At 50.1% G+C, this 70,767-nt stretch overlaps 2 protein-coding genes across 13 annotated transcripts; one reads left to right on the top strand and one right to left on the bottom strand.

The window, feature by feature from the left end:
- The first annotated feature begins 8,793 nt into the window (after positions 1 to 8,793).
- On the top strand, positions 8,794 to 9,114 carry LOC129402244 (cytochrome c oxidase subunit NDUFA4). The gene has a single exon (XM_055127971.1). It carries the CDS (start codon positions 8,854 to 8,856, stop codon positions 9,100 to 9,102), a length of 249 nt encoding a protein of 82 aa, XP_054983946.1. The 5' UTR covers positions 8,794 to 8,853; the 3' UTR covers positions 9,103 to 9,114.
- Positions 9,115 to 22,210: 13,096 nt separating this feature from the next.
- TNK2 (tyrosine kinase non receptor 2) lies at positions 22,211 to 60,611 on the bottom strand. 12 transcript variants are annotated; one of them, XM_055125183.1, is made up of 16 exons: positions 60,454 to 60,611; positions 35,813 to 35,993; positions 34,902 to 34,972; positions 33,493 to 33,717; positions 32,508 to 32,663; positions 31,724 to 32,001; positions 31,048 to 31,174; positions 30,702 to 30,848; positions 30,533 to 30,627; positions 27,755 to 27,949; positions 26,667 to 26,758; positions 25,769 to 25,813; positions 24,352 to 25,265; positions 24,188 to 24,283; positions 23,977 to 24,104; positions 22,211 to 22,849 (listed from the first exon to the last, which is right to left on the bottom strand). In XM_055125183.1, the coding sequence occupies exons 2-16, from the start codon at positions 35,973 to 35,975 to the stop codon at positions 22,843 to 22,845; spliced, it is 2,739 nt and encodes a 912-aa protein (XP_054981158.1). In that variant the 5' UTR covers positions 35,976 to 35,993; positions 60,454 to 60,611; the 3' UTR covers positions 22,211 to 22,842. The 12 variants fall into 12 exon arrangements, with proteins under 12 accessions (XP_054981158.1, XP_054981151.1, XP_054981155.1 ...); XM_055125176.1 differs by lacking the exon at positions 60,454 to 60,611 and adding an exon at positions 41,592 to 41,613 and having other exon boundaries at positions 24,188 to 24,277; XM_055125180.1 differs by lacking the exon at positions 60,454 to 60,611 and adding an exon at positions 39,747 to 39,864.
- Positions 60,612 to 70,767: the final 10,156 nt, after the last annotated feature.

Genomic DNA, 70,767 nt, shown 5'->3' with positions numbered 1-70,767 from the left:
TCATGGAGTAGCATTTTATAGTTTTCTTTGTAGAGGTCCTTTACTTCTTTACTTAAGCTGATTTTGAGGTGCTTGATTTTCTGGGGCACGATTGTGAACGGGATTGCTTTTTTCATGTCCCTTTCCTCTGTCTCATTGTTTGCATATAAGAAGGCCATGGATTTTTGGGTATTATTTTATAGCCTGCAACTTTACTGTACAAGTCTATTGTTTCTAAGAGTTTCTTAGTAGAGAATTTAGGTTTTTCTAGATATAGTATCATATTGTCTGCAAATAGTGAGAGTTTGATTTCTTCCTTTCCTATCTGGATGCCCTTGATAGCTTTTTCTTGCCTAACAGCTATCGCAAGTACTTCCAGTACTATATTGAAGAGAAGTGGTGAGAGTGGGCATCCTTGTCTTGTCCTTGATCTTAGAGGAAAGGCCCTTAGCTTCTCCCCATTAAGGATAATGCTTGCCATAGGCTTGTGGTAGATGGCTTCTACTATCTTGAGAAAAGTTCCTCCAAAACCCATTTTGGTAAGGGTTTTCTTTTTTTCTTTTTATTCTTTTATTGAATCACCATGTGGAAAGTTACAAAGCTTTCAGGTTTAAGTCTCAGTTATATAATGGTCAAACACCCATCTGGTGAGGGTTTTCATCATGAACGGATGTTGGATCTTGTCAAATGCTTTCTCTGCATCAATTGATATGATCATATGTTTTTTATCTTTACTTTTGTGGATATGATGGATTATGTTGATTGATTTCCGAATGTTAAACCCTCCTCCCTGCTACTTTATATTCCACATATGAGTGCAATCTTTCTATGTCTGTCTCTTTCTTTCTGACTAATTTCACTCAACATGATACTTTCCATGTTGATCCACTTATATGCAAATTTCATGACTTTATGTTTTCTGACAGCTGCATAGTATTCCATTGTGTAGATGTACCAGAGTTTCTTTAACCAGTCACTTGTTTTGGGGCACTCTGGTTTTTTCCAGATTGTGCTTTTGTAAACAGTGCTGCAATGAACATAGAAATGCAGATGTCATTTCTACTATACCTTTTTGCCTCTCCGGGATATATTCCCAGGAGTGGTATTGTTGGGTCAAATGGAAGCTCAATTTCTAATTTTTTGAGAATCGTCCATATTGTTTTCCAAAAGGGCTGAACCAGTCAGCATTCCCACCGGCAGTGAAGGAGAGTCCCTTTCTCCCCACATCTACGCCAACACTGGTTGCTTTTGTTTTTTTGGATGTGGGCCAGTCTCTGTGGTGTGAGATGATATCTCATTGTTGTTTTGATCTGCATCTCCCTGATGATTAGTGATGTTGAACATTTTCTCATGTGCCTCTCAACCATTCGGATTTCTTCTTTGGGAAAGTTTCTGTTCATTTCATCACCCCATTTTCTGATTGGATCGGCAGTTTTCTTCTTGTGGAGTTCAACCAGTGCCTTGTGTATCCTTGATATCAACCCTTTATCGGATGAGTACTGTGTAAATATCCTTTCCCATTCTGCAGATTGTCTTTGTATTTTGGTCACTGTTTCTTTTGAGGTGCAGAAGCTTCTTAATTTGAGATAGTCCCATTTATTTATCTCTGTTTTCACTTGCTTGGCCAATGGCGTGTCCTCTTTGAAGACACCGTTGGCTTCAATGTCTTGGAGGGTTTTGCCGGCTCTGTCTGCAATGTACCTTAGGGATTCTGGTCTGATGTTGAGGTCTTTAATCCATTTTGATCTGACTTTTGTATGGTGATAGGTGGAGGTCTAAGCCCATTTTTTTGCATGTCCAGTTTTGCCAGCACAATTTGTTAAACATGCTTTCCTTGTGTAGCCCTTAATTTTAAATTACCTTTTTGATTTCTAACATTTTGTTAGTTTGCTTGTTTTAGGGGCCACGTCTCTCTGTGCTCTGGGCTTACTCCTGGCTCTCTGCTTAAGGATCACTCCTGGCATTGTTCAGGGCACCATATTCAGTGCTAGGAATTGAATCAGGGTTGACTGTGTGAAAGCAAGGGCCTCACCTGCTTTATTATCTCTGGCCACCTACTGCACCTTTATAGACCCACCTTAATCTTTCTCTCTTGTTGTATCTCAGTCCCATCCCCAACCATTTCTGAATCCATGTGGCAGGCCATCCCCAGCAGTGCCTTCACACGGGAGCCCTCTCCTGCTCCCTGCCCCTGGAAGCTTGGGTTGCTCTGTGCCCAGACAGAGGCTCCCCCACTGGATGCTCTAGCCTGACAGCCCTGCCCTGCTGGGTCTCCCATGCCCTCACCAGGCTGCATGGCCTTTGCTGATATTGCCTGCAGAGGGACGGTTGGTCATTCCAGTGACTGCACCACTGCTCGGCCTCCAGCCCTGCGTGTGGGGGAGATGGATGCTGCAGAGCCTGCTGGAACAGTTGGTGGGAGTGGTGTGGGGTGCTGTATGAGGGCAGGGACACAGTTTGTGGGCAGGGAAAGGGACACACCTCTGTTCAGATCTTGCACTCCACACTAATGACACACAATGACTGGCTGCTCCTTACCCCTTTCCCTTGCAGGCTTGTGTGTGTGTGTGTGTGTGTGTGTGTGTGAGAGAGAGAGAGAGAGAGAGAGAGAGAGAGAGAAAGGAGAGAGAGAGAGAGGGAGAGAGCAAGTGCCTTCAGGGGGTGGTGGGTGCCTGTTCCTCAGGTGCTTGGGAGACAGGTGGGTCTGCAGCGATTGCTGCAGTAAATGGAAGGACAGGAGAACTGGAGAATGGTGATGCACTCTCTAGCTTCAAGAGGCCTTGTGTAAGAAGGCTCACAGTGGTTCAGAGAGATCAGGGGAGGTGAAATCCCTTTTTCCTGGGAAAGAGACTCCACTTTCCTGAGCTGGGCCCACAGTGCTGTGAGCAGGTTGAGCAAAAGGCACAAAATCACATTCCCTACCCCACCCCCTACACTCTGTGGACTGGAGGGGATGTAGAAGTTCCCTAATGTTACAAGAAAGGACACTGGGCTGAGAAGGGGACGTGCTGAGGGAGGTGGCCCCCTGCTTGGCAGGGAGCTGGGGCTGGGTCCGACAAGGAACTGTAAACACACATCAAAGTAGCACATGTGCTACTTTGGGCAAACTGATCCACGCAATTTAGTTGGGTGGAGAGGTTGAAAGAAAGGGGTGCTGGGGTCTTTGAGAGAGAAGGTGCATATACTGATGATGGGTGTGGTGCTGGAATTATGTGCATGAAAAAATCGTTATTATAGTATTACAAATCACAGAATGTCAATCAATACATAAAAAAAAAGAGATGTTCTCTGTTTTGAGCACGGACTTTTCTCTCAGCCCCAAGTGATTCATTCATTTGGCTAGTCATTAGCTCTCAGTGGGCCAGTCTATTCAATCCATTGCTAGTGACTCAGAATGACTGAGTTTCAGTAAGTATTAAGTAGTGTAGGGGAAGAGATAGAGATAGATGAGGCAAGATGCGGGGTGGGCTGCAATTTATTCTATATCCATTTATTATCTGCAAGACCCTGGGTCAAAGGACAGAGGTCTAAGAATGACAGAGTCCTAGCTTCATGCTTGTTTCCCTTCAACCAGAGCTTGAAGAGGTGCTCTGTGGGGACAATATGTTGTAGTGATGAAGAGTTGCTCTGGTCATAGGTGTGACTCTGCAATAGAGCACTTGCCTTGCATTTTTGAGGTCCTCAGTTTATCTCCAGCACTGCGCAACTGCGCGCGCACACACACACACACACACACACACACACACACATACACACACACACACACACGCACATGGTGCGAGCAGGTGTCTAGTGTTCCACACTCACAGATCAATTCCTGATCCCAGTGATGGCAGGTAAGCTGCTTAATCTCTTGATTCTTAGATTTCAGATTTACACTGCTTATAGTAACATCCAGCTACCAGTGTGGCAAGCACTAAATGCATTTATAATTTTTTTAGAACTAAGTGTGCACTCCAAGGCACCTCACTGTTAGTGTGTGTGGGGAGAGGGAGGTCATGGTGGGGGTGTCTAAGAGCTTCTCTGGGAAAGCAAACCCTGAGCCCAGCCTGCAGTCTCACTGAGGGACCACCTCCTCTTAGACTCTGGCAGAAAGAAGTGAAGCCTGGAGATTGGAGGGTGGAGCGGTGCTCCCAGGATTGTGTGCAATTCCTGGCTAGTTGGATAATGTCAATCCTTTCTCTTTCACAGCACACCAAACAGCAAGCAAAAACTATGTGGTGGCAGGGGCATTTAGAGACCTACAACAGTCTAGTAAGAGTGTGCAGCCATCAGTAGGAGCCAATCCTTTCAGGAGTCACACCCAACATCTGGAAATCATCTGCCTGGGAATGCCAGTCCCAGAGACTGCAACACTTCCCATACTGACACTCATATCACCTGTCCCCAGCCCTTTCCCTCTACTCTGTCTTTCCAGGGAACCCACACAAATGGTTGGTGCCCCTGTGTGAGGCCTACAGGAAGTTAAGAAGGCAGAATTCTTAGCCATAAGAAGTTAGGAAGGCAGAACGCAGCCTTGGATGTCTGGTTTCAAAGTTCTGCTTTCCTGCTACCCTCTTCTGTGACTCTGGGCAATTCTCTATTTTATTGCAGATAAAATGGGGGTAGTTAGGATAATATAATATAATCATTCATATTAAGTTCTTCGTATAATACATCATAGTTGCTATTGTTATATTTGAGAAGAGAAGTTAGAGAATGTCAGTGGAAGTCAGACAAGTCAAAACTCTGAGAACATGACAAGACCTGGTGTAGGATAACATTGGGTTTGTCCTTTCAGCCTTGCCACAGGGAACTTAGTTTACCTTAGAGCAATGGCCTTTTTATATGGACACAGGAAGACAGTTAATACTTTGCTTTATAACTTGGGAGCTGATTGACTCCAATAATATTTATTCCCGGGCATCTGCTTTCTCCACTCAGTTGCCCTTACTTCCTAGCACCCCAAAAGCAGGGTCCCGATGAGGGACAGAATGGACCCAGGGCAAGCTATGAGCTACACTGGCATCGAAACGGGCCAGGCCAAAGCGCCACAATACTCAACTATAAGTTGAGAGCATGGTCATAGACAAATGCTGTCATGATCCAAAAGTAACTGCAAGACTAGGACCCTGCTGGGATTAGGAAGACTAACCTGGCCTGAGGACTGTGGTCTAGAAAATAAAGTGGATGTCCTCAGAAAGAACCAAACTTTAAGTCTATATCTTACTGTGCTCATACAAAATGACCTTGGTAGAAATATTTGAAGATTTACTACAAGTATTTAAGCAGATTACTAGCTGAGGAAGGAAGAAAAGGACACACCCTGACACACCCTTGTTTGGATCCCACCCTTGAGCAGATCTACTAGTAATCTGGAGTAATCTCCTTAGATGAGATTTTGTTAATGTCCTTGAGAAATGGTCTTACCCCTCTTTGTTGATTTGTTAATGTTCAACCCACCTTTGTGTTACCACCCTATGTGATGGCTATATAAACTAAGACTGTGGGGGAAGAGGGGAAGACACCAAAGCGAAGGAGACAGCATAGACAGAAGAGGAGACAGTAGAGACAGAGGAAGAAGCAGCAAAACACAGACAGAGGCAGCAGGACACAGACAGAAGAAAACACAGCAAGGAGAAGACACAGAAGCGAGGGAGAAAGACAGAGGCAATACAGAAGCAGCAGAGAAGACACAGAAGCGGAGAGAGAAGATACAGAAGCAAGAGAGAAGACACAGAAACAGAGACAGAGAAAAGTTGAAAGAGACCAGAGGAGAGACTACAGAAACAGAGAGAAGACAGAAGAGAGCACCACGGCACACACAGAAGCAGAGTACAAGGAGGAGCCACCCCGATCCGGTCCATATGCAGTAGTTCGAGAGTACCGAACTCAAGCAGTGCGTGTGAGAGAGAGCTGTCCCCGAGAGCCTGAGAATAACAGAACACAACACACACATCATCGCACTCTTCCGCGTGTGCCTTTGTATTTTTTACAACCTGGGGACTTACACTGGGATTGGAGGCTAGAGATCAATGGGACCTTATTAATGGGACCTCTTAGGGACCTTATATCTTTCATGATGAAGCAATGAGTGCGTATTGGATTCCATGTGAGTCTGAAGCACTAAAAAGGAGGATGCAGGCCTCAATCCGAGAGATGTGTGTGTGTGTGTGTGTGTGTGCGCACCACTTCCAATTCTTTCCTGTCTTACCCGGAGGAGTCCATGAAGACTGGGTTGCCAGAATGCTGGATTACATTCCACTTCATGTCACTGCTTTGGTAGAGAAACAGTGCATAAAAGCTGCTCCCATCTGTGAGAGGATGGCCTGGCAGGTGTTGATCTGGGAACAAACAAAAGGATGCTCGTGATGAGTTCTCCTCCCTGAACTCCCACCACTACTCACTCTTTCTGTACACACACACACACACACACACACACACACACACACACACACACACACTTCATGAACTTGAAATGCCAGGAAGCACTGAAAGAACTGCTTTCACTCTTGAAGTCAAAACAGATCTGCCTTCTTTGTGTCTGTGTTCTAGGAAAGGGAGATAAAAGATTCTGGAATAGATCTAGTGGGAAGAGGATTTGTGTGGAAAAGCTCAAGGAACCCAAGGTTTGTGAAAGACACCAGAGGCCTAATCTGTTTCCTCAGGAAGATGTCTGGGCCCTATCTAGCTGGTCCTTCAGCCTGAGGAGTATGGGGAATTGCAGCTCATGTGAGGGAAGGTCTCTGAAACTGATGCCAGCCTGTGCCTCAGACACAGGAGGGAATCCATGAACTTGTGAATTAATGAAGGAATGAATAAATGGATCAGACACTTTGTGAACATCAGAGCTGTGCATCTGCAGAGAGAGGGAGAGGGGATTGTGAAGCCCTTTTATCCTGGGTGCCATTCTGAATTAAGAGACCTCAGATTGGGACTGGCTTAGTCAGCTGTGAGTCAGGAAAGCCCCTAAGAGTGGCTTTCAAAACATTATTTTTTCTCCTGTCTAAAATGTGTTGGATCTAACATAAAAATTACCAAAATTTAATTTTAAAAACATTTCAAACATTCCAGTTCCTGAGGCTGAAGAGACGGTACAGCAGCTAAGGTGCTGGTCTCGCAGACGACAGACCCCCTTTTGGTCCGCCCAGCCCGCCAGGAGCAATCTCTGAGCAGAGCCAGAATAAACCCTGAAGACTGCTTGGTTTGCCCAATAAACAGTACAACAAAATCCAATTTTTAAGCTTTAACCTCCTAGAACCCAGGAGTAGTGTAAACCAAATGCCAAAACAGCCTGACTCCAAGTGTGTTGCTGGGGAGACCTTAGAATCAGGGAACTGTCCTCGAGTGGGAGGGGACTTTAGCCCCTGCCATGCTTTGTTAGTGGGAATGTAAGGTGGTCCAGCCTCTTTGGAAATAGCATGGGTAACTGTAAAAACACAAAAAAGAAAAGGAAAGGGGCGAGGAGGGGCGCACCTCACAGCACTGGGCACAGGGCAACGGCGCTGTCTCTCCCACCGCCCGCGTCCGGTAGTCTCCAGCCGCTTCCCCCACCCCGGGGAGATTGATGGCGATGATGAGGCAGGCGAAGGAAGGAATGGAGCCAGGCTGGTTGGTCTCAGTTGCAGTTTATTCCATTCCCATCTCCATTCTCCTCTGATTCTCCTCCTGCTTCTTCCTCTCCCATCCTACTTCATTCTCCTTCTCCTCTGGATCTGGATCTCAATCTAGCTCCTCCAGATCTTGCTCTGGGACTAGCCCTAGGACTGGCCCACACCTCCCCCCCGCCCCAGCCCACTCTCACAGCCTAAGAATGAGGGGTTGGGGCTTACACATAGGTGTGGTTACAATCAATAAAGGATAAAGTTCTATCCCTTAGGGGATGCTTCTTCTAGGACAGATACTCTTTCAGCAGGACACCCACCCAAGAGTGGAATCCCATGGGTGTGTTTCTCTTCTCCTTGTCCAACTAACATATAAGTATTCATATTATTAATCATTTTGTATGGATATAGCAAGAGATGCATTAAGCTTATAGAATTGCTCTCCTGGGGTCATCTTGATCTAAGACTACAGTGCTCAGGCCAGATTAGTCTTTCCTCTCCCTAGCAGGGTCCTAGTCTCGTCATTGCTTTTGGATCATGACATGACATGTCCATGACCAAGCTCTTAACATATAGTTAAGCATTAGCCAGGCCCATCTTGATGCCAGGCCCATCTTGATGCCAGGCCCATCTTGATGCCAGGGTAGCACACAACTCACCGCTTGCCCTGAGTCCATCCCGTCCCTCATCGGGACCCTGATTTTGGGGGTGCTAGGAAGTAAGGGCAGCTGAGGCTTAAGTCAAGAAAGCAGATGCCCAGGAGTGAATAATATTTGAAGCCAATTAAATCCCATGTTACCAAAGCATATTAACAATTGTCTTTCTTTGTCCATACAAAAAGGATATTGTTTTAAAGTAAACTATTCAAAAGACATAAGAGAGGAGAAAGACAATATTAACTTACAACACAAGTTCACTGTCCTAGCAAGTTTTGACCTTACAAATTAACAGAGTTCGATTAGGGGAAGAGCTGAATAACTAGTTGGGGAAGGGAGCATAGAAGTGATTAAGAATAAACAAAGGAATGGGAGTGACTCGGGAGCACTTTGATGGGTGTGACTGATATACCTAAGCTCCTAGTGACCAGGGGAGCAGGACATACCAATGTAGTCTAGAACTGTTTAGAGATTATTACCAGATAAGCCCAAACTCTGTGGCAAGGGAGAAAGGACAAACCAATGATATCCTACAGGTAACTTCTCACAAATTTAAAATAGAATACCAGACTTAGCCCAGGCCTTGCGCGTTTGCTCTTCTCCTCCTACCTGGTTTTTAGGCCTCTGCCGCAATCATGCTGCGCATGATTGTCAGCCAGGCTAAGAAGCATCCGAGCTTGATTCCCCTCTTCGTCTTTATTGGAGCTGGAGGTACTGGTGCATCGCTGTATATCACCCGCCTGGCCTTGTTCAATCCTGATGTCAGTTGGGACAGAAAGAATAACCCAGAGCCCTGGAACAAACTGGGTCCAAATGATCAATACAAGTTTTTCGCAGTGAATGTAGATTACAGCAAACTGAAGAAAGAAGGTCCAGACTTCTAAACAAAATGTTCCACTTGTAAAGCTGCTTAAAATGAAGGTCTTCCACAAGCCATCACACAATTTTCCACTGAACTAGGAAATACTTCCCCTCTAAATGCATGAAAACATGTTGATGTATTATGTTGGTGTTTACAATGATTAATAAAAATATGAAATATAATAAATAAATAAATAAATAAATAAAATAGAATACCATACAATCCAACCACTACAACCCTAGGTGTCTATCCAAAGAACACAGAAATACTAATCCAAAATAATACAGTCAGAACTTCATTTATTTCAGTGGTATTTATAAGGGCCAAGATCTGGAAAACCTAAATAGCCAATGACAGATGAATGGATAAAGTTGTTGGTACATATGCATAATGGAATATAATTCAGCTATAATAAAAAATGAAATATTGCCTTTTGCTACTAGTTTGTAGTACTAGAAGGGTCATGCCAAGTAAAATATGCTAGAAGAAGAAAGATCAGTGCTGGATGATCTGACTCATATGTGGGTATAAAGAAACAAAAAAGAGATCATATAAGTCCAACAAAAACAAACCCTTAGACTCTGAATCATAGAACTGAGATTACCAAGGGGCCTGGGGAGTGGGAGGGAGAATAGAGTGAAAGGGTCCACAAGCCTATGGCGTTAAGTGATATGAGCACTTTAATGGTGGGTGTGGTGTGGTAACATAGTATCCTGAAACACTAAATCCTTATAAACCAACATTACTTTGATATAAAAAAAATTAAAGAAAGAAAATAAAGTGTGGTTCCTGCCTCAAGTTTGGAGGTGTCTGACTTCTAGAGGCTTTACAAGGCCTGTTCATTAGTATGCTCAGCCTGAGGTCTGCTCTGACCCCCAGAACCCTGAGGGTCCATTTGGCAGGTATTCCTGAACTTCCCAATCCAGAACTCCGCCTGCTGTTCATCACAGAGTCTCGTATTTCTGGGAAAGGAAGGGAAATCTGTCAAAAGAGTCAGCATCTCTGCTAAACACCCACAGGCGTCACTCCTACTTTTCTCCTGATGTTTCTGCTCTTTTTAATCTACCCATGCCTCCCAATCCCTGCCCCCACATTTTCATGTTTACAGTTTTCTCCTCAGAACTTTAAGACCACTCTGGGGCATTGGGGTAAAGGTTTACCCCAATCTCGGACAAAGACCCCGAGACCTCAGTCTTCTGGTCTTGAGCACATGCATCACCTGGCGCTGATTGGCTCAAACCAGAACCACTGTGCTCACTTGTCCTTGCCTCATATAACTGGAGATTGCCTTGATCAGAGGCCCATGTTAGTTCATCTTTGGACCCTCTACAGTAGTTTTGGCCAGGGCAGGAGAACATCCACATCTTCCTACAGAATCATTCATGATCTCCTGCATGGAGCAGGAATATCAACTCAATCCAGGACAGAAGGGGACCATGCTTAACTCAGACTTCTTAGGAGCAAATCTAAGATAAGTATATTCTTGCTTAGACAGCCTCACTCAAGAGGGAACTGGAAGAAAAACCCAGGTATGCGGGACCCATGACTGAGATCTCCAGGCCCACTCAGATCGGGACTGGGCCTCTCCCCACAGCTCCTCAGTTTTCCAGTAGTTTGGCAGTCACACCCACAAACTGCCCCCGGTGCCATGTAATCTCTCAATGGCAAAGACCGAGAGACTATAAACTTAAGCTTCCAGAAGAGAGTGACAGAGTTTCCTGGAGCGTGTGGCCGCGCTATCTCTTATACTCTAGCCCACTTACTAACCAAAAGTAACACACATTTGTTTGGCATTAACATACTTGCTTATATTCTCTTACATACAGGTTTAAATGGTTCCAGAATGAAACACAACAACCTCACACACTTCCCTCTTATTGTGGTGGGAAGGTACTTGGTGGTGGGATTGGTGTTTGAATATTATCTGTAATGAGCTATTGTGAACTACTTTTATGAAAATAAAATATGTAAAAATTGAAAAAAAATAAGTGTATTCTCAAATCAAATACTGACTGACCACCTCTGCTCCCTCACCTCAGGGCTGGGCCAGCGTACCCCACGTCTGCGTACTTGTTAATCTGCTCCTTCTAAACTCTAAGTATCAATCCACCTTCATGTCAACTTAAGGATCTGACTGCAGGAACACTTTCCCCAACTCCCTCATGCCCCCCAAACCCAGCAACCCTTTGCTCTCTTTGACTGCTGAGAATCTGGAACAACACCAGACTTTGAAAGGCACACCTGGCAAAAGACGGTTCCCTGGGGGCTGAAGAACTCAGCATCATCCCAGAAGCGGCCACCATGGCCACAGGGGTCCAGGGCTGTGAAACCCCTTGGGGAAGAGTTAGGGTAAGAGAAAATTTGATACTCTGAGTCCAGGAAAATGATCTGGCCATTATCTGTGCATTGAGCATACAGGATTCTCTGGTTAGCATGGGGCAGGAGAAGGCAGGGAGGAAATGTGTACATGGGCCTTCTTCTCAGAAGTGTGAATGCCCAAGAGTTTTTGGAGTAGAACTTTAAGAGATGTCAACAACCTCTGTAAGGTTATTCTCCCTGCCTTCAGAGAGAGCCCCTTCACATAGTTCTCATACCAGGAGAGTATCTCTCAGCACAAGCTCTTCTTAAGGGCAGTGATTCTTGCCTGTGTCTGCAGCAGATCAGTTCTATAAATCTTAATTCTTATCCTCAATTTTTCCTGCACAGAGCACAGAAAATAAAATGGGGACTCTGCTTCTAGAATTTATACCCCATCAGATGGGGCTGAAAGTGGATGCCCGGACACCACAGGCTCATGGCATGCCCAAACCCAGCCCTCTGTTGTCCAGCTCTCCTCCCAGAGGCCGGCACCTGGGCCAGCCAACCAGCAAATAGCTACTTGCAAATAAAAATGGCCACACACAGACACCATGAGTAGAACTTCTTTGTAAAGGGGCCCTGTGAATAACAGAGATCTGGCTGGGCTCTGGGTCACTCTACTATAAAGATACCTAGTCTGCGTGGGAAGGAGACCCCACAGAAGTCCTTGCCTGGCATTTTGCCATAGAAGTGTGAATTAAAAGTGACCAGCAGGGACATAGCACAGCCTTGAATGTGACCAACCTAGATTTGATTCCTGACATCACATTGTCCCTCGAATATCTCTGCAGCCCTGGAGATCCCCAGCACTTCAACGCCCAAACAACACTGCATCCTCAGACCATAATGCTGAACTGCCTATCCAGTAGGACAAATATGACTGGGAACAGATCCCAGGGGCCTTGGTCTCTGTTTTGGAGAGCCTCTTCTCCCTAGAATGACCAGCAGGGACTTTGTGGGCACCCTGCAAGTGTTGTTCCCCTTTTTGCTTCCCCTCAGTCATGAGCACAGGCCCATCTCCCAGGCCCAGAAGAGAAGCTGGCGAAGATGGAGGGGACAGAAGAGCAACACAATCATAGTCAAGAACTCACATAGAGAAAACCCCAGAGAGACAAGACAAGAGGAAAGCCAATCTGGGGTCTGAAGAGTGGGGATGTGAAGTCCACCTTTCTCCTGACAAACTTCCAGTTACCAGCATGGTGCCGTATGGGAAGAGGGGGATGCCTAGGCAAGTACAGAGTAAAGCTCAAAAATCTGGGACTGACCTCCCTCAAGAACAGAAAGGTTCTCTCCCCAGGCTTCTTGGTCTTCCTGCTTTGTCCTATGTTCCCTAATTGAGAACTATCAAGTACCCTTCTCTTTGTCTTTTCATGTCCCTGTAAGCCATCTCCTCCTGTTCTTAAGCCCATTTATTACTGGAAAACGTACTCTCCAGTTTGGAGAAGACACACCACCCTTCCCACCCTCCCCAGTTTGGAGAAGATACACGTGGAGCAGGGCGACGGGCACTGGGACAGAAAAAACCCGACCTTTCAAAGCAGCCCTGAAGTGAGACCTCACAAGAGAGAATAATTGGGCAAAGTGAACAAAACAGGGCACCTGCATCACATGTCCGGCCTTGAGCCTCACTCGACCCCCTAGTCATGTACACCTGAAACGCAGAAACCATCACGTCCACCTTAAGCAAGTCATCCTAACACTTGCAGGGTGCCCACAAAGTCCCTGCTGGTCATTCTAGGGGGAAGAGGTTCTCCAAAACAAAGACCAAGGACCCTGGGATCTGTTCCTAGTCATACTTGTCCTACTGGGTAGGCAGTTCAGCATTATGGTCTGAGGATGCAGTGTTGTTTGGGCCCTGAAGTGCTGGGGGTCTCCAGGGCTGCAGAGATATTCGGGGGACAAAGGGATTAGACGGGGGTCAAAGCAGAGAGGAAAAAGTGATAGGCCAATAGTGTTAAACTCTATTGTGATTATATCCTTACCTCCTGTAAGAATATAGGATGGGTCTATAAGGATGGATGTATTTGGAACAAAGTGAGCTGTGATCAACTGCTCCCAGTGGGGTTTCTCTGCACATTTGTCCTTCGTTCCAGAGCCAGGCTCCTGCCCGGACCTAGGGTGCAATGTTTCTGGGCTCTCCAAAACAAAGACAGTTGGGGAACTGTTCCCCAACAGATATGCAGCCCTGCTATCAGAAGATCAAAAATTATTCTGTATTTGTCATCTTTGTTACCACTTGTTATTGGGTTAAATGACAAAACTCCTTTCAATGCAGTAATTAATCAATTAGTCATTGAAAAACCATTTTACAGATGACATTTCTCTAGATAAATGTGAAGGCCCGGCACTTTGTCCTAAGATGGCTTAGCTGCAGTTTGAGAATCCTTGTCCTAAACATTTCTCCATTGGGTATCCTTTCTATACTGACAACATTCATCTGGCCTTGTTTGGAAAGTTCTTCTGGAAGTTCTGCTCTTCTCGACTTCTAAAAATGAATCCTCAACTCATCACCACACCAGCACCCAGGGATACAAATTGAATTGTTTCTCCTGGTTCTGTTATCCAAAGGTCTCTCGTGTTTCAGTCATGATTCTCATCACATTCACCCTTCTGCTATCAGCTCCAGATATGTCCTGGAGATCTCTTCCCCATGCAATATTGGGCCTACTTTTATTTTTTCTTTTCAAAATTTGTTTGTTTGTTTTATTAATCACCATAGATACACAGTCTCAAGGTTGTTCATGACTGGTTTCAGTCAACAATGTTCCAATACCCATTCCTTTACCAGTGTACATTTCCCACCCAAATTGAATCTACTTTTAACTTCTACACCATAATCGCATATGGCCAGGTTCTCCTGCCTGCTTGGGGTGTTTCTACTCTTACCAGTTCATGTTTACCCTTTTTAGATTCTTTCCTCTTCACCTTGAGTCCTTTATTGTGTTTTCTCAACACCCTCCATTTATTTCTTTATTGCATCCATGGAAACAGTTTTCTATGTCCAACGACTTGACCAGTTCTGCACCCAAATTTACCTTCTGGTATAAAAATCTGATGGTGTCTTATTGTCCTCTGTAAGATCCTTCTCACTTGAGAGAGCAGAGTCCATAAGCAAGTGGGTTAATACTAGGCATGGGGCAATATCATCCCTAGAAAGAAGCTGTGGGGGGCAGCTGGACTTGGAGAGATCCACAGAACTGGTTTTCACAGCTACTTATGAAGATTCCCTATATAATATCCAACCTAGATGGCACTACAACCTCCGCTCTAATCAATCCAGACTGAGAGATCCCATTCTATAGCATATTCATTAAGATTGAGAGAGATGTAGGCAGAAGTGAATGGATGCTTTGGATATGCTGCATGCAGAGGTTGTGAGGTCTGGAAGATTCTTTTTTTTTTTTTTTTGCTTTTTGGTTCACACCCGGCAATGCACAGGGGTTACTCCTGGCTCTGCACTCAGGAATTATTCCTGGCAGTGCTCAGGGGACCATATGGGATGCTGGGAATCGAACCTAGGTTGGCCGAGTGCAAGGCAAATACCCTACTCGCTGTGCTATCCCTCCAGCCCCAAGGTCTGGAAGATTCTTGAGGGTAGCGAGATTGTTGTACTACTCTTGCTATCTGACCTCAGTGAAATTGTGATTGTTAACCGAGTCTAAGAGAGTTTCAGACTCAGGAGCTGGAACAGAGAGCTTAGACACCTTTTTGACTGTAAAACCACTCCTGCAGAGTTGTCTAGTGAGCAAGCAGGAATGGTAAGTCTGTCATTCACCACATCCCAATTTTACTTTAGTCTGATCTTAATCCTTGACTGGTAATGCTAAATCACTGTGTTCTCTCAAGTTCTCCTCCAGAATAAATTGTGACAAAAGGGCCCTATTCAAAACTAAGATACTGGAGCACCAACCTTTATCTCTCAGTCTTCATAGTGGAGCTTGAGGAATCTGTGTGGTGGGAAGGTGTACCAGATGGAAAAGTGGGGTAACTTGTAAATAGGTAGGTGTGACTCTAGGTGATGACAGAATTGGAAACTAATTGAGATAACAAAGAGTAACCAGGTATGGTCTGGGCTGTGCTCACATTAGCACAATAACTTGAGTTTGAGAAATTGTTTGAATTTGAGAAATAGTTTGAGAAAGCATAGTCTGCAGATGGTAGCACTGCACTGTCGTAGCACTGTCCTTCGTTGTTCATCGATTTGCTCGAGCAGGCACTAGTAACCTCTTCATTGTGAGACTTGTTACTGTTTTTGGAATATCGGATATGCCACAGGTAGCTTGCCAGGCTCTGCCATGCGGGCAGGATACTCTTGGTAGCTTGCCAGACTCTCCAAGAGGGACAGAGGAATCGAACTCAGATTGGCTGCATGCAAGGCAAATGCCCTACCCGCTGTGCTATCACTCCTGCTGAACTGGAGCAGATGGTAGAATAGGCAATGTACTCTTACCTACTGAAGAAAAACCAGAACAGTCCTGAACAAAGGGTGGATTATAAGTGTAAATGATAAAGTCAATGTGGATTAAACTATACTGTTACAATATGTGTTGGTTTGGTATTGGTATTAGTGAAGGCAATGTTTGAACCACTGCAGGATGCTCTGGGTTGCTTTTGCTGAACTCACCCCCTGAGGAAGTTGGGAATTGAGTGAAATGAAAGTCGTGGAATCATTGCCTAAGCCAATAGGATGGAATAATCACAACAAAAGGGAGACATTAAAGATAAACAGAGAGGAATGGAAGTGACTCGGGAGCACTGTGATGGGTAATCAAAAAAACCTAAGCTCCCTGGGGGCTGGAGCGATAGCACAGCGGGTAGGGCGTTTGCCTTGCACTCGGCCAACCCGGGTTCGATCCCCGACATCCCATATGGTCCCCCAAGCACCGCCAGGAGTAATTCCTGAGTGCAAAGCCAGGAGTAACCCCTGAGCATCGCTGGGTGTGACCCAAAAAGCAAAAAAAAAAAACAAAAAACCTAAGCTCCCTGCAGCAAGGGAGAAAGGATGAACCAATGTTATCCTACACCAGCTTCCTCATGGGCTGAAGCCACCTGCATGTCATTGCCCATACATTCTCCCCGTTCGTCCCACAGCTGCTGGGTTTATTCCTGGGTTCATGGCTGGCTCTTACCAGTTCCTTTTCCTGACATTAGACCCTAGGTGAAAGATGAAAGTTGGGCTCCAGATGAAAGACAAACTTGTTACCTTCCCTCCCAGTTTTCCTGGGATAAGTTTCCTTAAATACCCATGGACCTGGGCCAGCAACCTCTGAACTTTTTTTTTTAATTAAAGTTAACTTTTTACACATTCTCCCCTCAGAAATGTAGTCTGAGACTGCAATGTCACATGTTACCAGTAGAAGGTGTTGCATAATCCACAAGCAGCCACCCTGATCCCTTGCCTTAGTTGCTATTACTGCAATGACAGAGGGCTTGGTTGTGACACAAGATTGCATTCAGCTAGGCACAGGTTGGGGATTGCGGTGGGGGAATGATAGCCTGGGACATTAGTGGAGGGAAGTGGACATTGGTGAAGAGACTTATGTCATTGCACAGCTGAAACTTAATCATGAGTCACTTGGTAACTTTGTAATTCAGTGATTTAATAAAATTACATTTTGAATTGCACTCAGCAATGTGGAGTTGTGCAGAGATGGAACTTGTGTTATTCCAGTGAGTAACATCCCCAGAGTACTCTTGTCCAAGGGTTCAGAAGACAGATTTCAGGAGTCATGAAAATATGAAATTCCTGGTGACAGCAAGCTCCATTAGGGGTGGGTATAAACTCACTGTTCAACATGGCCATCACTACCATGAACAGCCACTTCAATACCACAACTGGTAGAAATATACAGGGCTCAAGGTTTTCATCTTGCAAGTGGCCATCCCCAGTTCCATCCCCTGCACCATAGATGGCTCCCCAAGCACCTCCAGGGGTGATCCCTGAGCAGAGAGCCAGGAGCAAGTCCTGAGAACCATTGTGTCTGACCCAAAACATCAAAAACCAAAACAAACAGAAAAACAATACCAAAGCTATAGGGGATAAAGCCTCAGAATTCGGCAGAATAAAATCATACTGAATAAATTTTTGTGTGTGGGGGGGATCACACCCAGCAATGCTCAGAGGTTACTCCTGGCTCTGCACTTAGGAATCAGTCCTGACGGTGCTTGAGGGGACCATATGGGATGCTGGGAATTGAACCCGGGTTGGCTGCATGCAAGGCAAACACCCTACCCACTGGACTACTGCTCCGGCCCCATACTGAATAATTTTAAGAAATTGTGGTTTTGTTCAAATCATTTCACCTTGGACTGATGAAAAGGTGACACTCCAGAGTGATTTCATTTATTCTCTCCTCCTTTTCCTTCTCCTCCTTTGTGTGTGTGTGTGTGTGTGTGTGTGTGTGTGTCTGTGTGTGGTGCCAGAGATGGAATCCAGCTATCATGTATGCAAGGCAGAGATTTGTGTTTTTTTTTTCTTTTTGGGTCACACCCGGTGATGTACAGGGGTTACTCGTGGCTCTGCACTCAGGAATTACTCCTGGCTGTGCTCGGGACCATATGGGATGCTGGGAATCGAACCCGGGTTGGCCGTGTACAAGGCAAATGCCCTACCCACTGTGCTATAGCTCCAGCCCCCCAAGGAAGAGATTTGGACTTGATTACAGCACTGGCCCTAGACCAGTGCTTTTCAACCTTTATCCCCCTGCGGAGAAGCACTGACCCAAGAACTGAAGGTAGGAAACTCCTGTGCTCAACCAGGATGGGGCTGAAGGAGCCCTTGGACTAGCTCACAATTCTGCAAGCATCCATTTGTTTCAAAGGAAGGACACCCCGGAGTCCCCAGTGTCCAGTGGGACGCACTTGCTTGACCCTCCACGTGGTGGCAGCAGGAAGGCAGCTTTCAAGCAGACCCTCCTGGAACAGACCCCTCCTCACTCCTCTCAGTTTGTCCTATCCGGTCTCCCTTTGCGGACAAAGACCAGCATTTCTCAAGGTGGCTGCATGACCCAGGGTCATTTATTTAAAATTTTTGGTTGAGTTGCCCACCATGACTCACAAAGTTAAAACGTCATTCATAATTAAGCTTCAGGCATACAATGGTCCCATACCAATCCCATCACCAGGGTCCCCAGTTCCTCTCCCTCTCCCACCCCCAGACTGCCTCTAGGGCAGGTCCTTTTTTCTTTCTTTTAGGCACTGGGATTTCCAATATTGTTCCGAACAGGGTCCCCTACCCAGTCCTAGGATAGAAGGAGTGACCACTTCCTTCTATCCATGTAGTGGTCCCTGCCCTGCCCTATCCCTCTTCTCCCCTCCCCATGGCAAGCTTCCAACTAAGAACCTATACTCAGGGTCATTAGCAGGCCCCAGGCCTGCCCACCAGAAGCCACTGGAGGACTCAGGCTCCAGCCTGGCCCAGCAGGACTCAGAGCCCTGTGTGCTGCCACAGCTCGGCCCGCGCCACCTACGCTGCTCCCTCCCTGCTCTACCCCATTCCCATGTCTTTTCTTCCCCAAGGCAGCTGGCCACAGTCCTGAGCTGTGGCTCCCGGGACACACACAACGTGGCCCAGTCTACATCGGGGCTTGAGCTCAGCATGGTGCCATGGGGCTCCGGTTCAGCAGCAGCCTGGGTCTCTTCAGCTTCCTCCCTTGAGAGCTTTTCCACCCACCCAAGTGTGCTGCCAATTGCTGGTAAGCAAGAAAAATAGCAGGAAATGCTAGAGTTTAGGGAACCGTGTGTCTAGCTAGTCAAGGACACTGTTTCAGGGACCCCCAGATGCCGTACAAAGAAATCATTCTGAAATATATTACCTCTGCTATTGTTTATGCAAAAAAGGGGCTTTGTAAAATGGAGTCCAAAGGCATCCTCGGTCTATAAATAGGAAGGACTTCATAGTGAAAGAACAACTTGTTCATCAAAAGAAAACAATCAAGGGGAAATGTGAAAGGAACACAGAGCTGAACATGAACTGAGCTCCCAACCCTCACCCAGGCAATGCAGGGCTTAGGAGCCTCTGGCACCCCTCATTTCACAACCCCTTGGGAAGGTAACCCTGTTTACAGGTCGAAGAGATCAATCATTTTCCAAGATCAAACAGTTTGGAGTGGTGGAGTTCAGAGCCAGGAGTCAGATGCCAAGATCAAGAATGTTTTCTCTATTTTTTCATTGCAGTGCTGTGACTTAGCTCCTGCATGTTTGGGTCAGAACCCTGCAGTCCTCCCTCCCTCATCAGGCCCATCATGCTGGAAGGGTGGCACCAGCATACACAGAAGCCGGGCCCCTCTTCTGGTTCTAACAGAAGATGCTGTCAGCTTGTTGCTTTCAAAGGAGTTTTTTGTGAGAAGTGCAGATGATGTGGGCCAGACAGAAAGTAAGTGTTGATGTGACCAAGCCTGGTTTGATTCCCAGCCCCACACAGAGCCCCCTAAAAACATCCAGTAGTGAGCCTTGAGCCCAGCTGGATGGAGTCCTAGACAAATATGAAATGAAATGTATTATTTTGGGGGCCGTGCTCATGGACCACTCCTGGTGATGCGCAGAAGACCAAATGTGATGTCAGGAGTCAAATCTGGGCTGGTCACCTTATCCACTGTATTTCCAGGCTCAATACATCAAAATATAAAAATTTAAAAGTAAATGAAAGTACAGATGATAAGGTAAAACTCAAAGGCCAATTTGCTTGATTTAGTCATTTACTAAAATCCAGTTCCTATCCACCTTTTCCAACGGTGGCTTCCTTGTGACCTTGATTCCTTCTGGACCCCACCCCTCCCACCGTACCCTGTCAGTTGGCCCCCGAACTCTCATGCCAGAGCCTCCCATTGAGGTTTCATCTGTGACCCCTTTAAAATATCCTGGGTATAAGCATATTAACAGCCATGATCCAGACACTCACAAATGAATCTCTCGAAGAGAGCAAGATGAGAGCAACATGCCTCAGAGATGCCTCCAGACCCCAAAGTCATTATCCAATTAAAAAAAATTAAATTAACCTCAGCTGTGTCACTATATTTAAAATTTTAGAATTCCTGGAGCACACAGCCACGAGACACTCATATTCTGCACCACTGATGTACCAAGAGTAGTATGCCACATTTGATGGAGTGTAAAGTAAAATGCAACCAATCTCGGGGAAAAAATTACATATAAATATATAGTACATATATATATACACACATATATATATATTTGTACACACACATTAGCAGACAAGGCTCAATGGTTTTTTTTTTTTTTTTTTTTTTGCTTTTTGGGTCACACCCAGGGGTTACTCCTGGCTCTGCACTCAGGAATTACTCCTGGCGGTGCTCAGGGGACCATATGGGATGCTGGGATTTGAACCCGGGTCAGCCACATGCAAGGCAAATGCCCTACCCGCTGTGCTATTGCTCCAGCCCAACAAGGCTCAACCTTTAACCACATGTTAGTAATCTCTTATACAAGGGCTTACTGACTCCAGGGTGATACAACAATTTTCACATACTTTCCTCTAAGGAAACTTTTTGGGATCATTTTTAGCAGATTATTCATAATAAGCAATAATATTATTATTATAAAAAATAAATTATTTAGGTCCTGCTTTGGGGGCTGGAGTGATAGCAGTTTGCACTCGGCCGACCTGGGTTCAATTCCTTCGTCCCTCTCAGAGAGCCCAGCAAGCTACCAAGAGTATCCTGCCCACATGACAGAGCCTGGCAAGCTACCCATGGCGAATTCAATATGCCAAAAACAGTAACAATAAATCTCACAATGGAGACGTTACTGGTGCCCGCTTGAGCAAATTGATGAACAACGGGACAACAGTGCTACAGTGCCTACTTTGGGGGCAGGGTTAGGTGTTGGGGTGGAAACATTCAAAATATGGTCATGGGAAGGTGTAATGATGGTGAGATTGGTGTTGAAATATTAAATGTAACAAATTATTGTGAAAAACCTTATAAAAATTAAAAAAATAAAATATCCTGGGGACTCAGAGGGAAAACAAACTGCCTCTGGTTGAGAAAAACTACTTACCATCTAACTTTCTAACAGACCAAAGATATTAATAGGTAGTTCATAGGTGATGAAATAGCAGTGGACAATTTTTAAATGTTTTTTCATTTGATAACTACAAATCAAAACTATATAGACATTCTTTTCTAGCTGTCAAAATGGGCAGTCGGGAAGCCTGCACCCCGTTCAGCACCCCCTCCAGACACCAGAGCTGCGCCTCATCTTGCCGCCTCCAGAACTGAGCTCTCCAGAACTCCCTCTGTGGACTGACTCACAAGCAAAGAACCACCCACGTCCAACTGTAGTGTGGTGGAAACTGCAATGGATTCGGGATCACCAGAATACCCTTCCATCCAAAGGTACCTGCTCAAACAGGCAAGACAACCCAAATGTGTATCCCAACCTGAGTAAGTGGGAACCCCCCCCAATACTGCCACAGAACCCTTCAAACTAAGTGGGGGGGGGGGAAGAAACATGCAAGGAACAGATGCTAGAGGCAGCTGCAGTGGGGGCTCTGTGGTTTATTCTTTGAATTGTGACTCAGGGGAGAAAAAGAACATATTGAAGGCTGATTCTTGCTGACTGTCGACTCTGTCCCAGCTGAGACATCCCACTCACACTGTGTCATCCAGAGCACTTCCCAGAGCCTGGGGTGGGGGCTCCCAAGCCTACACTCTGTCACGCTGGCCAGAGGGGGTGCTACGAGACCTGCTGCTCTATGCTTTAGGGTCTGAGGAGCCAGAGGCAAAGAACAGGCAGAGTCAGACTCGAGCATGTAACTTTAAAATAGAAATCAGCTTTATTTCTCTGGGAGAAGCACAGAGCATAGCTGGGGAGGCAACATTGGCAACACAGAACAGCACAGGGGAGAGCTGGGTCAGAGGAGGCACGGGCGACCCTCCCGAGCGGCTGCCCCCTTGGTCTCCTTCCACCCGGGGCTCACCCCACAGAGAGCTCTGGCAGCCTGGCTCTGCTTCAGCCACGTCCAACGAGTGCCAGGCTACAGTCCTCAGTCACAGTTTGTTCGACCATCCACGACTGCCCGCAGAGGCTCCCTGGGGTAGGGCCCTTGGGTGCAGGCCCACCTTCCTGGGTCACCCACACACCCTCCCTTTCTGGGGAAGCCTGGCTCCCCGCCCGCAGGGACACCCTCCAGTCACGCCCTGCCAGGGACCTGAGCCACAGGGCCTGCCCTCACAGCACTCCCTCCTGCAGCTGGGCTGGGGCCTGTAGGCTGCACCAGTTATAGGACAGGGGAGGGAGAGATGAGCAAGGCAGGCTCCCAGCTGCCGGCTGCCACGGCCAGGGAAGCCAGGTCCTCCAGTCCCGGGTGGGGCGTCTCCCCACCCTTTGGATAGACAGACTCAAAGTGATTCCTTCAGGGAAAACCCTCAGCTCTCCGGACAGCTCAGCGCCTGCAAGACAGAAAGCAATGAGAAACCCGTGTCCGTGAGTAGGCAGTCACTGGTACTCTTGGAAAACTGGTTAGAAAGTGGTTTCTGAACTTACTATCCCAGGATTTGCCCCTCCCCTTTTAATGTAAACCACAAGAACAGCAATATTGAGTACTTGAGTATGCAATGCTGAGCCGGACAGAGAAAACCTGGGCTTCTCTGGCTGTGAATCGGGAAGAGTGAGCAGGAGCGAGGCACTAGGCTGGGTGTACCAGGGGCCGCCCACCACGCCTCCAGACCTTCTCATCTCACGAACGATCCATGGGTCAATCTGTACATTCTGTACTACGGAGAGATGTGTTTGCTTGTTCTGTTTTGAGGCCACTTCTGGCAGTGCTCGGGGCTTATTCCTGACTCTGTTCCGGGATCACTCCCAGCAGGGCTCTGGTGACCATGAGTGGTGTCGGGAATCAAACGGGATCAGCCATATGTAAGGCATTAAAAAAATAAAATGTGCATTAAAAAAATAAAACCAGAAGGTGGGGCTGGAGACATAGTACAGCAGGGAGGCTGTTTGCCTTGCACAGAGGTTTGATCCCCAGCATCCCATATGGTCCCCCAAGCACCACCAGGAATAATTCCTGAGTGCAGAGCCAGGAATAACCCCTGAGTATCTCCTGGTGTGGCCCCCAAACAAACAAAAACCAAAAAATCTGGAAGGTAATGATTTGTGGGACAGTCCTTAACAAAGGCACTCAAACTTGCAGATACTGCTTAAAGGGAAGCATTACATGAGAGGAGAAAGATGTTTAAGCTACCTGGAGACTGAAATGTAACCCCCTTCAACAACTTAAATTCCCTCTTTTACTTGTCAGCCCACCTGGCTTGTTCCTGGGGCTTGCTTTTTTGGGGGCCAGATCACACACTGAACTGCTCAGGGATACTCCCAGCTCTGTGCTTGGGAGGTCGTTCCTGGCAGTGGTCAGAGGAACCCAGCAGTGCTGGGGACTGGCCTAGGGGGTGCTGATCAGCTCTTAGCCGCCTCCCTAGACCCTCTGCAGTTCATCTAACCAAGCGGCAGAGCAGACTCCCCAGACACAGCCTTGCCCTGCCCCACGTGCTCTGCTGCCGTGCCAGGTGGCACTCACTTGTGGTGGGCAGGGTTGCAGGAGCCCAGAAGATGGCAGCCGGCCTGCTCCAGGTTCCAGTCAAACATCTCCAACACCTTGTGACATTCGCCTCGTGGCTGCAGCCCCAGCCCGAACAGCTGCTCCACCTAGGGACAGAGAGCCTGGGTTGTGGGGTGGGGGAAGGGTCTCGGGAACCCACCAAGTCATGCTGGGCTGGGGACAGTGGTACCTTCAGATACTGGGCTGCCCTCTGCACGCTCCAGCTGTGGCTCTGCAGGGCCGCCTGGCACTCCTCTGTGGTCACCCCATGAACCATGGCCTGCAGCTGGGCACACCCACCCTATCAGCATAGGGGGTGGGGCGTCGCCCACCGGCCCCCAGGCCCGCACTCACCGTCTGGACCTTGTCGGCGGGCACGTCCCCCGCGTTGCTGTTGTTGGCCGAGAAGTTGGCCTTGGGGTCAGGGGCCGCGTGGGGCATGGGCCGCACGGTGGCGGTGGGCGCGGGGGCGGGCGCGCCGGGTGGCTCAGGCCCCGCGGCCTCGCGCAGGAAGCGCTGGTAGCGCTCCAGGTAGGGCGGGCGCTCGGGCAGCAGGTAGTAGTGGGTGCTGCTGACCTTCCTGCCGTCGCGCACGATGGGCAGGATGCAGGGTGCGGCGCGGGGCCCGGCGGCCTGCGTCACCTGAGGGCTGGCGTACTTGGGGTCGGGCGCGAAGCTCTGCGTGGTGGGCATGGGCGGCGGGGGCTGGCGTGGCGGCAGGCGGGGCGGCGGCCGTGGCGGGGCGGGTGGGCCTTGCGCAGGCTCCCGCGTGGGCTCCCAGCCCTCCCGCAGGCGCTCCCGCAGGCACTCCTGCTGCAGCGCCCCGAAGAGCCGCGCTGCGCACGCCGGGCTGGCCGGGCACACCGGCGGAGCGTCCTCGTCCAGGGCCACGTCGTCGTAGGCGGGCGGCGGGGGCAGGGGGCGCGCATCCCAGTCCACCACGGGCGTGGGGTGCAGGGGCCGGGGTAGGGCCCGCGTGGGGCTCTGAGGCGGGGTCTTGTCCAGCAGGGAGACGGCGTCCAGGGCCAGCTGCGCCAGCGAGGGCGCACAGGGGCGCGGGGCCGGGAGCACGGCGTCCCCCTCAAAGTCGATGAGCGCGACCTCGGCGGCCCCACCACCCCTTCCCCCGGCCAGGGGCTTGGCCAGCCCGAGCCCCTGGGGCGGCCCCGGCCTCCGCAGGCTGAGCCGCCGCAGGTCGCTGCACAGCGGGTCCGGGTCCTCGCTCACGGGGTCGTAGGTGGGCTCTGTGGGAAGAGAGGGCCCGCCGCCAGCAGAGTGGGAAGGGGAAGGGGAAGGGGCCCTGCACATCAGAACTTCCCCTCACGCCTGACCCTTACAGACCCCCCCACGCCCGACCCTTACAAGACCCCCCACGCCCGACCCTCACAGCTCCCCCCACGCCCCACCCTTACAGTTCCCCCACGCCCCACCCTTACAGCCCCCCACACCAGACCCTCACAGCTCCCCCCATGCCCGACTCTCACAGCTTCCCCCAGCTCACTAGAGCAGCCAAATCTCCCCGATGGACAGGTGTCGGACTTGTGTCCAGCCCTGTCCCTGGGCACGTGGCCCCTTTCAGGCGCCGTGGCCGGGCCAGTCAAGACCAGAGCCGGCTCCAGCCCATGGGCACTGTCCAGCCGGCCAGGGGGAAACCCACACTGGCCTGTGGGTTGGCGAGCCCGAGGGGGCGGGGGCAAGCTCAGTTTGCTGCCCCCCAAGTGGGGAGGAGGAGGAAGAGGAGGAGGGCCTAAGCCCAAGCAGCTCCACTTACTGTGCGTGAAGACGGTGGGCTGAGGTGGACGCGGAGGAGGCTCCCCTGAGAAAGGCCATGCGGAGAGCAAAGGGTGGGCGCAGAGGAGCATGTGGGCAGTGAGAGAGAGGGTGGGGCAGGGGGAGGAGAAGAGAGGGAAACAGAGAGAGAGGGAGGGGGAAGGAGGGAGGGAGGGATGGAGGGGAAGAGAGGGACGGAGGGAGGGGGGAGAGAGGAAGGGAGGGAGGGGGAGAGAGGAGGAGAGAGGGAGGGAGGGGGAGAGAGGAGGGAGGGAGGGGGAGAGAGGAGGAGAGAGGGAGGGAGGGGGAGAGAGGAGGGAGGGAGGGGGAGAGGAGGAGAGAGGGAGGGCGGGCGGGAGGAAGGAAGGGAGGGGGAGACAGGGAGAGAGGGAGGGAGGAGAAGAGAGGGACAGAGGGAGGGAGGGGGAGAGAGAGGGAGAAAGGGAATGAGCAGAGAGGGACAGGGAGGGAGAGAGGGATGGAGGGGGAGAGAGATGGAGGGAGGGGGAAGGAAGGGGGGAGGTATGGAAGGGGAGAGAGATGGAGAGAGGGAGGGGAGGGATGGAGGGGGAGAGAGGTGAGCAGGTGGTATGTGAGCACAGACAGACAGGCAGCAAATGGGAGTGGAAAGTCATGGGCAGGACAATGAAACGCAGTGGCCTGGGGTCACAAGGAAGCCATGGAGAGTGGGACAGGGGCTCAGGAGAGGCTGCGGTCCCGGCCAGGCGGGAAGGGGAGAAGGGCCACCCTGTTGGATACAGCTGCCTCTCCCTGTCCATCCATCTGTCCCCCCCCCATGCCCAGCTGCAGCCAGAAGCACAGCTGTCCCCACTGCGGCCCGGACCCAGGTGCCCCAGAAGCCAGAGACCCTCTCAGGGGCCCAGGAGGAGGGTACTTACTTCTACCCCTTCTGAGATGCGGAGTGGAGTGGGAGGCGCTTAGCTCCACGCTCAGCAGGTCGGGAGGGTCCATGGGGTTCCCCAGATACAGTCTGTGGGGACAGAACGAGGTCAAAAGGTGCAGGGAGGCCTCTGTCCCCAGGAGCCCCGGGCCAGAGGGAGGACTCCCTTCCCTGGACCCTGACCTTCCCCGCTCCCTTCCCACAGGCCTGAGAGGCACAGAGAGGCATAGATGGAGACCTGGGCTGGCAGCAGCTCCGCGAACACCTGAGAGGCAGAGCAGTTGTGGGACCTATGCCTGCAGCTGCCCGCTGGCTGCTCTGCTGCAGCCCTCCCACCCATCCCCCGCACCAATTCAGCCCCTCCCCTGAATGGCAGGGTCCCCAGAGGCACAGCTGGGCTGGCCACAGCAGGCCGTAGAGGGCAGAGGGCACCAGCCCCTCAGGAGGGGCCTGCATTCCCTCCCCACACTCGCCCTGGGCATGTGAGCATGTGTGCATGCATGTTGGGGGCACACATGGGGAAGGTGTGTGTGTTTGTGTGAGTACACATGCACACATGTGTTAAGGAGGGACAGGAAGGGAAGGGTCTTCTTTCCTTTTTATGTTTTACTGTATTTGATCATCCATTACTTTAGGTTGGTATAAGTACTGAGATGATGTTATGAAAGTTTCAAGGTTTAGAGCTCCTGAAACTCTTGACTAAGAAGGTGGGAAGCTCTGGTTACTGGTTGTTTCCAGGGCTCCTGGGGGGAAGCCTTCTTTACCAGGCTTCTGAGAGTGGAAAAACGTCTTGAGTGATCAGGAGAGAAAGGGCGACTAGAGCCAGGCCTGGAAGCCCCCTGAGGCCAGCCAGCTCCTAAGAAGTGGCTAATGCTGGCCCCAGTGACCTCATCCTTCCATTACAGGAGACCCAGGCCCCACCCAAGTCCAGAGTGAGCCAAGGGAAAAGGAAGCGAACTGCGGGGACACAGCTCACGGTCCCGGCCTGTGCCCCGCCCTGGGTCCCAGCAGAGTGAAGGCCAGCAGCAGAGCAGGGAACTGGCTCCTCCAGTGCCGGGGGTCCTTCGGCCCTCCCCACGTCCTCACTCATCAATCCTGTCGGGGAAGCCCCAGCAGTGGCGCGGGTCACTGTCCCCATGCCCTGTGTGGATGAAGCTGTTCTGCAGAGGCTGGCTGATGTCCTGCGCAGACAGGCCGGCCACGGAGGTGACCACGTTCCGAGGAAAGGGCCCCACGCACAGCGTCCTTGTGTTCTGCCCACGCCACCAGTAGTTCTCAGCCCTGTGAGAGATGGCCATGGTGAGGGGCGGGCCTGGGAGCAGGTGCCGGGATCAGCCCTCCCCAGGAGCCCGAACCACCAGAGACCTACACACATCCTTGCCCTGAGGGAATATCCACACCTGTGACATCACCTGCCAAGTTTATCAGAGACCCAGAAGGCTCAGGACCATCTTGCCTGCCAGGCGGGCCCGACCCTCTTTTGGACCTGATCCCTCTCTTAGCTGGTCCCAGGAATGCTGCCCCTCCACGCAGAGCCAGGCTCTGGCCGGCATGCCTCTCCCAACCGCCTCGCCTGCTGGCAGTGTGGCCCCATCTGGGGGGGAGTCTCGCGCCTACTCGTACTCTGGAGCTGCCTTGTGGCCCAGCCTGGAGGAGGCGTGCCCCGCTGCCAATGCCAGGTACACACCCCCATCCTGGGGCCATCCCCCGACACATGCACCAAGGGGAGCTGGGAGGCTGGACGGAGGCGGAGAAGCCTAGGCTTCTGCCCCACCCTCCCCAGTGGCCCCACGAGGCAATGCCACGGCCCGCACCCAGAGATGAAAGGCCACCTGGCAGCTCCGTGGAAGCATGGCAGTGCCCAGCCCGCTCCCAGACACAGCCACCCTGTGAGCAGCAGCCCTGCCTGCGGGTGGGCAGGGCAGGAAGGGAAGGAAGAAGGGAGGCGACACCCTGGAAGGGACAAAGCCCATCCGAAAATAGCCAGATGGACAGGAGGGGGCTGTCCCCGACCCGCAGCCAGGCCCTGCCGCTGCTCCCCATCCCCACTGCTCCCGGGCTCTACACAGCCCTCACGTAACTGTGGACCCCAACTTTTAGGGTGTTCTGAGCGGGGGTGCAGAGGCAGTCTGGAGCAAAACGCACGGGCAGTGCACGCAGGGTGGCCCGGACGCCAGCTCCTGCTTCCTGTGCGAACTCTCAGCAAAGCCAGAGGGGATACCACCCCCCCCTTTCCCTGGAGCAGCTCGACCACCCCGCCTCTGAGAGGGCAGGACACAAAGGCCCTCCGCAAGCACCCACGCCAGGAACTCCGGGCCACCCTCCCTGCAGGCAAGGCTCTGTCTCAGCTGCCCCTGTGCACCCGCCTGGGGACAGGGCTGCAGAGAACAGCTCTGGGGCCACCACAGGGCGGAAAGGCCCAAGCCCAGTGTGTGGGGGCTGATGCGGTCCTGAGGGGGCGGCCAGTGCCGCCGGGCACTCCGGAAGACCACCATCTCGAGAGCAGCTCCGACTCTTGCCCCTCTCCCTACGGGCACATTTGAGAATGGCATTCAGTGCCTCTGTCCCTTCTCTGAACCAAGAAACAGAGCAAAGACTTGTGTCCAGCCGAGCTGGCCTCCCCACCTGGCCCTGGGGCTAGGTCAGGAGTGTCCCTGGGGGTCTAACCTGCGGCTGCCCAGATGCACGTGGGGACTGCCAGTGGCCCGGGCTGGCAGGACACAGACACACCACGAGCCCCGCAGACAAGCCCACCCCAGTGGGCACAAACAGGACAACCTGGACACAGGCCAGGGTAGGCAGCCACACTGTGCACCGCCGCCCGCACCCCCCCCGCCCCTCTCCTCCCACCACCGGACAGCTCTGGAGGCCCAAAGGCAGGTGCTGAGGTTCGAGGAGGCCTGAGGCACAGGAGGCGGCGCAGGGTCCAGTGCAGGGCCAGAAGAGTGGCCGGCCATGCCCATGGGGCCTCCCAGGAGGGGGGACCCAGCCCCACCCACGGCAGCCAGCTCCAGGCGTGGCCCCAAGGCACACACTCCACAAACACAAGCAACCAAGTCTCCCCTGGGAAGCAGAGTGAAGGTGCACGGGCAGACACCCCTAGCTCCTGGGCTGCGGGTGGGCCACGGGCTGAGGCTCTCGGGTGCCCCTGCAGCAGGTGTTCCTGCAGTCTCTTCCTCCATCCCTCAGACCCAGGCCACTGCCTGCTCTGGCCCACCCCCCCACACACACCCCTGCCCACACACGCACTTGCTGGTCAGCCTTCCTACCAGGGAGCTGCAGCCGGCTCTGGGGTCAACTCCGCCAACCCCAGTCGTCTACGCTGGCGGCCACCACCCCAGCCCCAGGCCCCTGCTTGTTGGGAGCACAGGAGCAAGGGTCTTCCTGTCCCTGCTTGCCTTCCGGTCATCTCTCTAACCCCTACCCTGCCCATCCAGTTCCTGGGGATCAGACAACAGAGGGTGCAGTGTGTGTGTGGAGGGGGGGACAGGGGCTGGGTGGCTGCAGGCAGATAACAGGGTCTGCATGATGCAGCCTGGAGGCAAGGAGGAGCCACGATAGAGTCCCCCAGGGGACAGAGGCTGGGGGCTGGGATATAAGGGGGGACACACAGGAGTCCCAGTGAGGAGAGGAGGGGCCTGGAGAAGGACCAGTCAGGGGTTCCAGAACCCCAACTGAGGCTCCCACACAAGGCTGAGTCTCCTGCCCACTGGAGCGGAGTGGTGGGCAGAGGCCCTAGGACAGGCATCAGGTGAGGTTGGCTGGCCTTGCGTGAGCGGACCTTTGTTCAATCCCATCACCCCAGAGTCAGCACTGTCGGGGCATGGAGCCACAGCCCCTCCCTGCACACCCCTGACTCCCCACCTGCCCTCGATGACTGTGATGACGTCATTCATCTGGATGTGCAGTTTGTCAGGCTCCTCGAAGTCCTGCAAGGCCCTCATGTCAGTGGGCTGGGCCTGCAGAGAGATACAGGTCACGGCCTACACAGCCCAGCCTGCCCCTGCAGGCCCAAGCCCGAGGCAGCTCTCACCTCCAGCAGGAAATCCCGGAGGGCCACAAAGGTGGGCCTGTCCTCTGGCTTGTGGGCCCAGCACTGGACCATGACATTGTAGATGTCCTGTGGGCAGTCCTCAGGCCGAGGCAGCCGCTCGCCCTCCTTGTCGATCTTATGCAGGATCTGGGGAAGGGGAGGGGGTGCAGGCATGCACTCTCCACCTCTCCCCTATCTAGGGAACAGGCCTGTACCCCAGCCTCTGCTACCCGCGAGGCTCATGAGTCCAGGCCAGAGCTCCGGTGGAGGGAACCAGCTGAGGGGGTACACTCCAGCAAGACCAGGCTGGGCAGAGGCCAGGGGGGAACATCTGAGGGCACCCTACCTGACTGCCATTGAGGCCAATCCAGGGCTCCTGGCCGTAGGTGAACATCTCCCACAAGGTGACCCCAAACATCCAGGTGTCGCTAGCGTGGGAGAAGGTGCGGGTCTTCAAGCTTTCGGGGGCACACCTGGCAGCAGCAGGGGTCATGGAGAAGGCGCCTCAGGGGACCCTCCCACAGCCCAAACCAAAACTCTCCTTCTATAGCCATCCTGCCAGGTGCCACACCTGGCAGCGGCTAGGGCACACCAAGAGGTGAGCCATGGCAGCATCTGATATGGGGTGCACAGGAAGTAGACAGGGGCAGGAAGCTCCTGAAGATGGCATGCAAAAACTGGGAATAAAAGCCCCCAGCTCGCTCCTTTCCTCAAAGGCAGACCAGGTGAGAAGAAGCAGGGTTCCCAGAGGAGGGAAGCAGGGAGGGAGGTCTAAGGCTCAGGGATCAGATCTGGAGTGGGCTTCTAACTGGGGGGGGGGGCGGTAATTTCTGGATTTGAGGGTCATCCAAGATTGAGTCACACAGCAGACTGGACAGTGTGTGGAGAGGCCCTGGTCACAGTCGACAGGGTCCAGGAGGGCCCCCCATCTCCGCTGGAGAAGTGAAGGGGGTGGCGGACAAGATGGCCAGTCAGGCCCAGATGAGCCCAGAGCAGGGAGCCGGTTGGGACTGGGTCCTCACCAGGCGAAGGGCACCTTGCGGTGCTCCTGCATGACGTAGTGGTCGTCATTCTGGGGCAATGCGCGCATCAGCCCGAAGTCCCCAATCTTCACCAGGTCCCTGGTGGCCAGCAGCAGGTTGCGGGCAGCCAGATCTCGGTGAATGAAGCGCTTGGACTCCAGGTAGCCCATGCCCTCGGCCACCTGCACTGCGTAGCGGCTCAGCGTGCCCAGGAGGAAGCGGCCCTGGTGCTTGCGCAACCGGTCCAGCAGCGAGCCCAAGGGCGCCAGCTCTGTTACCTGGGGCCATGCAGAGGGAGGCAGCCATGAGCCCCACCCTCCCTCTCCTCTGTCCCTAGGCCTACCCCTGGGACAGCCCAGGGAAGCTGGCCCGAGGGGTAGGCGAGAGGCCGGAGACCAGGGCGCAGGTGACTGTGAGCTCAAGCCCCACACCCCACCAAGGGTGGCGAGCACTCCCCATGGGCCCCAGAAAGAGAGGTTCAGGTGAAAAACCAAATTCTCTGGCCAGAGCTGGAGACACAGTATACAGTGTATGGTGCATATACAACCCACCCAGCCTGGCTCAGCAGTCTGATACCACACAGGGTCTCCCACATGCTGCCCGGAGCCGCTCCTGAGCACTGCTGGGGATGGCCCAAATCAAAAACAAGGTTCCAGGGCCAGCCCCTCCCAGAAGGGAAATGCTGCTAACAAGCAAATAACAAACTGCAGATGGACACAGTGCCCCGGGTCTGATGCTGAGACGAAGGGCGGGTCAGGAATGTGGGGCAGCTGTAGGCACTCACCATCTTCATGGGCAGTGTGAGCACCACCCCGTACAGGCGGATGAGGTTCCGGTGGTCGAGTGAGTGCATGGCGTTGACCTCCCGGATAAAGTCATCCATGGCCTCTGGCTGGCTCAGCACATCCGGCTTCAAGCACTTCACGGCCACACTCACCTGCTTGGAGCAGAGGCTGCGAAGGTCAGCGCAGAGCCCAGCTCTGAGCCAGCCTTGGCCTCAGCCCAGCATCTCATGCGATCCGGGCGTGGAGGGGGGGGCACACCACCCCTCAGGGCCAGTCTTTCCCGAGGGTGTGCACAGGTTAGAGAAAGACCATCAGGTCAGAGATGACCAGTGTGAGAGGCTATTAAAATGTTAAACGCAAACTGGGAGATTGATGCCACAGGGGTGAATATGCTTGCCTTGCATGTGGCAGAGCCTGGTTTGATCTCTGGCACCATATATAGGGTGATCCCTGAGTGATCCACTGCAGAGCCAGCATTGCTGGATAGGATCCACCCCCTCCTCCACAATGTTTTAAAGTAAATTAATTGAATAAAATGCTGCAACAATGTGGAGCACTAGGTTTTGTGGGGGTAAAGAGACAGCTCAAGAAACAATGTAAGCTCTGCATCAGGGACCCTGAGTTCGATCCCAAGCATCACTAGAAGAGACCCCCTAAGCCTGGAACTGGGAAACACCAGTGAACACTGCTCACTTCCTCTTGCATGGTCCTCCAGACAATGTGACCCCAAAATTTAAAAAGCGGGGGCCAGAGAGAAAGCACCGCGTGTGTGCAGGGTGCTGGCTCTGCACTGCTGCCCTGGGGGAGATCCTGTACCCCACGCGGTGCCCCACCCAAGAGCTATGCTCCAAACTTATATCTTAACTAAATTCAGCCAAGTATCAGTGGGGAGGGGGCGTGGGGGTGGCTGGGCAGTGACACACATCCCATTATAACTGGAGAGACACAGAACGGGCACTAAGGGGGTCAGCCTCAGATGCTCACCGCCTTCCCCGAGGGGGCATCCCACTCGCCCCGGCGCACCACTCCGAAGGAGCCATCCCCCAGCTTCTCCAGGAGACGCAGGTCCTTCTCTGCGATGAGGCAGGTGAGGCTCTGCAGACCACCCTCCCCAGTGGCCGGGGCCCCCGGCCCAGGTGAGGGCTTCCGGAAGGTGCTCTGGGAGTGGTGAGGTGGGAACTCAGCTTCCAGCCGCTTCCCGCTGAACACCTGTGGAGGCCGCCAGGGCCAGAGGAGACTCAGTGCAGCCTGCTAAGGCCTCTGTGGCACCCCCTGCTCCCCTAGGCCCCCCAGCACCTCCCTGTCCATTTTTAGCCCTGGCCCCTTCTCTGTTGCCCACTTGGTGCTGTCTGTCTACCCTCCCTGGGGAGCCACTGCCCTTCCTCCTGCCTGCAGAGAAGAATCCGAGCCTGAGCTGGGGCAGGAGCTGGAGTATGCTGGGGGAGGGCTGTGATGGGCCCAGCCTAGAAGACAGCTGGGCTTCGGGGGGCGCTGAGGGCAGACACGGCTGGCTGGGCAGGGAGGGGGTCGGGGACCGCAAGTCGAAGCTGCCCCCAAGGCTGGCAGAGCTGTATCAGGCAGGACCCCTACTGCAGCCCAGGAACTAGTTCCTGACGCTTCCAGACCAGAGACAGGGGCCTCGGGTTCGACAGGCTTGGACCCTGCAAGTGCAGGGCTGGGAGACCTCAGGGCCCCTGGCCTGTGTGCCACGGCCTGCCCGCTCAACACACTCCTCCTCTTCTTAGACCTGGGCAAAGGTCCAGGACAAGTGTCCCCAGAAAAGGCCACAGGCTCCCAAGAAACAGACAAAAGACTCCACTTGCTCCACTTGCCTGACTGCAGCCAGGGAGCCCGTGGCCAACCCCAGGGCACAGCTCTGCCCTGCCCATCCCACCCCAGCTGGGAGGCAGAAGTGGGGCAGGAAGGCCCTGGCTGGCTCACTTCCTCCCGCATTGTTCTCCAAACAATGGGCCAAGGTTCACTGAGTCAGACAGTCAGACAAGGCACTCTCCACTCCACAGACCAAATCAGGGCTGGCTGGGAGGAGCAGGGCAGTGGGGAAGGGAAGGAAGCTGGCAGCAGCGCCAGGTGTCCAGACAGACAGCTGCAGGCGGGGACGGCAGCAAGGTTCCCTCCCCTATGCTGGCCCCTACGTCCACAGACAGAGCAAGGGCCAAGTGATGGTGCACTTGTCACCATGCACCTGCCCCAGGCCCCTGTGCTCGCAGACCCCTCCTGCCAGCTCTGGCGGAAACAGACACTTAGCCAGGCCGATAAGGCCCAGGAAGAAGGCAGACCAAAGGCAGCTCGCGATGACCTGCCAGGACAGGGGCCTGACCGAGGGGAGTGTCCCCACCCCCCGGCACCCCCACTGTCCCTCTGGGGCCGCTGACCTTGCTCATCCAAGACTTGCGCTTACACAGGGCCCTCCTCCTCTTCACGGCCTCCCACAGCCGCCGCTGGCCTGCAGGGGTGCGGGGTGGAGTGGAATGGCTGTCAAAGTCTGCCCATGGCACGGGGCGTCCACCAAGGAAGCCATCTTACCCCCTTCCCCCACCCCCATGCCCACCTTTCTCACTGATCTGTCACCTTCAGGCAACTGGAGATGGGATGGAAAAGAGAAACCAGCCCCCCAGCAGAGCAGGAAGGCAGCCAACCCTCTGCCCAACTCTCAGGGAGAAAAAAAAAATAGCTTTCCCCAACGCCCCAATTTTTGGTTCTATAAAATTACACTACTGGCATCCCAGATCAATGACACAGGCCAGAGCAGATAAGTCAGTGTCTAGTTAGGCACATTACGGCCTTTCCAGCTATTCTAAATCCAAATGCCAATAGCTTCCTATGTTCCTTAAGGAGGGACATGATTCTAAATCCCACGGCTGCTCCTCTGACGGTCAGTGGGGAGGGGAGCATTTAGCTAATAAAGGTCTTTACACAGATGAGTGAGATGAAAGGGAATGAGTTCAGCCTGGCACACCTCTGTGAAAGAGACAGACGTCTTGGTGTTTGCAAAGTCTCATAATGCCATACACACACCCTGAGCTGCCAGAGACAGACCAGCAGCCACGGCCTGTGGGCTCCTTCTCTGCGGGGGGCACGGCTGCTGCACAGCAGACCCGCCCAGCATCTCTCAGGGGAGGGGACAGAGCAGTGTGCGCCAACCTTGAGTACCAGGAGCTAAGAACCACCTCATTCTTCTCGAACCCAGACCTGCCAGCACTCCTCAGGATACACAGAAACACCTTCTCTGGGGAGGGGCGCGGAGGTAAAAGGCCAAGGGGAAGTGATGAGTCTCTCCACATACCAGGCCGGCCCATGCCGATCTTCTCCAGGTCCTCATTCTTGACGTACTCAAAGTGGGACAGGCGGGTGACATTGAGGTCGTCGCGCAGCCGCAGGAAGTACTGCTGCAACTGCACCTCCGACAGCAGCTCCAGCAGCCAGCCCGTGCCCTCCTCTGGCTGCATGCCGCCGCTCCCCAGCCTCTGTGAGAGAGGGGCAGCTCAGGAGGCTGCAGAGACCGGTCAGTACCCCCTCCCACCCCCCTCCCTGCAACAGCCAAGCAGAGTCAGGGCAGAGATGGGGGCTGATGCCCAGAATCCAGCTGGCTGAGTGCCCTGGAGTAAGGTCTCTGTTTTCAGGCTCTAGTCTGCCTGAAACTCTCCCAGGGTCACTAAAAAAAAAAAAACAAAAAACACCCACAACCAAGCAAAACCAGACTACGTCTCCAGGAAAACGGACACATTCTTGCTCTTGAAGTTCTAATAGATTTCCTGAGGGAACACAGAGTCACTGGATCTTTTCAAGGCTCCCCAGGCCTCTGGGACCCCACACTCAGGAGCCTCTCCACAGACCCCAGAACCCACAGGCTGCCGTGAGGGCAAGTCAGGGCGGCAGGGGTGCTGGGGAGAGACCGGTCGGTGTGGGCAAAGATAGCAGCTGTAAGGAAATACCAGGTCTCTCCATCTTCACATGCAATCCTACCGCTACTTTCCTTACAAAGGCAGTACGAGGGGCCCAAAAGGCTGAGTGCATGCAGCAGCCCAGGCTGACCCCCAGCATTGTATGGCTGCCCAGCATGACAAGGAGTAAGTCCCGAGCACCAAAAGCAACAGGGAATACATGAGGGCTGAATCAGGGCTCAGTGGCGAGGCTGAGACCTGTGTTGGGGGACCGAGGGGGAGCTGGTGTCACAGGCACTTGGTGTGGAAGACTCGAATGTGTCATTTCCCCCAAACGCACAGCCACCAAGCTTCCCCTCCGCAAAGGCAGCTGCCACTGATGACTCCAAAGCTGTGCTCAGGCCCCAAGACGTTCTGCTCTACCAGCCTGGTGAGGAAACGGAGCCTGAAGGTGTGGCTGAGCACTGCAGCTCAAGGTTGCGCCCAGAGACACCAGGGACAGGTGCATGCTGGCAAGTGTCCTAACCACTGCACAATCTCCCGGTCCCTGTCATTAATGACTTTCTTTTCTATCTCCTGCTAGACTTTGTTTTTCCTACATACGAAGATTCACACATCATCCACAAGGTTCCGCTTGCTTTCACTTAACACTCATCTTTCTCTCACTGTTTTGGGGGTGGGGGCGGAGCAGGGAATCTCACTCAGTGGGGTTGGGGGCTACTCCCAGTTCCAGTGCTCAGGAGACCATGTGGTACCGGGAATGAAACCTAGGCCTCCAGCATACAGCAACACACATGCTCAGTGTTCCCAGCCTTGAGCTGTCTTGCTGGCCCCGGCCCATTTCCTCTGCCCTTTTTTCCTCCTTTAAAAATGTTTTTTTGCGTCAAGGCCACACCCAGCAGTCTTTGAGGCTACTCCCAGCTTGTGGCTTAGAGGTCACTCTCGCTGGTGCTTGGGACCATATAAGGTTCAAGGGATGGGACCCAGGCTTCCTGCCTATGAAGCACGCCCCTTCTCCTGACTCCTTAACGACAGCAACTGATTCAAATACGGAAACACACACCATGTGCTGGCCAGACTGAAACACACTGGCAGCCACGCAGCCCGTGGGCTAGCAGCGACTCTGCAGAGCCCAGTGGGCCTTGAAGTCAGCAGCCCGGCCCAGCACACATCAGGGCCATGCTCAGACGCCTCGACAACCAGCCCCCTGGGACTCCCTGCACAGTCCCCACTGAGGACACGGGCGGGGGGGGGAAGGACAGCTGCCCCTAGCCTCCCTCCTCCCCGACTCAGGCCTCACAGCCCCACTTCGAGCCTTGTGCGCTAAGGGTGGGCCTGTTGCCCCTGCACTCTGCCAGGAGCAGAGACATGCCCAGGCTGTTCCGGGCATGACCAGGAGTGACTGGAGGCAATAAGAAGCTCTCGGCTCAAACCCAGACTCCTCTGTCAGGGCAACTGAGAGGGGGTCCAGACTTGAGACCCCATGGGACCGTTCCTGGGTCACTTGCGGGAAAGCTCTGCGGCTCCCTAGGCCCAAGGCTGCAAACTGGCCTGCAGACCAGTGCCTGGAAACTGCTGCCCGGGGTACACAGTCCCAGGAGGGTACTGGGCAGAGGGGGCTGGGAATGAGACCACAGACCATTCTGCACTACCCCAAATCACACAAACCAAACTCAGGAAGGTGACAATTCCATGTAAATCCTGTGACCCTGGAATGGAATCCAATCCACATATGAGCAAGAAAGGCACGTTTACAGGTTTCTAGTTTTTGTTTGTTCCGGGGCCACTCCTGGTCTGATGCTCAGGAACCAGGAGGTGCTGGAGATCAAACCCAGGCAATATGTGCTCGATTATCGAGCTCTCTCCTCGTCCTGCTTCTGCAGTTCGAATACACTGACACTTTCTGGAATGGAACTGCAGTGCGAACTACGGGAAAGCTGGTCTTTGCTTTGTTCAGAAAGTAGCAAAACTTGTTTGCCATTTGAAAATATGTCCTGGTGGCGACCCACCTAGTCGGGACTTGTAGACGGTGCCTTCGCGGGTTTCCACCTGAGACAGCACATCTGAGTACTTCATTCTGCCATCATGCACACACACAACATGTAAATTGCTAGAACTAGTTCTGTGCTTCCTTAGTTTGGGGCCTCATCTGGCTCAGGGCTCTGGGGTTACTCCTGGAAGTGCTCGGGGGACCATGCAGTGCCAGGGGGTACAAACCAGGCCCCCTGCATGCAAAGCATGTACTCCAGGCCTTTGAGCTGCAGGGCCAGAATCACTTTCATTTCTCCTATATGTTACAAGGGTCCACCCCCCCACACACACAGCCCATCCCATAGTGAACAGGTTTTGCTTCTATTCACCTCATCTATGAAGAATATCAATACAGTACTAGCCAACACTCCACCATGTATGTGAATTCACTTATTCTTAATGTGTTACCAAAAAGAGGGTATGAGCACCACTGCTTTCCTGAGAAACCCCAAAGGTAACCCCCATACCCCAGTTCCGCCCTGAACTGTCTCTCTGGACAGGTCAGGGGGATATTTCCATGATCATCTCCAGGAAGCAGCAGCAGAGGGACCCCACCTCCTGATAGCTCAGACTTAAAATGAGGGGCTCTTAGACTCACCAGGGCAAGAGGTCTACAAGACCCTTCCTCGTAATCCTAGTCCCCAAGTCTCAGCTCCCCATCCTCCTTGGGGCAGGAGTGGGCTGCTGTGAAAATAGCTCTCAGGCCCACCCTGGGTGTTCAGGGCAGGGAGCACCCATAGGCACCTTCCCTGAAGCAGCCCAGAAAAGCAATCCTGAGGCTGGAGTTTGCCTTGTAGTAGGCCGACCGGGCTCAATCCCTGGCGTCCCATAGGGTCCTCCAAGCTGATTAGGAATCCCTGTGTGCAGATCTAGGGCTAAGCCTTGGGCACCACTGGGTGCGCCTCCCCGCCACTCCCCTTCCCCCCAAAGAAAAGGACAATCTAACCTGTTCCTTTCCCCACAGGAAATGTCTGCACAGCAGCACACCCCCACTCCCTGCCCTGAGCATGGTCGGGGAGGACAGCAGGAGCCTGAGAAGAGTCTGGGTCCCTCACGCCCCCCCCCCCCAGCTCATTCCCACAGCCCCAGTCTGTCAACAAAGCACAAAGAAGTTGGGGTGCAGCACCCCCAGCTCAGAGGGTACATCTTTCTGACATGTGCGGCCTACCTGGCCGTGCCATTGTGGCTGGCGCCTATCCCAGGAGCAATCATGCAGTGGCCAGGACAGTGGCCAGACTCCTCGGCACTGCCAGCACATCTCGGGAGCTGACCCAGGGCTGCCCGCCTACAGCCGCCCCCACTCACTGTGTACAGTCGCCGCCGCAGTCTGGCCAGGAGAGGGAAGGAGAGCTCCAGGCCAGGGAACCGGCGAGCTGCTGGCATCTCCACGGAGCTGGACCCCTGACCGGGTCCCTGGGGCTCTGGCCTGAGAAGCGGGATGGGGTGGGGCAGCTCCTGAGCTTCCAGGCGTTCCCCCAGCCCTCAGCGGCAGGGGTGAGAGGAAACAGGACAGAGGAAGGCCTCTCTTCTGGGCTGCCCAGCTGCTGTCACAGCTGGCACGGCCAGCAGGGAGCAGGGGCCACGGTCCCTGTTCTCTGGCAGGCGGCAGCCGGCCGGCCGCTGTCCTGTCCTTCTCTGGGGCTCCCCCACCCGCCAGCCTGCCCGCCCTCCTGCTGCCCGCCTCCTACCCTCCCCAGCTCAGCGGCTCTGACAGGCTGAAAAGGGACCTTTCTGAATCACTGCCAAGAGGGCTGCGGGATGGGGCTCTTCCTCCCCGCCACTCACTCGGCCCCCCTGCCTCCCCAGACACAAGGCCCCCTGTCTCCAGCTTCCACCCCAGCCCCCACAGTCACAGCCGATTCTCCTGGGCCTTCAGGGAGCAGACTCGCCAGCCTAGTGCAGGGGACAAAGAAGGACTCCCAGCCCCAAGGGGCTTCTCTGTGGGGGTCTGATACTCTGCTGCGCTGGCTCCTGGCTCAGACCCCACGTGGCCCTGTTACCCAGGTGCCCGACAGAAGCAGGAGACCCTGTCAGAGTGGGGCAGCCCAGTGGGGGAGGGGGCTCACCACCCCTCCCCTGAAACGGCACTGTGTGCCGCCCACACACTTAGGGTGTCCTCCCCAGACCACTGGGCCTGGCTCCACCCCCCCAACACACAGACAAGACTCCCACCCCCTCTACCAGGAGTTTCTGGAAAAGCCCCCACAGACACAGATTACGTTCCTAGAGTGGACAAATGATCCCTCTGCCCCTCCTCAAAAGGCACCAGCTGCTCCAGCCCTGCTCCCGCCCGCCCCACACACCTGACAGCTGGGGGAAGCTCTCCCAGCCTGCAAGCCCACCCATTCCTCACACACTCCCTGGTCCCTGCCAGCTAGCTGGCGGCCAGCCGCGGAGACAGCTGGGAAGAGGGCTGGGGCGGCGGCCTCCCCCCACCCCCATGCTCTCTGCATGATGCCCTTCAGCGCTGACCAGCCCCGTCACCAAGGTACCAGAGGAAAAGGTACTTCTTGGTCAGAGCCTGGGGCAGGGATGAGCGCTGGGGACAGTCTTAGCAACTGTCTCCTCCCTGTCACACGGAATCCTCTGGGTCCAGCCTCCCTGCAGTCCATGTGAGTCGTTAGTCTGGGGTCCCGGGTAGTGGGCAGGCGGAGGTCAGGCCAAGATCAGCTGGGATGCCTTCCCTGTCCCGGGAAGCCAGGGCTGTCTGCAGCGGGTGCACGGGCTGCGGACCCGACCACAAACCCAACCACCCCAGCACCCCCCCAGCGCGCGTCCTGCGTCCCCCTCCCCCACGCGCTGACGAGCCCGAGCAGCGCAGCGGGAGCGGGAGCGGGCGGAGGTGTGCGGAGGGGGTGGGGGATTGGTCATCTAGGCCAGCGGCTGCTGCCCCCTGCCGCCCAGGGAGCGGGCCACCGGGCAGCCCCCACCTGGAGACACTGACACCCGGCCAGGGTACTGTCCAGGGACCTCCCTCCCCCAGCAGGGGTTGCGGTGCCCCTCCCCCAACCCCTCCCTGCCCACGCCCCTCCCCCAGCCCATCCCCCAACACATAGCGCAGGGGAGGCGGGGCAGGGCGGGGGTCTCGTCTGCAGCCACCCTGCAGCTGGGCCGGGCCCCCGCTCCCTCTGGCCTGGCTGTGACACCCACCTGCGCAAGGTGTACACGGCGGGATGGGCCCTTCGTGGCCACAGGTCGTGCACTAGCAGCTGACAACAGACGGCTCGGCTGACCTCTCCGTGGCTGAGCGGCCACTACCCCAGCCCCACGACATGTGCCCAGGCTGAGGCCCGGCAGCCCCCACGCGGAAACAACGCACAGGCGCCTCCTCCCCCACAGCCCAGGAGCCCGCAGGCACCCACGCAACCCTCTCATTCCACTGGCATCCGAGGCATCCGCCCACTCCTCAGCACAGGTATTCAGGACTGAGCTCAGGGCAGGCTCCCACTTCCTGCGCTGGGGGACGCGGGGAACACCCACACAATACACCCCCACACACCACGCCTCTGCACACACCCCTACACATACACACCCCAACATACACCCTCACCCCCCCCCCCCCCCCCGACACACACACACACAGGGGTAATGTTTGGGACCCAAGAGGGCACTGCGGCCTGACAGGGAGGGAGTCTATTCCGGCAGAGACTTCCGCAGCTTACTATTGCCCTACTGCTGAAACCTGTTTAGGGAGCAGTTGCCGGACCCCCAAAGAGTTCCCTTTTCCAAATGGGCAGGATGAGTCTGGCCCAAATTCCATCTCCTCTTACTCCCCTCTAGGCCACCCTAAGACCCTCCCTATCCCTGCCAACCATCCTGGTGTTAGGTGCAGGACCTGGGGTAGGGGGTGGGGTGGCTCACCCCACTGACACACCCTGTTTGTTGCTAACTTGCTTTCTTCTAGCAGTGACAGCCTCTCTCTTTGGCCCCTCACTGCTCCTATCTCCCCCACAGCATCAGTAAAGTGACAAATCCACACTGAGGAGCAGACATGACATGTAAGTTCCGGCCAAGAGGATTTTTCCAAAACAACCTACCGTATTCTCAGGAATATATGCCAGCCACACTTGCAGGCCAGGCCTCTCCTCTTCAACACAGAGAAAAAATATCCTGGTTCAAGAAGGGGGGCTTTGAGCTCCACTTCTAGCCAGCGGGTCATCCAGGCCTGCCCACCACACACAGCCCCTGGGAACTCAGGCCTCGTCTTGGAGGGATCTGCACAGGCAGGCCCACAGCTGCAGGCCAGCCTGAGTCTTACAGCACACTGGTCTGGGGAGGAGGCTGGCTCCAGGCCAAGGCACAGACGGGGCGATTCAGACACAGCCTCTCCAGCTCCGACACCAGGGCCCACTCTCCCAGCCCCGAGGACAGACTTCTTGGCAGGCTCAGCCCCAAAGCCTCCCCACTCTTACTAACTGTTGTTATTTCCCAAGACCTCTGAACTGCCTCCTCCTTCCCTCTCAGTAGATGCTCCACTGTCTCGGGTCTCCTACTCACTGCTCAGACTTCGCCACTAGGAACCCCACACAAGCTGAGTCCACTCACGTCCTCCAGACCCAAGCCAGCTTTACCAGGGCAGCTGCGCACATACCACTAAAAGCCAGGTCCAAGTACAGCCATTCAGCACCCATCAATTTGGGGTGCATTTCCAGAACGTGACTGAAAACCTGCAAGCTAACATCAGCCACCTCACTGGGACCCTGGTCCCAGTGGTGATTCCCTACCTTCCCCTCTGAACAGGTTACAAAACCTTGTTCTGGTTTCTTCTTTATCCCAAAGACACCTGGGCTGAAGCCTTGGCATGGCCACTTTCCAGTTGGACAACTTCTGGGCAAATGACTTACTTCTAAGCCTTAATTTCCTCCTCTGTGAAACAGGGATAAATAGCACCTCCTTCAGAGAATGCAGATTCAACAAGATAATGAGTAGCACACTTAGCACAGTGCAGGCGAGTCATTTCCTATTGTTCTGTTCACCCCTGCACCCTGACCTGAAGGCCCCCTTTATCAACATCCTCTGGGACTGCTCACTGAGTCAAACCTGAGGCCCTCAGGACCACTCCTTTCTTACTCTTCTTCCCAATGCCAGACTCCAACTCAGTCAAACATTGCCCCTTCCCTGAACATACCCAACTCAGGTTCGCTTGGAGGGCACACCCAGCAGTCCTCCTGGCGGTGCTCTAGACGGGACCAAGCTCCCCAAAGTTCCCCAGCCATTTAATCTGGCCTGTGTCTTCCATCTACTATCTTCCTGACATTCCTGTCTGGCAGTAGTACAAACCCCTTGTACGCCTCTCAAGACCTGAGTCAATGGTCATTGCTGCAAATTCCTGTTTCCCACTCAAGAAGATTCTTTTTCGCCAGGCTTCCCATGTTATTTTGTTAAAATAACATCTGAAGCCAGGAATGTTATGAACACATAATAGTATATGTGAAAACCAACAAATTAAAATTACTTAAACAAGGGGCTGGAGCGATAGCACAGTGGGTAGGGCATTTGCCTTGCACGTGGCCAACCCAGGTTCAATTCCCAGCATCCCATATGGTCCCCCAGCACCGCCAGGAGTAATTCCTGAGTGCAGAGCCAGGAGTAACCCCTGTGCATCGCCGGGTGTGACCCGAAAAGAAAAAAAAATTTCTTAAACTATCCATCATGGCCTGACTCTCATTAATGACATCATTGCCCAAACACGGCATATTAACGCCATGGGAGTTAATATGGCATATTAACTTCCTTTAGGGGAGCCCAGGCACCTCTGTGGGGCTTTGTGGACTTTTTTTTTGTAACACTTTTATTGAATCACTGTGAGACAGACCCTTACAAAGCTGTTCATGATTGGATTTCAGTCAGTATTCCAATCCCCATCCCTCCACCAGTGTGCATTTCCCAGCACCAGTGTCCCCAGTTTCCCTCCTAGCACACTCCAACTTCCACCCCCTGCCTACCTCTATGGCAGGCACTTTTCTTCTCTCTCTTTCTCTCTCTCTCCACCCCCCCCAACCTTTTGGCCATTGTGGTTTGCAATATTGATGCTTTATGTACTTTAAAGTGACACCTGGACACCTGTTGCACCTTAAAGGCAGCATCTGACAAGAACCTTCTAAAAGGGAATTCAAGTCTTTGTTCTAGGAGAAAAGAGGCCCCCTTTTCTCTGTGAGCTGGTGACACCTCTGCTCCAGCGGACATTAGGAATAAGCCTGCTTGGTCTCCCCACGCCCATTATTCCTAACTGAGAAAAGCAAGGGCTCTCATAGAAAGAAAAGCTGTCAAAATCATCACAGGTGGTCTAGTCCCGGGTCATTGGGGTGCTTAACATTAAACCCAACTCTTCTTCAAATGAACCAAAACTTGGAAGCATTTTGTAGTTCTTTCATGAGCTACAAGCCGAAGTTGGGGCCTGCACCTACCGAGACATGACTCTGAGAGCACGCCCAGGAGCACTTCCCCACTGGGCATGACAGAGGGGAAACTCCTGCAGCTACCAGGCATGCACGCATGTACGCCAGGCACTTCCAGGAGCCAGGGCTGGGATGCTAAGTGCCTTAGAGAGCGGCCTCCTGTCCAACCTCTGGCCTAGGCCTCAGCACAACCCCAACGCCTGCCAGTGAGCCCCTGGGAAGGGAAAGGATCCACCTCCCAGTGAATAGACATTCCCAAGCTGGTTCAGGCCTCACCCTCTGAGAGAGCTTCCAGTTGAAGGGGTCTATTATTAGGCCCAGAAGCTGGGGTGGGGCAAGGACACAGAGCTGTAAATTTAGAGTACTTAGTCTGGAGGGATGCCTGACCTCAAAACCAGGCCTACTCCAGAACCCCAAGAGCCAGGAACTTCCAGGAGGCAGAGCCCAGATGAGGAAGGGTCTAAACCTGGGAGTGGGGTCAGGCACTCACAGACACTGAACACAAAAATCTCACTCTATCCTGCCCATGTATTTACAGATGGAAGCAACAGGACTGGAGCAAGGCTCAATGGGCTGAGTGCACATGGGGCTCATTCCCAGAGCAAGCCGCAAGTGTAACGATGGGGGAGGAGGGGAAAGGGGCAGCAGTCCCTAAGGAAGGGCAGATGCAGCTCTCCCAGGCCCCACTGTCGTGAGGAAGTGGATCTTGGAAAGAGGTGCAGTTCAGGAAGAGGAAGATTCCCTCCAGACCTGGAGGAGCAGCTCTGGCAGGCAAAGAGAAGACCCCCCCACCACCACCACCAATGTGTCCCCACCCAGTTAGGGCCCCTGGCACCAGGATGCTCTGGCGGTAGAGCTGCTGAGGGAGGAAGCAGCCCTCACCACCTCTCTCTGCTGGCCTCACACTCACATACACAGGGGCTCGGGGAAAACGAGGAGCAGAAGTTGTACTCCTAAGTTCCCAGGAAGGTAGGAGAGATGTGGCTCTTGACTCCCTAGATCATTCCTGTTCTACGGGCAGGGAGGAGCCCAGAGAGGAAGAGACAAAGCCAGGATTCAGAATACAGGCTAAGATGGCAGACTGGGGACAGATACAGAAGGATGTCTCTCATATGTGGGATATGAAGAAGCAAATGGTCAAAGGACTAAGAACTGGTCTTTAGAACTATGCATATCTGGGAAAGGATTAGGGGAGTATACATGGTGGTGAGGGGCTTGTGGTGGGGGGCATAGTGTTGGAACATCACATGCGTGAAACCCTACCATCAATAGTATTGTAAAGCATGCTGCATAAAATATTTAATCATTTTAGGCTTCGGATGATGCCTCCAAAGGGCAGAGCTGCAGTCTTACTCATGAAATAAACACCACATTTATTTCATGTACATTCTGTACTCATACATTCTGGGCAGCAGTTTAAAGATAAAATGGATAAAATGGAGACCTCCCCCCTCCCCCCACCTCCCCACCCCCCCCAAAGAGAAAAGATTCTACATGTGTACGAAATTTCACTCCTTCCCCAAACACCAAAGGAATCATGAGGTGTTTTTGAAAGACAAAAGTCCCAGCTGGAGACAAGAGTGTCTCCTGCGGCTTCTGAAGCAAGAAAAAAAGATACCAACACTGGGTTCCCAGTAAATACTCTATCCAGGTCATGTACAAAGAAGCTCTATCAGCAAGGCCCCTAGTGCTGTATTTCCCTGCCTATAAAAAAAGAACAAAAACACTACCCAATCACCCAAGAAAAGCCTCTAATATGGAGAAAGCAAAACCAAGCAACAGCTACAAGAAACACAACTTCATAAACTATATCCTCAGATCTGTGGCCTCAAAATAAGAATTAAAAAAAATTTTTTAAGTAAGGGGAACAAAATATTACAAACATGATAGAAGACAAAAATTTCAATAGATCCATCGCCCACTCCACCCAGTTGAATCTGATCCACAGTGTGCACTGCAGATTTGTTGGGTGGGAAAAAGCGGAAATGGTTTCAAATTTGAAGGCACATACAGATCACCTGAGGATGCTGCCTGAATGCAGATTCCAATTCCAGAGCAGTGGGACTAGGCTGAAGCTCTCGTTTCCGACAAGCTCCCAGTGACCTGAAGTGAGCCCTGAAGACTGCCAGTTCAGAAACAAGGAACTTCTCTGAATCCTGCAGCATTTCAGTGTCAAGTCTGGAAATGTGCAGCTCTGGGGGACCTGCTCCATGTGATTCTCATCAACTGGTCTAGGTGAGAGGGCACTGTGTCTCTAAGTTTCTTGAGGTGATCCCAGTGACCACGGCTCTGGAGAAAATCTGTGATTATGTCAATCATTCATTCATCTGGCCAGAAAAAAAAAAAAAAGATTTCAAATGATCAAATGATTTCTTCTACTACTGTCCTGGCCACTCTCTCAGAAGGCCTGGCTTCAGGGCTATGAGGTGTAGTTTATAAGACCACTTATACAGATGAAGATGCCAGGAGATGAAGAAAGTATTCCATTAATTCCCAAGTAGGGGGCTGGAGAGATGGGGTGAAGGTGCTTGCCTTGCATGCAGCTGAACCCAGCTCAATCCCTGGCACTGCGCATAGTTCCCCTGAATACCACCAGGAGTGATTCCTGAGTTCAGAGATAGCAGCAGGCCCTGAGCACCACTGGTTATGACCAAAAGCTAAAAAAAAACATTTTTTTAACAGTAATTATAAGGAATTAATACTGAGAGTCTTGCGGCTGGAGCAATAGCATATCGGGTAGGGCATTTGCCTTGCACTCGGCCAACCTGGGTTCAATTCCCAGCATCCCATATGATCCCCTGAGCACTGCCAGGAGTAATTCCTGAGTGCAGAGCCAGAAGTAACCACTGTGCATTGCCGGGTGTGACCCAAAAAGCAAAAAAAAAAAAAAAAACAACCTTGAGATTGTTTACAATCAATCTATTTTGTTTGGTGCCACAGATCAAGTCCACGCACGAAGTCATAGTTTCCTTCCTTCCTTCCTTCCTTCCTTCCTTCCTTCCTTCCTTCCTTCCTTCCTTCCTTCCTTCCTTCCTTCCTTCCTTCCTTCCTTCCTTCCTTCCTTCCCCTCCTTCCTTCCCCTCCTTCCCCTCCTTCCTTCCCCTCCTTCCTTCCCCTCCTTCCTTCCTTCCTTTCCCTCCTTCCTTTCCCTCCCTCCCTCCCTTCCTTCCGTTCTTTTTAATTTAGACATTTTCAGTCCGTCAAGTCCTTTTTGGAAAATTTTAAGTCAGATGTATTTATTATCTCCCTGGCCAAGAAACTTAACCCAGGGGCTGGAGTGATAGCACAACAGGTAGGGCATTTATCTTGCACACGGCCGACCCAGGCTCGATTCCCAGCATTACACCTGGTCCCCCAAGCATTGCCAGGAGTAATTCCTGAGTGCAGAGCCAGGAATAACCCATGAGCATCACTGCGTGTGACCTAAACCCCCCCCCCAAAAAAAAAGAAAGAAAATAAAAGAAACTTAACCCATTCTTCCAATGTTTATTATTTAAATTAAATTTGATTTTTATGTGATCCCATGCCACATATGGGGTCAAATAATATCAACAAATATTTGTCATAATTAAAATTACAATAGCAAAGATGAAGTTTGTAAAGTTCAGGAAATCTAGAATAGAGATCAAAGACCAAAAACTGGAAAACAAAAGTGAAAAAATAAAAAGAAATAAACATTCTGTTGGGGGTGGGGTTGGCACACTATTTGCATGAAACCTATCATTAAGAGTACTGTGAACCATGGTGCCTAAAATAAAATTTAAAAATGAGTAACAATTTTAAAAGAGAAAAATAAAACAGAGGATCAGTATAGAAAGTTCAAAATCTAAATAAAAGGATATCCAAAGGAAAAAGAATAGCCAGGAAAGGATTGGAGCACAGCTTTGCTTGCAGGAGCCCCAGACTGGGCCGCTGGCATTGCATGGTCCTCTGAGTACTGCGGGAAGCAGCTACTGAACCAGAAGCAGCCCTGAGATGTGGGGTGAGATCCAAAATTTTTAAAAGAGAGAAAGAATAGAAGGTGGAGGAAATGGACAAAGGAAACTACGAGAGACAGCTCAAGGGCTCAAAGGCCGTGCATGCTCAAGGCCCCAAATTTAGTCCCTGGCACAAACAGTTGCTGGCTCAACCCCTGAAGAAAACAGTACTGAGAGTCCCCTGAGATTGAGCTACACTGAGTGTAGCCCTGGTGGTCCCTGAACAGTTTGTGAAGAGATGAAATGATCAAAACAACACAAGAGAATGTCCTAGACTGGACATGTAAGTTGCCAAATCAAGATTTGGATCTTTTGAGCACAAAGAATGGCCCAGCTCATAGTGACCAGCACTGCAGGACACTGGGATAAAGAATAACTTCGAATCAGGGCTCAAGGCCAAACACCAAGACCACATCCAGACGGACAGTTAATCTTCAATAAGGGAGCTGAGAACACAAAATGGATATAAGCAGGCTCTTCAACAACTGGGGTTGGGAAAACTGGATAACTACATGTAAGAAATTAAAGGTAGATCCGTATCTTATACCTCACACAAAAGGCAACTCAAAGTGGATCAAAGACCATGAAATCTGACCAGAAACTATAAAGCACACCAAGGAAAATATAGGCAGAACACTTCAAGATCTGGACCTCAAAGGAGTCTTTAATGATCTGATACTACTGTAAAGGCAACAAAATAAAAAGTAAACAAATGGGACTACATAAGAATTTCTACATGGTAAAAGAAACACAGGCTAAAACTAAAAGACAGCTAGCAGAACAAGAAAAAACATTTGCATTCAACACATCAACAAAGGGTTGATATCTAGGATATATAAAGTACTCACAAAGGTCAACTTAAAAATACTGAAGAGCCCTATCAAAAAAAATAGGGAGAGCACTCTCCCTCTCGGACCCTGCCCCCTGCGGAAGAGAGCTCGGATCCCCCCCGCGGCCACGGCCTGGGGCCCCGGAGACCCCAGACTCCGACCCTCTCGACCCTCTCGCACCTCTGAGTCTCCCTGCGGTGGGCCTGACCCCTCCATCTCTACCAGGTGATTGGCACTCTCCCTCTCGGACCCGGCCCACTGTGGAAGAGCGCTCGGATTCCCAGGCGGCCACGGCCTGGGGCCCCGGAGACCCCAGACCCTCTCCGACTCGCGCCTCTGAGTCTCCCTGTGGCGGGCCTGACCCCTCCCATCTCTATCAGGTTGTAAGGGGCGTGTCCACACGTAAGGGGGCGTGGCCTCAAAAGGGGGCATGGCCTCCTTCTGGAGCGGCGGCTGCTCACGCTGCCTGCCGAAGATATTTTCCCCACTCAATGCATTGTGCTCTGGCCTTAATCAATAGAATCTATCCCTCTGAAGAATACTGGTCATCTTAGTCACTTTACGTTAATAGTCAACTGACCTAGCCTATCCTCATTTCACAAAGACTGTTAATGAACTCATCGAGCCGCACATAGAGTCCTTTCTAAAAAGATCATAGCCCCATGCTTTCTCTTGAGACCCCTCTCAAGCTAAGGAGAGCGCCTAATAGTAAAACCCATATCAACAAGAAGAAACAGCGAAAATCCCCACCACCAGCAGAGATGGAAGGGAGGATCTCTGCAACCCCAGCAATGACTCCCCAGAAATATAGTCTCCTCTCTGATAAAGAATTCAGAGAGGAAATCATGAAGATGGTTGAAGAACTCAAAGCAACTATGGAGCGAACATCCAATAAATTAAGGGAGGATATGGATGCAGCATTGGACCTGACACCATGCACAAAAGTCAGATCAAAATGGATTAAAGACCTCAACATCAGACCACAAACCATAAGGTACATTGAAGACAAGGTCGGCAAAATCCTCCACGATATTGAAGATAAAGGTATCTTCAAAGATGACACGGAACTAAGCAATCTAGTAAAAACAGAGATCAACAAATGGGACTACATTAAACTAAAAAGCTTCTGCACCGCAAAAGATACAGTGACCAGAATACAAAGACTATCTACAGAATGGGAAAGGATATTTACACAATACCCATCAGATAAGGGGTTGATATCAAGGGTATATAAAGCACTGGTTGAACTCTACAAGAAGAAAACACCCAACCCCATCAAAAAATGGGGCGAAGAAATTAACAGAAACTTTCCCAAGGAAGAGATATGAATGGCCAAAAGGCACATGAAAAAGTGCTCTACATCACTAATCATCAGGAAGATGCAGATCAAAACAACCATGAGATACCACCTCACACCACAGAGACTAGCACACATCCAAAAGAACAAAAGCAACCTCTGTTGGAGAGGATGTGGGGAGAAAGGGACCCTTCTACACTGCTGGTGGGAATGCCAACTAGTTCAGCCCTTTTGGAAAACAATATGGACGATTCTCAAAAAACTAGAGGTTGATCTCCCATTTGACCCAGCAATATCACTGCTGGGAATATATCCCAGAGAAGCAAAAAAGTATAGTCGAAATGACATATGCACTTATATGTTCATCGCAGCACTGTTTACAATAGCCAGAATCTGGAAAAAACCTGAGTGCCCTAGAACAGATGACTGGTTGAAGAAACTTTGGTACATCTATACAATGGAATACTACACAGCTGTTAGAAAAAATGAGGTCATGAAGTTTGCATATAAGTGGATCGGCATGGAAAGTATCATGCTAAGTGAAATGAGTCAGAAAGAGAGAGACAGACATAGAAAGATTGCACTCATCTGTGGAATATAGAATAGTAGACTAGGAGACTAACACCCAAGAATAGTAGAAATAAGTACCAGGAGGTTGACTCCATGGCTTGAAGGCTGGTCTCTCATTCTGGGCAACTCAGAGAAGGGAACACCAAGTAAAATGTGGTCGGAAGTCATGTGGGGAAAGGGTGATGCATGCCGAATGTAGACTAGAGCCTGAACACAATGGCCACTCAACACCTTTATTGCAAACCACAACACCTAATCAGAGAGAGAGAACAAAAAGGAATACCCTGCCATAGTGGCAGTATAGGGTGGGGGGGAGACGGGACTGGGGAGGGTGGGAGAGATGCTGGGTTTACTGGTGGTAGAGGATGGGCACTGGTGAAGGGATGGGTTCTCGAACTTTGTATGGGGGAAACATGAGCACAATAATGTATAATTCATTTCAATTCTTAATGTAATTTTATTAGATCAATAAAGTCCAGATGAAAAAAAAAATGGGGAGAGAAAATGAGCAGGCACTTCTCAGAAGACAACAAGCAAATGGCTAGTAGGTACATAAAAAAAGTGCTCAGCATCAGTTATCAGTCAGGTAAACCTAAACAAGATCACAATAAAATACCATCTCACATCAGTGAGAATGGCACATATCAAAAATAGCAGGAACAATCTATATTGGCCAAGATATGGTGAAGAAGGAACTCTCACCCACTGCTGGTGGGAATGTTGCTGGCTCAACCCCTGAAGAAAACAGTATAGAGAGTCCCTGAGATTGAGCGGACACAGGACCCCACAATTCCGATTCTGGGCATCTACCCTAGGACTTAGAAGTATTCATTTAAAAAGATGTATCCACAATTATTCACTGCTCTACTTAAACAACAGCTAAAATATAGAATCATTTTAGGTGTCCCATGACAGATAAATGAGTTATGAGATGAGGTATATATACATACAGATGAATACTATGCAGCTGCAAGGAACAATGAAATCATGATTTGCTACAACCTGGTTGGCATTGGAAGCTATCATGCTGAGTAAAGAAAGACAAATACACAACATGATCTCACTTACCTGTGATATACAGAATAACTGGATCAAGTAATATAATGTAGTAAGAGGGGGGAGGCCTAGAACACTCCTGATCCCAAAGTTTAGAAATGAGAAGGCCAGAGAGAAGGAAGAAATCAAGGGAAGAAAGAGGGTGAGAAAGGGAAATAATGGGGGACAGGGTGGGGTCTTGGTTGCACCTGTGCTGTGGGGGAGTGGACAGCCATACATCCAAAGCTCAGAGTCAGCAGCACTGACCACAGGGGATCTGAACTGCAACCACCCACTGTGTACCGTGCCCATCCAAGTGAGAGACGGGAGGGTAGGAAGCACGAGTAGAGGAAAATTGACACTGCTGGTAGGATTAGTGTTGAGATTTTGTGTGCCTAAAACTCAACTATCAATAACTTTGTAACTCATGGTTCTTTAGTTATATAAAAAATAATTTTTAAAAAGGAAATGGCCCAACTCCACAACTAATCTCTGTAAGAACACAATACCCCCTACTCTTTCCAGGTAGATTGGTCCAAGCTGAGAAGTCTGGGTGCTTCTTGGAATGGGGACAGACAGGATCCCCTTTCTGCCTGAAAGCACAGTAGCCACACCCAACACAGCAGCAGCATAGCTCCACAACCAAACCTGCCAAGCTGCCAAGCCACCAGACTGTTCCTGCTCCACAGGCCCTAGCCAAAGGCACCTCTTTCACAGTACTATTGGCCTAGTGGGGTCATAGCAAGTGTATGGGAAAGCTGTGTTGAAGAACTTCAAGCTCAATGCGTGAAAATAACAGAAGACTCAAGTAGCACCAACCAGCCCAGTCAGCCCAGTCAATTGTAGACAGTCAATTGAAGACAATGACTTCAATAACACCACTGTAAGATGTAACAGTTATCACAAACTGACTTTTATGGATCCGCATTTTGATAATTCCATTTGCCTTTGTGTTGTAACAAACAATATGAAGGAAATTTATTTGTGCTTGGGCAGACTAAGTGGTCGTGGGGGAGCTGGGAACACTGGTGGAGAGAAGGCCACACTGGTGGTGAGATTGGTGTTGGAATATTTAGTGACTGTCATCCCGTTGCTCATCGATTTGTTCGAGCAGGCACCAGTAACGTCTCTCATTGAGAGACTTATTGTTACTGTTTTTGGCATATCCAATACGTACGGGTAGCTTATCAGGCTCTGCTGTGCAGGCTTGATACTCTTGGTAGCTTGCCAGGCTCTCCGAGAGGGGCGGAGGAATCGAACTCGGGTCGGCCACATGAAAGGTGAACGCGCAACTGCTGTGCTATCACTCCAAGGAACTATATCATGGGAAACTTGGCAAATCACAGTGTTATAATTAAAAATGAATTAAACGATGGAGATACCATTTTTAAAAAGCTTACTGACTATATAACAGGAAAAAAGACTCATCAAGCAATAAGGAATTATTATGGAATAGAATATTAGAGATAGAAAACAGAAGATTCCACCAATCCCTGGGCCAGAAATAACCAGCACAGGCTCCACAAGGGATCCGAGTGACATGAGTCATTAACTCCAGAACCCGAAAGGCAATGGTCCAGTGTCCTCAAGATTCCAGAGCAAAGCAACTTCAGGTTAACCTCAATGCTTTCCTCAGCTCTTGAGTACCAGGCTGGCGCGCACATCCTCCTGTTGCAGGGAGTCTCTGTAGGATAGGCTCCCAGAATGACAGTGAACCAAGAAAAGGGAGGGTGGGGAGTCAGGAGACCTGGCAGTGAAGGAAATGCCCAGGATGGCTAGCAGGAAGGTCAACTCAGATGCTTCAGGGCACAAGTCTGAACAGCTCTTCAGAAAGATGCATCTGAGAGAAGACCCAGCCAAATGGACAGTGTGAGGAACTCTCCCAGCTTACAGAGGATTTGAAATCATGGGAAGGTACATGGAAAACTAAGCAAACACACACACACAGCACACACACACAGAACAACGAACTTGTGGTATAAGCAAGTCATGGCAGTTTGCTATACCTTACACACACACAAACACACACACACACACAAATTACATTGCAACAAACAACTGGAATGTGAAAATTAATAATGAAGTATTGACAACTGCCCAAAGGTAAACATCAACTGCTTACTGAGGCATAAACAAAATATATACTCTTCATTCAATATTACGATAAAATTCTGGGAGTCAGAGTCTAAGTAAGCCTTGCACACAGCTGATGAGGGTCCAATCCCTGGCACTGCATATGATCCCCTGAGTGCTATCAGGAACGACCCCTGGCTCCAGAGTTAGAAGTAAACCCTGAGCACTGCCAGCGTGGCCACAAAACAAACAACAACAAAAAACCTGGCATGCTATAACATGAATACACTATGCTAAGTGAAATAAGCTAGTCACAGAAAAGACAAACTGGGCCCAGAGAAAAGAATAGGGACTTAGGTGTTCAGTTTTGTAAGACATAAGTTCAAACCCCTGATATCCCACACGTGCTGAATTGATCCTGATCCTTCCGCTGTCTGCCATGCCTATTACCACAGTAATTTCCAGCGATACCAAGTCAGATGTTTGTGAACAAAAAGAGGAACAGCCCCAGAGTCTACTTCAACTGAAAAGATGTGCAAGTCCCTGGCCAGGAAGTGTGCGCCCTGGTGATATGTGTGAGCACCATAATGACCCCACCAAGAACCACAGTGACCCCAGAAAGAACCACAACTATAACCTGTGTGCCTTAACTATGAGCACCACGCACACCGATCACATGTGCAAAACAGGCACGTGCGGTAACACCAACTATAATAAAGCTAAGTGGGAGTGGGGGTTGGGGTAGAGTTAAAAAAAATAAATAATAGGGATGAAACAACAGTACAGTGGGTAGGGCACTTGCTCTGCATGTGACTGACCAGGGTTAGATTCTCAGCACCCCATATTGTCCCCTGAGCACTGCTGGGAGTAATTCCTGAGTGCAGAGCCAGGAGCTACCCCTGAGCATCACCAGGTGTGGCCCGAAAACAAAAAATAATAATAGAAGAAGAGCCTGGGGGTGTGGCTCTCTGGTGAAGTGCCTGCCTTGCATGTGTGAGGCCCTGGGTTCAAGTCCAGACACTGCAAATAATAATTAAGTATAAATAAAAGTGGAATAATGACTGCAAACAATAATTAATAATAACAGAAGAAAACAAAAATTAGCAAGGTCAGGAATACCAGCAGTAGGGCAACTGCCTTGCACGTGTGAGACCCCGAGTTTGATTCTCTACACCACAAAAGAACAAAAAGAAAAATTGTTAGAGAAATGGGAAGTGATTAAATGAAAGGGGGCCACTAATACAGTTCAGTGGGAGACAGCATCTACCTGGTGTATATCAGATCTAGGATCAAACCCCAGCACAGGACAATGGTAATAAACAGTAACAGTGTGTTCTTAAGAAAGGAAAAGCATACTACTACTCTTACTGAATGCCAGAGCAGTCAGGTCTATATTAGCTGAGCACAGCATGTGGCTGCTAGGCTGGCAGGAAGAATCGTTGTTGAATGGGTACAGAGGTCTGCACGACGAAAGAACTAGAAATGACAGTAATAAAGTGCTCACATGTCCCTACCGCAGACTTAAGACAGGGTCAAATGGCAGATTCTTTGGTTATGCATGTTTTGCCACAGCTGGTCTTTTATGAAGGTTTTCTTTGAGGGGCTGAGGGATCTTGCTAAGGAGTGGCCCTGCTGCTGTTCACAGGGCGAAATGCAATGCCAGGATTAGAACCAGGGTCACAGCCACCACAGTCGCATGCAAGGCAAGTGCACAAAACAGCTCCAGGCAAGGAAAAATAAAAAAAGAAAACAAAGAGAGAGAGAGAGAGAGAGAGAGAGAGAGAGAGAGAGAGAGAGAGAGAGAACATCTCCAGCCAAAACAACTGATCTTTTAATTTAAAAAGCTGATAATGCGGGCTGAAGAGACAGTACAATGGATAGGGTATTTGCATTGCATTCGACCAACCTGGGTTTGATCCCGAGTATCCTATATGATTCCCTGAGCATGGCCAGGAGAAATTCCTAAGTGCAGAGCTAGGAGTAAGCCCTGAGAACTGCCAGTTGTGACCCAACACCAAATCAAAACAAGAAACGACTGATAATGAAAATACCATTTACTGGCGGCGGCAGCAACATCCACATGGCAGGAGCCATCTTCTAAGACTCCTAACCCAGAGGTATACGGTTTTTACACTTGGGGCTCCTAGGGAATCATGGGAAGAGGGTGTAACTGGCACGCCCTCGGCCCAGATAAATTTGGAGCTGCTGAGAGTGAACCAGACCCTCTGCGCCTAAAGACTTTGATCCCAGAGACCTAACACATTTGGGCATCCTGCGCAGCTTCTTACAGCAATGCACTGGGACTGTGAGTTGGGCTATGCAATTTCTGGCAGAATTTTCCCTGGACTTAATGCAGAAATCCAAAACCGCTCGGATGCTGCCGCATCCACACAACTTAACATCTCTTAATTGTCAGCAATGTGAAACGGTTCCTTTTTAACAGGTCTGACTTGAGGGGGAAACTCCAAATAATAACAGTGAGTTTTTGTTGAAATACTGAAGGTTATTAAAGTAGCAGCCATTTCTCTGGACTGTGAACTAAGCAACAGCCCCATGCTGGCCGAGAAGAGGAAATATCCCTCTTTCCCGGTTGTTTCCCATTTTGAGGGAGAAACGCAGCATGGCATCCACCATACTATGAGGCGCGGGAAGGGGGATGGGGGGGGGAAAAGGAAAAGGAAAAAGGGAAAAAAAGAGTTATGTACTTGGAGCAGTGGGGCTACATATCTCTTCATTTTCAGCAATGGAAAACTAATCATCAAATGCTTCCTTGGTAGTAGGGCTGTCTTTCTTGGGGGGAAACTCCAACAACAATAGTGAGTTTTGTGCTGAAATATGGAACGTAATCAAGGTAAAGAGAAAATGAAGTGAAATTCATCAGTTATACAGTTGGGGGTGGGGGGTCGGGGAAGGGGGTATATTGGGGATTTTGGTGGTGGAATATGGGCACTGGTGAAGGGATGGGTGTTTGAATATTGTATAACTGAGACATAAGCCTGAGAACTTTGTAACTTTCCACATGGTGATTCAATAAAAATTAAAAAAAAAAAGAAAATACCATTTACAGCAGCATCAAACAGATGATAGCCACTTGTATAATTTCATATATATATAATGCCATTTAAATAGCACCAAACATATAATATATAATACCATCAAAAATAATTTCACATGAAATATCTGCTCACTAAAATCTACAAAATACTGCTATAATATTTTTAAAAATCTAAATACTTGAATTGTTTTTATATGCATCAGATGTTCAATACTAATAAATGTCAATTCTCCCCAAATTGATTAATAGAATCAATACAATACTAACAATAATGTTTTTATGGTAGAAATTGATAAGCTGATTCTAAAATGCACATGGAGATACAAATAGTTTTATAGTTAAAGGAATTGTGAAAAAAAAATAAAGTTCAAGATCTTACCTCACTTTGAGATATGCTATAAATCTACAGTAATAAAAAAAATAGTGTGCTACTGGGATAAAGACAGAAATATTCAATGAAACATGAGTCCAGAAGCAGACTCACTCATCACAATAGCTGGGGCAGAGGGGAGAGCACGAAGCTCAGGCCCTGCCTGGCATCCTCAGGACCACAGGCCTCCCACCAACTCTGGATAGAGCCCTCATGGGCCCCAGTATTACAGGGTGTCCCTCCCTTGCCCCCAACATGTCACACACATGGATAACTGAATTCAACAAAGATAAAAGGGCAATTCCATAAGAGCCAAGAGTCTTTTCAACCAATGGTTCTGGAGAAACTGGCTCTCCACATTCAAAAAAACTGAATCTCAGGCTGGCAGCAGAGCACTTGTTCCTCTGTGTAAGGCACTGGAGTCAATCCCCAGCACCACAGCAGCAGAAAAACAAAAATATAAACAAACAAACAAACAAAACCCTTCAATTCATACCTTGTACCATAGAAAAGAAATTAATCCTAAATGAACTGGAAACATAATATAAAACTCAAACTATGATGAAGTTCTGAAGAAAACATGAATTAGGTTAAAGACTTAGTAACCAAGACACCAAAAACACAATCCATAAAAAGAAAAAAATGGATAAACTGATGTTCACTAGTCACAGTTTAAGAGAATTAAAAGGCAAGCCGGAGACTGGCACATTTGCAAATCACATATCTGGTTAAAAGGTTTTGATCTGGAATAAAGAGCTCGCAAAACTCAATATGAAAAAACTATCACACACTTTAAAAATGGGAAAACATTCCCAACAGTCACTTCACCAGATGTACAGATGGCAAATAAGCACATAAAAAGATGCTTGGTAACATTAGTCATTAGGAAAATACAAACTGAAACCACAATGAGCTACCACCACAGACCTTTTAGAATGTCTCAAATTAATGAGATAGATTTGACTGAATACTGAACTGGAACATCCATACACTTGGTGGGCACAAAAAATGGTACAACCTTTGGAAACATCTGGCAATTTCTTAAATGTTAAATAATCACCTGCCCTATGATCCAACCTTTCCAGGCCTAAGAATTTACCCAGGAGAATTATCAGCTATTGGCTCATGCAACAACACAGATGAATCTCAAAATAATTGCAGTCGGTGAAAAAAGATGGGAGTAAAAGAAAGAGAACATGCTGTATGATTCTATTGACATACTACTCTAGGTAACACAGAAATCATGGCTCAGGCCTGAAGGGGGAGGGTAAAGGAGAGATGGAACAGAGGCATGGAGAAAAAAAAATTTCAGAGGACTGCAAACATTGTGATGTATTATTTTTAATGTAATTGTAGCCTTGTGGATATAGCACTGTCTTCCGTTGTTCATAGATTTGCTCCAGCGGGCACCAGTAACGTCTCCATTATGAGACTTGTTGTTACTGTTTTTGGCATATCCAATATGCCAAGGTAGCTTGCCAGACTCTGCGTTGGGGCGGGATTCTCCCTATGTTGCCTGGCTCTCCAAGAGGAGGAATTGAACCCAGGTCGGCCGCATGCAAGGCAAACACCCTACCTGCTGTGCTATTGCTCCAGTCCATTGTGGATATATAGAGATTAAAAATCACTGCTTATTTTTTTTTAAATAATGTAGGAGTACTGCTATTTGTTCAATCACTGCTTGTTTTTAACCCATTTGTTTTACTATTTGCATCCGTAAGGCTGTTCTCAAAGAAGCAAAGATGCGGAGGCCTGGAGCTCGGAGCCCAGGAGGGGAGGTCCGGGTCCCCGACGCCTCCTGCCCAGCACACGACCGGGGTTTCAGGGAGGTGGCTGACCAGTGGACCGCGTAGGGCTCGGCCTGGCCCACAGGGCATGTACTGAAACGAAGCCTTCACACCTGAAATGGTCCTTTCATGCAAGGAAAGCCCAGATTTTCCAGCGGGAGTGCTGGCCCAAAAGCCAGGGCGGTGGCGCGGACCCTGGGCTGGCAGTCTCCGCCTCCAGCCCGCCGCGCGCGGACAGGACGCGTGAGGGGCGGCGCCGAGCGTCCTCCCCGCACAAGTGCCCAGGCGACTCTGTCCACTCCCAGCGGCCCAGAGCAGCTGCCGACCGCCAGGATGCAAGCGCAGGGCGGCCGATTACGGGCAGCGGGGATCGGCGCGCCCACCTAGCAGGGCGGGGTCCGCGACACCCGGCCCCGGCTCGGTAGCACGAGCGCTGACAGCGCCAGTGGCCCGTGAGGACGGGACTCTGCCGTCCACCGCGCGCCTCGGCCCAGCCCGGTCCGGTCCGACACGGAGCAGGAAGGCGCGGCGGGCGCGGCCCGAGACCCCCAGGCGACCCTGCCCGCGGGCCGCTCAGGGGGCTGCGTGTTGGGGAGGCTCCGCGCCCCGCCTGTCCTTACCTGCCCGCGGTCACCAGCGGCGGCGGCGCCGGCGCCTCCGGACGCCGCGGCCCTCGGTCGGGCGCTCTCCCTCCCGGGACACCTTCCCGTCCGGGGAGGTCTCCTGGACGGCCCACACCGCCTGCCCCTCCTGCACCCCCGGCAGCCAGTTCGCTTCCTGCACCCCCGCCGGCCCCCGCGGCCCCGCGGGCCGGGCGCTGGCCAGCAGCGGGCGCCGGTCAGCGCGCGCCGCGGCCCCCGGGCCCGCCGCCCGCGGCTCCCCGCGCTCCTGCTCGGCCGCGTGCGCCTCCCCACGCTCCTGCACGGCCGCGCTGCCGCCGCCCTGCTCCTGCACGGCCGCGCTGCCGCCGCCCAGCTCCTGCACGGCCGGCCGCACGCCCCCCTGCTCCTCCAGGCCGCCCACCGGCCGCGCGCTCCCGCCCCTCCAGATGGTGCTGCCGGGCCGCGGAGGGGACTGCGGGGCCCGCGCCCGGCCCTGCCGCCGGGCCGCCCGCAGCGCCGCTTCCGGGAGCCCGCTGCGCCTGCGCCGCCCGCGGGGCGGGGTGCCGGGGCCGGCCCCGCCCTCTTAAAGAGCCCGCTCCCCTTACTCTGCCCCCTCTTTGAGGCCCTCCCCTTGTCCCCATCGACACCTCTCCTCCGACATCCCTATCCCGGGCCTTACCTGCACCTTTCTGGGGTGCTAGCGAGGTGAGGCAGGTTTGCAACTAAAATATTGTAATCATCTGAGCCTAATGGAGGAGCACCGGATTAGGAGCCTTAACATTTTCTGAGTCTGTAATATCCCAAATCATGGTATGGTTTCCCTATGATTACAATTCCAGCACCACAAACTCCCAATATATCTGCCTCTGTGAGTTTCAAAGGAAAGTGCGGCACACACAGTGGCCGAGAACCGTTCCCCTAGCCGGCCCATGGTGAAGGACTACGGGCAAAGGACCGGGGAACAGAGAAATACGGCCCCAGGCTGGCCAGTAGTCAGTTTATTTCTCTCCTCAGCATAATCTGATTTCTCCCTTACAGCATAATAGTAATCATTTTGGTCATAGTCCCAGTCATCATAGTTCTCTGATCCTTGTTCTCATCCTCCTTGTCTTCCTTATCATATTCCTACTCTTAGACCTCAAAGCCCTCTACCCCTCTTACTCTTACAGCATAGTTATATAGAAATCAAGGAGGGTGGGGTACACATAGGTGGGGTGAACATTGTCATAACAACAGAGGTAAAACCACTCCTTAAGGGGAAGTTCTAGGAGGTTAACTCAGAGACAAAATCTTATCTGGGAGTTCAGCACTCTAGAATACTAGGAGATCCGCTCAAGGGTGGGATTCCATCCAGGGTGTATTGCTTTCTCCTTTCCTCAGCTAGTAATCCATTTAAACAATCAGTAAATTCACTTCTCATAATATTTCTAGTCATTTTGTATGAACATATAAGAGATATATTAAGCTTAAAGGGTGGCTCTTCCTGGGGACATCTTGCTATATATCCCAGAAATCAAGGGATCCCACAATCCTCAGGCCAGGTTAGTCTTTCCTAAGCCCAGCAGGGTCATTATTCAGTTACTTCTTTTTGGGTCATGACAGGATTTGTCCCATGACCGTGCTCTTAACATATTACATTTACGGTGCTTAGCTGTCCCCTTTCGATGCCAGGGTAGCTTACACCTTGCCCTGGGTCCATCCAGTGCCTTTATTGGGACCCTCCTTTTGGGGGGGGGGTGTTAGGAAGTAAGGACAACTGAGGCCTAAGTCAAGTAAATCTGATGGATGCCGAGGAGTAAATATTATTTGGAATCAATTAACTCCCATGTTACAAAGCTTAGCATGAACTGTCTTCCTGTGTCTATACAAAAAGGACATTGCTAAACCATGCAAGTGCGGTGGCCGCCATATTAAGACGACCACAGATGGGATTTACGACAAAAACTGCAGCAAAAGGACACGAGGGTGCTCTTGGGAAGGTGGGAGGCACCGGCCCCTCCCACTGCCGAGATGTGATCCTGGGGGCCGCATGCATGTGCGGCCTCTCCGCAGCTGCACAAGCGTGAATCCAGACCCAGCAAAACCTCTTTCGGCGTGGGCAACTCCTCGCAGAATGTCTCCAGCCTGAGAACTAAGCCTCGGCCCCGTGCCCGCCCAGGAGGGGAAAGGTATTTCTCTCTCTCGCCTCTTTCTCTCCGGGGATGAAGGGCGCGGTGGCCGCCATATTAAGACGACCACAGATTGGGTTTTCAAGCCTACAATTATCTAATATCTGGAAGAAATCTCCCTGGACTTCTTGTTAAAGTACAGAAATTCAAAACCTTATTTGTCTTCACAGTAGGTCTGAATCTAGTGGGGTACTCCTAACAACAATAGTGAGGTTTGGGTTGAAATATTGAATGTAACCAAAGTAAACAGAATGTAAAATGAAACTTATCAGTTACAAGGTAGGGGGTGGGGGGGCGGGATGGGAGGTGTACTGTGTGGTTTTTTTTTTTTTTTTTTGGTGGTGGTATATGGGCACTGGTGAAGGGATGGTTGTTTCAGCATTGTATAACTGAGACCTAAGCCCGAAAGCATTGTAATCTTCCACACGGTGATTTAATAAAATAAAAGAAAAGAAAAAAATAAATAAACCATGCAAGTGATATAGAGGAAAAAGAAAGGCAATATAGGATTATTAGTGTTTGATTGAATTGGTGAGCTTCAAGGGCACTGTTGTGGGAGTAACTCAATAAACCTAAGCTCCCTGCAGAAGGAGTAAGGACAACCCAATGTTATTCAACACCCCCCCACCACCACCACCATCCAGGGTTCCCAGCGCCCCTTTCTTTTCTTTTCTTTCCTTTTTTTTTTTTTTTTTTTTTTTGCTTTTTGGGTCACACCCGGCGATGCACAGGGGTTATTCCTGGCTCATGCACTCAGGAATTACCCCTGGCGGTGCTCAGGGGACCATATGGGATGCTGGGATTCGAACCCGGGTCGGCCGCGTGCAAGGCAAACGCCCTACCCGCTGTGCTATCACTCCAGCCCCATCTTTTCTTTCCTTTTTTAATTGTATCACTGTGAGATAGACTCTTACAAAGCTGTTCATGATTTGGTTTCTGTCATACAGTATTCCAACACCTATCCCTCCACCAGTGTATATTCCCCAGCAGTGTCCCCAGGTTCCCTCCCACCCCCCCCACGCACTTCCTGCCTCTATGGCAGGTGCATTTCTTCTCCCTCTCTCTCTCTCTCTCTCTCTCTCTCTTCCCCCCCCCTCCTTTTGGGCATTGTGATTTGCAATATTGATACTGAAAGGTTATTAAAAATATCCCTTTAACCACTTTTACCTCTCAGATCTTGTCCAGTGTGATCATTCCCAGCTATTATTGTCATACTGGTCTCTCCTCTATCTAACCTACCTTCAGCCCTACAAACACTTGTGGTTAGTTCCAACAACTGACCAGTCCTCCTAACCTGTTTTCCCTGGCCATAGATATCAGTCTTCTACTATGTATATTTTATATTCCACAAATGAATGCAGTCATTCTATATCTGTCCCTCTCCTTCTGCCCAGTGTTCCTTTCAACCTCACCCCAAACTCAGTTTTGTGGATCAGTCCACTTATTGTGTTGCCTTTGGCCTTAGTTGCTATCTTTCTCTGTATCTTTCAGTCCCACATATAAGAGAGTTCATTCTGTATTTATTCTTCTGACTTAACTCAGCATGATGTCCTGTAGTTCCATTCATGTTGTGGCTTATTGCATGGTTTTGTTCTTTCTTAGAGCTCTTTAGTATTCAATTCCAACTCTTTGGGCCCCTCATTCATAGTTAGGCAATGGGATTGTTTCCATATCACGGCCGCTGTGATAAATATATGTGTGTATGTTTCCTGCAAAATTAATGTTTCTGTGCTTTGTGGATAGATGCCATACAGCTTGAGTTTCTATTGTTGTGCAGAAGCTTTTTAATTGTTTGTAGTCCCATTTATTTTGGTGTTGTTGTTGTTGCATCCATGGTCATCTTATTGAATCAATGTCTCTGCAATTAAGTTCCTAGAGAATTCTGCTGATGTTTTTCTTCAATATATTTTATAGATTCTGTCCTACTCTTATGGTTCCACACAAATTTTAGAGGTCTTTTTTGTTCGTTTGTTTTTGGACCACACAAGGCAGTGCTCAGTCAGGGAATACTCCTGGTGGAACATGGGGGCCCATATATGGTGCCAATGATTGAACCTGACTTGGCCATGTGCATGGGAATCCCTCTACTTGCTGTACTGTTGTACTAGCTTCTAATTTCAAGGTCTTTAATGCACTTTGAGTTTACTTTTGTGAGTGGTGTGAGGTACAATTTTATTGCATATTTTAAAACATATGACTATTCAGTTTTCCCAGCACTACTTGTTGAAGAGATTTTCTTTGCTTCACTTCATATACTTAGCTCCTTTGTCATAGATTAACTGCTTATAAATCTGGGGGATTAACTCAGAATTCTCAGTTCTGTTCCATTGGTCTGCTATCATCATTCTAGTACCATGCCGTTTTTATTATAATAACTCTGTAGTATAGTTGAAGGTTGGGAAATGCAATGCTTCTTCTCATTTCTTTTACTTCTTAAGATTGCTTTGAATATTTGGGGTGTTTTATGGTCCCGTGCAAATTTTAGTAGAGTTTGTTCCAAATCCTTGAAAAACTACATTGGAACTTTAATTGGTATTGCAATGAATATGGATAATATTTGGGTAGGTAGTTATGTTGATAATATTGATTCTTCCAATCTATGAACAAGGAATGTCTTTCCATTTCCTGCTGTCCTCTTTATTTCTCTTCGCATTGGTTTATACTTTTCATTGTATAAGTCTTTCACCCTCTTTGAAAGTTGATTCCTAGGTATTTAATGTTTTGGGCACTATTTTGAAAGGGATAGCCTTTTTAAATTTTCTTTTTCTTATAATTTATTAGTTGTGTACAGGAATGCTACGTATTTTTGTGTATTAATTTTGTAACCTGCTACCTTACTGTATTGGGTTCATTATTTCTTTCCCTTTTTTTTTTGTTTATTATTTCTTAGAGGTTTCTGGGTTTTCAAGGTACGTATAGTACCTTGTATACTATACTATTCACTCTGCAAATAGTGATAGTTAGACTTCTTCATTTCCAATTTGCATCTCTTGGATACCTTTTCCTTTTCTAATTTCTGTGGTGAGGACTACTTGAATAAAAGTTATGGGAATGGACATTTTGTCTTGTGCCTGATCTCAGGGGAAAGGCTTTCAGCTTTTCATCATTGAGTATGATGTTTGCTGTTGGTTTGTTGTAGACAGCCATTACTTGTCTTGAGGTATGTTCCTTCTATTTTTGGAGATTTTTTACCGTGAATGGGTATTAGCGCTTGTAAAAAGTCTTCTCTGCATCAATTGATATCACCGTATGATTTTTATATTTCTTTTTGTTGATATGGTGTACTACATTGATTAAAGCATCCTTGCATATATTAAAGTATCCTTGCATCCCTGGCATTAACCCCACTAGTCATGATGCATAATCCTTTTGATACATTGCTGGACTTGGTTCACTAGGATTTTCTTGACGATCTTTGCATTAATGTTCATCAAGGAAATTGGTCTATAATTTTCTTTTTAATTAGAATCTCTTTATTTAAGTATCAGTATGTTACTTGTTGGCTTCATAGACACTCTTAGGGAGGATTCCTGTTTCCTCAATATTTTGGTACAACTTAAGGAGTATGGTCACTAAGTCTTCTTTGAAGTTTTGGTGAAACTAACTAGTGAATCCATCTGGATATGGGTTTTTATTCTTGGGAAGAATTTTTATACTATTTCAATTTCTTTACTTGACATAAGTCTATTCAGGTTTCCTCTTGATCCGATATTAATAGTTTGTATGGCTCTATGATTTTTCTCTTTTATTTTAGGCACTCAAGCTTGGTGACATAAAGATATTTGTAATAACCTGTATGATTTTTAGTATTTCTGAGATCTCTATTGTGATTTCTCCCCTGTCATCTGGGATTCTATCTATTTGGGTTTTATTTCTCTTTTCTTATTGGGTTTCCTGGTTTCATTGACTTCAGTATATATATATATATATATATATATATATGTATATATATATATATATGTATGTATGTGGGCTGGAGCGATAGCACAGTGGTAGGGTGTTCACCTTTCATGCAGCTGACCCATGTTCAATTCCTCTGCCCCTCTCGGAGAGCCTGGCAAGCTATCAAAAGTATCATGCCTGCACAGCAGAGCCTGGCAAGCTCTGTGGTATATTGGATATGCCAAAAATAGTAACAATAAGTCTCACAATGAGAGACGTTATTGGTACCCGCTCAAACAAATCGATGAGCAATGGGATGACAGTGACAGTGATATATGTATGTATATATTTGTTTGTGTTTTGGGGCCACACAGCTACACCCCTGACTCTGCATTCATGAGTCACTTCTGGCGATGCTCAGGGGACCATATGGGATACCAGAGATCAAATCTGGATTGGTTGTGTGCAAGTCAAATGTACTCACTGTGCTATCACTCCAGCCCCTGTAATTTTTTATTGTTTTTGTTTTTCGTATCATGATTTTCGCTATAATTTTTTATTAGCGTCTGTCTTCCACTTGCTTTGGAATTCACTGTTTTTTCCAGTTTCTTGTTGATTTCAGTCTTTTTTTTTCGTGGTATGTGCTTGAATAACTATAAACTTTCCTTTTAGTATTACTTTTGTTTTGTCCATTAGGTTCTGGTAGTTGGTGTCTTCATTCTCATTTGTTCTGAGGAATCTTTTGGCTTCTTATTTGATTTCCTCTTTGATTCAATTGTTATTTAGCATTATGCCACTTCCTTTTAATCATTTATGTTTACTTTTTTGGCTTTGCTGTCTGGGAAGAAAATAAATTCTTTCTATTTTTGTGATCTTGTAAATGTTGGAATTGTGTCCTAGCATGTCATCTATCCTGAAGACTGGACCATGTACTAAGGAGAAAAGTGTGTATTCAGTTTATTTTGGGAGGTGGAGGGTCCTGAATATGTTTATTAGATGCACTTCATCAAGTTATCCTTTTAAGACTCTTGCTTTTTCATTGATGTTTTGCCTGGTTGATCTGTACAAAGTGAGAGTAAGTATTACAGTCCCCAACTGTGCTGCCATTTATGTATTTCCTCAGGTCTCTTAAACTTTGAAAACTTTTCTGCCCCTTCATTTGGTGCACATAAGTTGATGAGAGTGAAGCCCTTGTCACTAAAGAACTGTTAATCAGTATGTATTGTCCTACCCTATCTTTTATCAACTTCTTTAGTTTTCATGTTATTTGCTCTGAAAACCAATACGACTGTCCCTGCTTTTTCTGTCTGCCATTACCTTATATAATTGTCATTCAACGATTGACTCTGAGTCTGACAGGAGCCTTTCTGTCTTTGGATTTTGCCCTTTTAATTACAAAGTGTCTTGGTGCAGTCTTGTTTGGGTTTATTCTGGTTGGTTCTTTTTGGACTTCTTGTATCTGTGCTCTCCCATATCTCTCTCTCTCTCTCTCTCTCTCTCTCTCTCTCTCTCTCTCTCTCTCTCTTTATACTGAGGAAATGCCCCAGAATTACATCTTTGTCTAGTCCTTCTTCTTTCCTCTTTTGAGATTCTCCTCTAGTTCTATAATTGTCCTCTTGGCATTATTAATAATTTCACATATAATCTCTTCATCTCTGTCCTTTTAAATTTTCTTTTCTTCTTCTTCTTCTTCTTCTTCTTCTTCTTCTTCTTCTTCTTCTTCTTCTTCTTCTTCTTCTTCTTCTTCTTCTTCTTCTTCTTCTTCTTCTTCTTCTTCTTCTTCTTCTTCTTCTTCTTCTTCTTTCTCCTCCTCCTCCTCCTCCTTCTTCTTCTTCTTCATCTTCTTCTTTTTTCTTCCTCCTCCTTCTCCTCTTCCTCCTCCTTCTCTTTCTTCTTCCCTCCTATTCCTTCCCCGCCCTCCTCTTCCTCCTCCTCCTCCTTCTTGCTCTATTTGTCTACTGTATCTTCAATTGTACTTATTTGCTTTTCAGCTTTCTCCATACTACTTTGAAGACTTATAATTGCATTCTTAAGTTCATTAACTTTTTGTTTGTTCATTTTTGTGCCATGCTCAGCAGTGCTTAGGGATTTTTCCTGGCTCTGCATTCAGGAATCACTTCTGGCAGTGCTTGGGTATCATATGGGATGCCAGGAATCAAACCCAAGTTGGCTGTGTTTAAGGCCAAGTGCTCCCTACCTACCTACTGTACTATCTCTCTGACCTCAATTTCCATTATTTCATTTTATTTTTTAATTAAAATTTTTTTTTCTTTTTTGGGTCATACCTGGTGATTCACAGGGGTTACTCCTGGCTCGACACTCAGGAATTACTCCTGGCAATGCTCAGGGGACCATATGGGATGCTGGGAATTTAATCCGGGTCGGCCACGTGCAAGGCAAACGCCCTACCCGCTGTGCTATTGCTCCAGCCCCCAAGTTCCATTACTTTTATTTGGATTCGGTTTTTTTTTCCCATCAAATCTTCTTCAGCTTTATTTATTCTTTGCTCAAAAGTCATCTTCAGGGGCTGGAGAGATAGCACAGCGGGTAGGGCGTTTGCCTTGCACGCGGCCCGACCCAGGTTCGATTCCCAGCATCCCATATGGTCCCCTGAGCACCACCAGGGGTAATTCCTGAGTGCAGAGCCAGGAGTAACCCCTGTGCATCGCCAGGTGTGACACAAAAAAGCAAAAAAAAAAAAGTCATCTTCAGATAGTTGAGCATTGATAAGACTGCTTTCCTAATTAGGCAGATTCTGAAGGTCTGATGTCACTGGGATCCCCGGAGTTGGTTGTCTTCTGATGGTCATATCTGTGTTACTCCTCTTTCCCTTTGACTTAGATGCTCTGTTTACCACTGGTGAGTGTTGTCTGGGCTGGTGTGGTTTGTGTCCAGGTGGTATTCTCCGAGTTTCTTTCCAGAGAGTGTTCAGGAATTGGTTCTGCTCCCGTGGCTCCTGCAGCAGGCATGCTTCGGTCCCATGTTTCAATAATGCAGCTGGTTTGAGATTTTTTGGTTACTGACCACACACAAAGTCTCCAGGTGCCACAAAGGTGCTCTTGTTGTGAGAAAAGCCCCTTTTAGTCTGCTTTGAAGTGTAACACTAATCCCTGGGCTCAGCAGGCAGATTGTTGGGAGAGTAACACCCTTTGGTCTGCTTTGTAGAGAAGGCTGTTGCAATGCATATCACAGTTCAATGTTACCTGGGGACAGGAAGTTTCTGGCAAATGCGTAGTGAAGCTGTGACCTTATCTATAGAAAACATATTTGTTCTGATCATCCTGTCTATGTGACCAGTTGCATACTCCTACCACCCTCCTCAACATATATAAAAGCTTGATGTCTCTCAATAAAGTATTCTGCTTTACAGGACCCTCACCGTGCTCATGTGCTTTTTTCTCTTTTCTTGGAGGAGGTGGTGGCAAAGTTTACTCTTTTCCTTGGACCCCTCCCCTTAGCTGGAGGGAAGCTTGGCCCTTTTCTCAGGACCCTGAGTGGCAGCCCCTTACTGAATGAGGGAGCGCATTGAACAGAGGCTAGGAGAAGATCCCAACAGCTCTGAAAACTTCCAAGTAATGCAGTGACAAATTTGGGGACTGGAGTAGAGTAGGTGGTCAGAACTGGATTGCCACCTGCAGTAACCTGAAATTCTGAAAACTCCTTTCAAGTCATGCTGTGGAGATTCAGGCAGTCTAAACCGCTAAGAAGCAATTCAGCTGCATATAATTTAGCATCATCCATGTGAGAAGTCACTTTCATCTAGCCTCACTGGCTTTATTTCCAAACAGAGAAGGCTGGACTGGAAAGCTTCCAAGGTCACCATCTCTCAGCAGCAGCCCTAGGTCTTTACCTAGGAATATGAGTTTCCCTGGCCCTGGGATAAATAAGCTCTTAGACCTCTAATACTTTTTGATGGGAACAGGCATGGACAGAAAGTCCCAGGCAAAGGGAGGCTTTCTCCCTCTTTATTGCTCCTTCTTGGGCTCCCCCATTCCTGAAGGAGAAAGTGCAGAGCACTGCCTCTTAGTGCAGCTAACAGACCTAGCTGAATCTTTGATCCCAAAGGCTAACAGCCAGCTGGCCCAGTTGGGGGTTCTATGTCATCTCTAGAATAGGTAAAGTCACAACACAACTGCAAACAGAATTGTCCTGAGGACCAGGCATCGGGGCTGTGTCAAGGATGATCCTTTACACATTGTCCCACACTGTGTCTGAGTGCCCTGACCATTGCTGAGCAGTCAGACCTGGCCTCAGGAGACAGTCTGCAAGAAGCCAGGTTTGG

The sequence above is a fragment of the Sorex araneus genome, chromosome 2 (assembly GCF_027595985.1).
Source record: "Sorex araneus isolate mSorAra2 chromosome 2, mSorAra2.pri, whole genome shotgun sequence".
NCBI lineage: Eukaryota > Metazoa > Chordata > Mammalia > Eulipotyphla > Soricidae > Sorex > Sorex araneus.
The sequence above is the reverse complement of the archived record's forward strand: the minus strand, read 5'-3'. Positions and strand labels throughout refer to the sequence as shown.

What these genes read in the sequence shown, in the direction of transcription:
- LOC129402244 (XM_055127971.1), top strand. Translation starts at nt 8,854, where the DNA reads ATGCTGCGCATGATTGTCAGCCAGGCTAAGAAGCATCCGAGCTTGATT.
- TNK2 (XM_055125180.1), bottom strand. Translation starts at nt 39,824, where the DNA reads ATGCCAGCAGCTCGCCGGTTCCCTGGCCTGGAGCTCTCCTTCCCTCTC. An exon ending in ATGCCCCCTCGGGGAAGGCG is followed by an intron (nt 32,664 to 33,492) that starts GTGAGCATCTGA and finishes CTCTGCTCCAAG; the next exon opens with CAGGTGAGTGTGGCCGTGAA. An exon ending in GGGCAGCCCAGTATCTGAAG is followed by an intron (nt 24,105 to 24,187) that starts GTACCACTGTCC and finishes CTCTGTCCCTAG; the next exon opens with GTGGAGCAGCTGTTCGGGCT.